Source organism: Cibotium barometz, chromosome 44 (genome assembly GCF_041138505.1).
Source record: "Cibotium barometz isolate CiBa-2024 chromosome 44, ASM4113850v1, whole genome shotgun sequence".
In the NCBI taxonomy this organism is placed as follows: Eukaryota; Viridiplantae; Streptophyta; class Polypodiopsida; order Cyatheales; family Cibotiaceae; genus Cibotium; species Cibotium barometz.
The window spans coordinates 16524100-16596188 of NC_141089.1; the positions used below are offsets into that span (position 1 = coordinate 16524100).

A 72089-nucleotide genomic window follows, 5' to 3' on the forward strand; every position below is an offset into this window, starting at 1 on the left:
TTTAAAAATTGGTGGTTTACACGAGGTTTTACTAATAATGCCTTTAAAAGTAATTCAAAGGAGGTTTAAGTAATAATACCTTTAAAAATAATAAAATATTCAAAGGAGGTTTAAGCAATAATACAAGTTCCTGGATGCTACATTGAAAAGTCACACGAAGAGTCATGCCTCTTGTGTGTGGAGCTATGACCACCTCTACGAGAAGAAGTGTCTGTTCACATGTCCCAAGGGTTGTGACCTTTCACAAGTACCATCATGACATTGATAAAAATAATAATCAAGTGCTCCTCACATTTCATATTGATGATTAATGAGGTGGTGGACAAGGCACTACAAAAATACATGTTCACAAAAAATAATTTTCTCGACAAAGCAAAAACTAAAGCTTTAAAATTTTCAAGGGTTTCCTTGAGAATTTGCATGATTTCAATAAAATGTCTTAGATTTTACAAATTTGAGAAAATAAAATTTGCAGATAAAAACAAAAATGTTGTAGGTCCAATGTATATAGTTTGCAAGTTTTTTGTGGGTGCATAGACAAAATGGACTTGCAACATTTTTGTAATGGTATGGCTCTTCAAGCATTCTTGACATGCCATGGTCCAAGAGATAAAGTGCATATATGATGAATGCAGATATGACACTATTGCCAATGTGTTTGATGCAAGTCCTCTCCTAGATGCCTTATTATTGAGACATTTTGTCCAACATTTAGCATACCAATACTACACAAGTAACTCACTATCCTCATATGCTAAGATGTCCATATATACTTTGAGCTACCATGGGATGTCCTTATCTACTTTGGGCTAAATGGCAAAGGTGAGATATTCACTCTCATCTCTAAGGTGGTGAATCTAAGCTCTGTAATGTCTTATTAACTCAAACACAAGATGCAACACAACAAAAGGAAAGATCCAAGGCTTAACAAGATCCAACTAAGGGGATCTATACTTAATTTTAAACCAATCCCTCCTTGACTATATTTAATCCAAAGCTAAACAATGTGCCTGTTGTTGCAAATAAGCCAAAGCGCTTAAGGTAGAACCCACACCCTTCAAACTCCAACACACATAATCATGGCAGTGATTAATCGAGGAGGCATACAGCATGTATTAAGTATCTATCCAGTATGAAAGATGACCTATCTTCTATTGATAGAGTGGCATTGGAAAAGAAGCCCTAGTCTATGATATATCAATGGAACGGCATTACAACCATGACCCACTTGAGAGGAATCAACGATATAGAAGATATCACTCTCTCCCCCGCCCCGCCCCCCCCCCAAACACACACACACAAAAGTTACACCATGAGAGAGAGAGAGAGAGAGAGAGAGAGAGAGAGAGAGAGAGAGAGAGAGAGAGAGAGAGAGAGAGAGAGAGAGAGAGAGAGAGAGAGAGAGAGAACACACACACAAACACATATGTTGCACCATGAGCATGAACCCACACCCTTCAAACTCCAACACACATAATCATGGCAGTGATTAATCGAGGAGGCATACAGCATGTATTAAGTATCTATCCAGTATGAAAGATGACCTATCGTCTATTGATAGAGTGGCATTGGAAAAGAAGCCCCTAGTCTATGATATATCAATGGAACGACATTACAACCATGACCCACTTGAGAGGAATCAATTGAGAGGAATCAACGATATAGAAGATATCACTCTCTCTCCCCCCCCCAAACACACACACACACAAAAGTTTCACCATGAGAGAGAGAGAGAGAGAGAGAGAGAGAGAGAGAGAGAGAGAGAGAGAGAGAGAGAGAGAGAGAAAACGCACAAACACATATGTTACACCATGAGCATTAAACAATCCCACACTTAATTTCCACACACCTTTCTTATTAGGCTTATTACTCCCCTTCTAGACATCCTTGCCAAAAGATTGGGTTGATTCTGCCTTTTGATTGGCAATTTCTCTAGAAGCAAAGTAGGTAATGTTTAATAGTGCTTTGTTTAGAAGAGAGAGAGAGAGAGAGAGAGAGAGAGAGAGAGAGAGAGAGAGAGAGAGAGAGAGAGAGAGAGAGAGAGAGAGAGAGAGAGAGAGGACGTATAGGGTATGTTTTAAGGTCACACAAGATCGAGAAAACTTTGTTCCATAATTTTTTTTGCTTTCACATTTTTAAGGTTTGCTCCTCACGGGTAAGGAAAATTTTGTTATTCAATAATCCTCATGGGATTTCCCATTTGACAATGAATGACTGATAGATAGATGGTAATAGTGAAAAAAAAATGCTTTTAATGTAATTTTTCTTGAAGCCATTCCTAAATATAAGTGCATTTTTTGGTTCACATGAAGCTATAAGGGGCTACTGTTATCTTCAAACAATCTCCATATGCTATGGTCCCACAGAAAGGGAGCATATCTGATGAATGCATTCATAAAAAACTCAAGTAAATCCTGACATTGCTTCTAATGTGTTTGATGCAAGCTCTCCCCTATGCCTTACCATTAAGACATCCTGTCTGACATTCATATACCAGTACACTTTTGCACAAGTGAATCACTACTCTCATGTGGTGATCCACTTCCATTCAATCCATTGAAGCTCTCTCCCATGCTGGGATGTCCTTGCATACTCTAGGCCACCATGGGATGTCCTTACCTACTTGGCTACTGATAGCGACACTGAGATATCCTCTCACCTCTAAATGATGATGAATCCGTGTACATCAACCAAAAACAATTTACTTCCCTTGCATCTAAGCTCTATAATGTCTTTCTAACTGAGTGAATGGATTACCCTGATCACAAAACAAGTGAATGGAATGGCATTATTCAATTTCACAAGTAGAACTTAGAAGTGATTGAATCAATTTATTTACAATAACAATGTAGACATGTCCACAAGCAATCTCAAAAAACCCAATTACCTCGATAATTCTATTGTTAGGAATAAAGATAACTAGATCAACTAATTATGCTACACAATTATTTGATTTGCAAAGAGTCCTCCAAATGCCAAAGTTGGTCACTCATGCACTAATAAAGATAACAAGATCAATTAATTATCCTACATGATGATTTGATCTCCAAAGAGTCCTCGAAATGCACTCAATTACTTAAGGTCACACGAAGGATTTTAAGCTTCGCCATTTTCTATACTTGCTTTAATTATAGGGTGACTAATAGCATTTTTCAAGTGTGGTTTATCGCACAGAGAGGCGAGTGCAATGATGTGGTTACTTTTGTTGTTGGGAAATTACATAAGCATGGCTTTTTTAGAAATAGAGTTGATGGGGACCTAGGAGTATGTTGTCAATGAAGCTTGGCCATGGAAGATGTTGTGATAGATGATGCTCCAATCGAAATAATCAACTAATGTCCAACTTCATGATACATGATGTCTTGGCTGATGTTGCAAACAATCTTTACCAAGTACGTGTAGCCATTTATATGGTAGTGATGTGTAGACATAGGCTAATAATGGGTTGGGGTACTTTTTTCCTCTTTAGCAGGTTTATTCTTCCGAGTGTATGTGCACACTTTTATGAATGTGTAAGTGACCTTATTATGTTACTTCACTCATTCTTAGTAATCGACTTTGAGTGATATGCCTCCATCTATCTTTCCTTGCTTGCTGTTTCTATGTGTGTGTTGCTACCTTGATCTCTACTCCAACAACTGGTATCAGAGTAGCAAGTTCTCTTAGCCCTCACCCCCTTAAAGCCAAAGAACGAATCAACTCAGTCTTCTAGAAAGAATACCAAGAAGCGGGGTGATAAGCCTAAGAAGAAAGGCCAATGCAACTATTGTCTTAGCAGCTAGGTCTTTTGGAAAGGATACCCGAGAAGAAGAATGATAAGCCTAAGAAGAAAGGCCAATGCAACTATTGTCACAAGCTAGCCCATTATATCAATGAATGAAAAATGAACCCTACAGAAGGAGAAGAAGAAAGAGTAAGGCATGGTATGATTGATACATCAACACCAAGTGCTAAAAAGGAGTCGACAAACTATGCACGGGATGATTAGGCATTCATTTTGCACTACAGTTATGATCCTTCTGTCCATGATGTATGCATGTCAATGAACAAATCAACATGTATGGTATTTTGATAGTGGTGCTAGTAAGCACATTACTTCTATAGCGTGTGATATATTTTTCTCCCTTGAGTCTATTCCTCGAGGAGGCACAGTCACATGTGCAAACAACTCCTCATATCCAGTGAAAGGAGTTGTGCTCACTACTACATAAAAGATGGGACAATCACTCTCTGAAGTATTGTTTATTCCAGGCATAAAAAAGAACTTGTTGCTGTCGATCTCTGTGCCATTACTATTAGTGGTCAGATTTGTTGATGAGAGGTGTACAGTTCATGACACCGGAGTGATGGAGACATCATTGTGGTATCTAGTACTCTAAGCCATAGGATTTACAGATTGGACAAGTATGAGAGATTGACACATAATACTTGTTCAATTACTACCACGTGCTATGAGTGATGCAGAGCTATGGCATGCTTGGTTTGGTCACTTGAATTTTTATAGTTTATTGCACCCTAAACAATAAGAAATGGTATTAGATTCACCAAAGCTTGAGGCCCCTATCAACATGTGAGGGTGCATTTTGGGCAAGGCACAATGGGCATCATTCCCGAAAGATGGATCAGTAAGGGCTTTCTAAAAATTATAGCTTACACATAGTGATGTATGTGGTCCTATGAGGACATCATCACTCGGGGGATCTCTACTTTGTGAACTTTATTGATGACTACTTTAGGCATACCTAGGTGTATTTGTTGAACGAATAATTAGAGGTTTTTATATGCTGTAGACACTTTGTTTCTATGGCTAAAAAGGTCTCTACATGTAAAGTTAGCACCCTTTATACAAATCGAGGAGGGGAGTATATATCAAAGGAGTTTCATGTATATATGGCTAAAAGAGACATAAAACATCAATGCACAGTGCCTTATACACCTTAGTAAAACGGTTTGGCTAAGAGGAAGAACATATCTCTCATGGAGATGGCACATTGCATGGTTAAAGGCCAAGTTTTGCCTCACGTTTTTTAGTTGGAGGTAGTTATGTGTGCCAATTATGTGCTAAACAGTTGCATCGATTTGTGATACAAACTAAACTTTGAAAAGTGATACATTCCAAAGCTAAGTTTGTAGCTTAAGCCCAAAGCTGAAGTTTGGATCTTCTTGCCATTCTAGCTTAAGCATAAAGGTGGTGGTAGCATTGGACCATTATAAGACAAGGCTTGTTGCAAAGTGTTATGCTCAAGAGGACATAGTTTATGATGAGAACTTTACACCCATGTCTCATATGACTATAATTAGGTGTATTATTGCATTTGCAGCATCGCATCATATGGTGATTTATATGAGGAGGTCTATGTATGTCACCCTCTTGGTTTTGTTGAGAAAGGGCAGGAATCTAAAGTATGCAGGTTAAGAAAAGCTTTATATGGCCTTAAGAAGGCTCCAAGAGCATGTTATGAGAATATAAATGCAAACTTGAATCTTGCAACAATCCAACTCAAAGTACCCTCTATGTAAAGAGGAGTAAAGATTGTTTTTTGGTCAGCGGGATTACTAGCCATTTACATGATAGTGATGTGTGGATGTAAGCTAATAATGGACTGGGGCACCTTTCCCCTCCTTAGGAGACTTCCCTCCCTGAGTGTATGTACGTACTCTTATGAGTATGTGTGTAAGTGACCTTATGTCACTTCACTTGTACTTCACTCATTCTCATCAATGTACTTTAAGTGTTGTGCTTCCATCTATCTCTCCTTGCTTGCTTCATCTTTGCGTGTGTTGCTACCTTGATCTCCACTCCAACAGCATGAATAATGAAATGTATAAATTGTTAGTACTAATTTCAATGTCTCTCCTCTAATCTAAATCCCAATAAATGAAAACAATAGATTCATAGTGTTTTTAAAATGAACGACTCAATTCAAAACTTGACGAATAGCAATTAATCCCAAAAAAAAAGCGATATTGACAAGATACCAAGACCTACACAATAATATCAATGATGCTTGATTATTGTAAAGTATCAAAGTACAATGTCGATTTAGCAAAAGCACGTTTTACAAAGCCTTGCTTCATAATCTTGTTAACATGAATATGGCATAACAAGCAGCACTCCGGATCTCCTAGAGCAAGCTCCTAGATTGGGATTTCACATTATTGATTACATTGACAAAAGTAGTCGTAGGTTCTCCCCATCATTCAACAATGTCACTGTTGATGTGGCTGTGGAGTTACCATTCATTAATATGCAACCCAATTTTTATGGATATAATTGGAGGCTTGGGAGCATTGTTAAAAAGAGAGAGAGAAAAACAATCCTCTACTCTTATTTTCATGGCTCAATTTGGAAAAAATTTGTTGATACAATCGATAGATTTGTGAAATTTTGCAAGAAAAACAAGCAAAAGTAAACACCTTTCACACCTTATCCAATAAGAAGAAGAAGAGCATTCTTGATCCCAGAGGTAGCTTCTTTCCAAGATGCAAATTGCAACCCAAATGATTACCAAGTCATTTGTTTTTTTTTGGGGGGGGGGTCAAATTGGTTGTTCGTAAAAGCAACAAATCCACCAAACAAATCTGTACTCAATTTGGATAAGCATGGAGAAATTTATTAAGAGACTAAGGTTTTGTAAAAGGGGAGGAGAAGGGTGTGTGTGTGAATGGACTTATGGTCCACTAGCTCACCTATTTAAAGGTGGAGCTAGAAGGCATTGTATGGAGTAAGAAGCTTAGTTGTATTTTGAGCAACTTAATAAGCAAGATCTTTTCTTGTATTTTGTGAGTCTCTCTCCTCCACATATTTGATCTAGCATGAGCACCACGAAATTCTAACATGGTATCTAGAGCTTGGCAAGATTAGGTCACTTTTGTGGTGTAGAATAGGTCAACTTTATTATCGTTTTCTTTGTGGAGCTGAACCTCCTACTAGTGGAGCAGCTCCAGCAGCTTGTGGAGGCAAGAACTCGCGGAGCTTTCAACTAAGAACTTGAAGAGGACCTCCTCAGCCGCGACATTGCTGTCTAAGCAGGCCAGTGCACAAATCCTACAGCAGCTGCTGTCGTACACACATTCAACGCTTGTAGGTGAGTATAAGCTATGTGGGCTTAGGGCTTTTGAAGCCCATAATCTTAAGCAGGCCGGCGCACAAATCCTGCAGCAGTTGCTGTCGTACACGCATTCGACGCCTATAGGTGAGTATAAGCTATGTGGGCTTAGGGCTTTTGAAGCCCATAGTTTGAAGCACCTACAGCTCGAATCTCAGCCCTAATGGCGGCCTGACGCGTTCGCTACAGTAGAAAAACCAGGTTGCTCTCCTTGAAAGCAATTGAAGCTTCCATTAAAGCTTCAAAATCAAGTGTTTTTTCTTGCACTAATCCTCTCCTCTTAGCTTCAAATCACTTGAGTGCTTCTTGAAGTGTTTTGCTCCAGATTCTCTGATGTTGTGGGCATACAATATGAGTTGTTCATGAGCCTCATTCTCATCAAGCTTCATCAACATCATCTTCAAGTGCACAAAGCTTCTCAAAGTGTGCTTATAAGCACTAATAGTGTTGATTAACACTAATAAGGCTTCTAATCCAACAAAGGGGAGTCATTCCAAAGTGTTTCTAAACACTAAGAGTGTTCTTAAACACTAATGGTGAATCTAATCACCAATGCAAGTGTCATTAGGATGCTAGAAATATGCTCTTAAGCACTAATCGTATTTTTAAACACTAATGGTGATCTTAATCACCAAACAAAGTGTTCTTTGACACTAATGAAGCTCTCCCCATCAGAATTAGTGGTTAGGGCACAAACCCTAAGTGCTAAACCATAAGTTTCACCATCTTAATCTCTTTTTTTATGCAACATCCTTGGCTTCATTAAGGGTTGTTGCACTCTCATAAGCCTTTCTCTTTCTACTTAAGCCAAAACATCACAAATTTTTGGTTTTTTCTTCTTCATAAATCAGCCCATTACTCTCTAGTAATCTCCTTCAATACCCAATGTCAAAAGACAACACCCAAATTAAGAAGTTCTCAGGAGAGGGCTTCCACACTTGGCAAGTCCTTATCAAGTACAAGATAATGTCCAAAGGTTTTTGGCCAAAGGTTTTTGGCCATTCATCTCCGGCACTAAGGTTATTGATCGAACTAAGGCTGAAGATATTGAAGATGATGAGAGGGCACAAGCCATCATCATGCTTCATCTTGGTGAGGCTCTCATTCACCATGTGGACCAGCTTCCGATTGCAAAGGAGAAATGGGATGAGCTTGATAAGCTCTATGGAACTCGTGGTAAGAATTCCAAGATCTCACTCAAAATTGAATTTTTCAGCTTGGAACTCAAAGAGGGAGACGGCATTGGAGCTTTCATCTCTCACTTCAAGGGCCTTATGGCTCAACTTGCATCAGTGAATGCGAGAATGGATAAAGATGATGCAGTGGCTGTTTTACTAAAAGCAGTCAAGAAGGTGTACCCCACCTTAGTCACCACCTTGAAGAACATATCTAATCCCACCCTTGAAGGAGTCATTCAATCTTGTCTTGATGAAGAAAACAGGCCAAAGAGAGGAGCTGAATCTTCAAATGCAACAACTTCATCGAATATCGAACAAGCTTTGTCACATCAAGTGATCAAAGTAAGATGTGTCCATTGCAAAAAGGTGGATCATTTGGCAAATAATTGTTGGATCAAAACAAACAGGACATATCACTTCTAAATGTCCTAACAGAGAGTCGGAGGCTAACTTTGTATCAGCCTCTAACTCCACAGAGAAATTGTTTTAAATCTCAATGTAACCACACCTATATTCCTAACCTTGTACGCCTGATGTTATAAAGGCAACCTATGTCCAATACCACCTATTCCAATTTTCTTTCATAGTTGGTATTGAGGGGGAGTATTACGAGACTAAGGTTTTGTAAAAGGGGAGGAGAAGGGTGTGTGTGTGAATGGACTTATGGTCCACTAGCTCACCTATTTAAAGGTGCAGCTAGAAGGCATTGTATGGAGCAAGAAGCATAGTTGTATTCTGAGCAATTTAATAAGCAAGATCTTTTCTTGTATTTTGTGAGTCTCTCACCTCCACATATTTAATCTAGCATGAGTCTAACAAAATTGCCTTGGTTTTATAGGCCCTTGAGGGCCTTAACAACATAGGAGTTTGGGGACCATTCATAAAAAATCACATGGATTAACCTTGATGCTTCAAACAAGAGCATGAAAACTTCTTGATGTCCTAATAGTTGACAACATCAATGCAAATTCAATAAAATTGACTTGATTTTTTAGTATCCTAGAAGAAGTTGTGAATTGAATATTACACATGAAGAAACACCTTTTTGGCAAAAAATGCTTATAAAATAAGTTGGTGTGAGTTGCATAGGGTCATAGAGGCTATAGTGGTGTGCCTCCTACCCAAAGGATACCCTCAACAAAGAAACCTTCTAGTTTGTATGAGTTCTTTCTAATAGTATAATTAGAAACATAGTCAAAACAGTAAAATTGGCATAAGAACGTGCATAATTTTTAATATAAAGACCTATATCAAGATCTATTTTTTTAATGTATATTTTAGGGTTTTGAATAGAATGCTCAAAATAACTCGAAAAGATTCATGTACTTTGATGTTAGGAATGACCCATAAATATTTGACCAAAGTTGAGGTTCAATGTACTTAATAGACTTTTGAAGCCTTTCAATCATGCTTCATGACCTTTTTAAAAAATTATCACACTAAGTGTACGAAAGCTTGCAGTACTAGTTCAAGAGTGAGAGGAAAGACAATGAGACCATGAAGGCCAATGAGTTTAACTTACTATAACTTTTTAGCTGATATATTTAAAAATTAAGATCAATTTTCACCAGGATGCACTTCAAACCAATTTATAACTTATTTGTGGATTCTTTTTTTAAAATTTCAAAATAGGTGATAGGATCATGGTTGTAGTTTGATAAGCTTATTAAATGACAAATTTTGTGAGAAAGGGATGCCTGATTATTTTTGGGATAAAGCAATAGGAACATGAGTATATATTATGAACAGAACATCACCTCAAATGTTTGTCATCTTCCATGCACCAAATAGAAGACATGGTGTGGATACAAGTTTCTGGATGCTGTATCCTTTACTTGAGACGGATAATCTGAGTAGCAATATGAAAGTTTACTCTCTTCCCAAGGGGCTAAACAAAGTGCTCAAAAAAAAAAACCGAGGTATAGTGTAATTGCACCTTCAAAAATTAAATTTTACTTTCAATATTTGAGATTGAAGGTTTGGTTTACAGGAGGTTTTACTAATACTGCCTTTAAAAGTAAGTCAAAGGAGGTTTAAGTAATACCTTTAAAAATAATAAAATATTCAAAGGAGGTTTTAAGCAATAATACCTTCAAAAATAATAAAATATTCAAAGGAGGTTTTAAGCAATAATTCCTTCAAAAATAATAAAATATTAAAAAATTACCTGCATATTGTGAGATGGAAGTTTTTTCACCTATAAATTAAAAACTTTTTTTCGAGTAGTGGATAAACAAGATGTGTATAATGCTGTAGCATCTCTTCTGAGATCCTATTAACTTATTCAATTTGTTGAGTCGGTTGTTGTAGCATCTTTGCCGATTCATGTAGGCAACCCGAGATAGCACATGTGCAAGGTCTACATTTCATGATTTGGATTAATTCTAAAATCAACACATGATTAAGATATAATACTTTTTTTTCTTCAAAAAAGTGTACAACAAAAAGTCAGGTGTATCCAATTGATGTCAAGCAAACGCCAATGGTAGCTACATTGAACAGTCACACGAAGAGTCATGCCTCTTGTGTGTGGAGCTATGACCACCTCTACGAGAAGAAGTGTCTGTTCACATGTCCCAAAAGGTTGTGACCTTTCACAAGTACCATCATGACATTGATAAAAATAATAATCAAGTGCCCCTCACATTTCATATTGATGATTTATGAGGTGGTGGACAAGGCACTACAAAAATACACGTTCACAAAAAAACATTTTTCTCCACAAAGCAAAAACTAAAGCTTTAAAATTTTCAAGGGTTTCCTTGAGAATTTGCATGATTTCAATAAAATGCCTTGGATTTTGCAAATTTGAGAAAATAAAATTTGCAAATAAAAACAAAAATGTTATAGGTCCATGCTTACAAGAAGCAGAGAGCATATTAATGAGTCTTGTAGACAAGGAAGTAGGCAGTGACAGATGCATCGAAGTACATGAAAGTGGCATTATCCTTATCCATGCCAAAGATTTATAGGACCCGAAAAGCTATGGTCCTGTACTACAACGCTTGAAAAGACTCCTATAAGTACATACTGCACCTAGTAGCTAGGTATTTGCAACCATGAACACTGTAAGCAGTACCATATCCGCATGAACACAAACATCAACCAGCCTACTCAATCCTCTTTAGGATTATAGCTCAATCCTCTGTAGGATTATAAAATAACCTTAAACTTTGAAATGTACCCCTCTTCCATGATTAAAAAGCTTGTAATCTATACATACCAAAAGCTGAAAGACAAACTCACGTCACACGCTCTCACATAATGCCACCTGCATTTCAATTTTTTTAAGAAATGTCAGATGCACCTATCGCTGCACGGCTTACGGGTAAGAGCAAAAGGAGACATGTTCTATGGAAACAAACCATTTCATAGGTATATAAATCATCTCTCCTGCATTCAGGATGCACTCCGAATATGCAGCACTCGGCAAATCCGGCCATCTCCTAAATGCGTCTGGGGCATCAATGTCCACCTGAGAAAGAGCATCAATGTACAGGGCCTCCACATAAGCTGAGATATACAGAAAATTTCCCTGTGAATCTGGATTATCCATGTGCGTAACCATCAAGACTTACCTCTGACGTGTTGCGTAAATACAGATTTGTTTTGAAGGGGTAAAGTTTTGAGCTCTCAGTTGGAGAATACAAGCGTATATACTTCGACCCCCACACCTGCATACATTGAAAACCAGAATGCCAACAGATCTACAAATGGGTGGCCTAAGACTGTGTGTCTGTGTGCGTGCGTTGCATGCACGCGCTGGCATAGCAGTTTGTGCATCAGGCTCCTTATCTAGAAATCCTGGGTTCAAGTCCCATTCGCTGCCCTTCAGTGCTTTTGTATAGATCATGTGATCTCTGAGAGAGAGAGAGAGAGAGAGAGAGAGAGAGAGAGAATGAAATGATACATTAACGTCTCTAAGAGGCCATAATATGGCCTATGAGACCAAAACTGAGAGTACATCTGAAGTTGGTGTCTCATCAAAGAGAACAACCAAATGAAACTGAAAAGTACAACAAACTGACTGTCTTACAGTTATAAGAACTGTAAGTAAGACTCCTAGATGATACTGAGTAGAAAATACTGGAAAATGTATATCAAGTAGATCCATGTATGCTGATCAGTTGAAGTGCTGCCCTCTCCTCAGATCAAATATCTCCGCCATGGGGCTGTCTAGAATGGAGAGGTCGTAGAAGCAAGGCAGGTGCCTCCGGTGCCGAGTAATAATGACTCTGATCTGGCGATGGTGAGGATGCCGTGGTCGGGATCCTGGTGGGCGTGGCCGGCGAGCACGACATAAGACGACTGCTCTATCAGTGGTGACTCCGTAGGAGTGAGGCTGGTGCCCTGATGGCCCGATGGAGTAGGTATCAAGAGGTGTGTGGGCTGGGTTGCTGGTGCTGGTGCCGGTGCCGGTGCCGAAGAAATCTGTCAGGATCCTCTGTCTAGGTACATCATGGATCGGTCTCTTGTCTGCCAAGAGCGTCTCTCTGTGTCTCCTGAGCTCAAGTAGGAACAATCCCAAGCATCTCTGATCCTCAAACTCCATGACCCTGCGTAAGGGCCCAAAACCCTCTCGGAAGAGGCAGTGATATCTCCCTCGGATCTCATAATATACTGTGCATCGGCAAATGTGGTGCTCCTCTGTCTCTACCTCCTGGTAGCATGGCTGACAAATGCGGTCATCCGAGATCTGATGCACATATTGTCACCAATTGGCCGACCATTTGGTCCATCTCCAGTTTTTGTGTCTCATTCACTTGAGGCCAGGCCGGTGTCTCATGTGAAGAGGCTAGTATTTTTGCTTGACATGGACGGGAGCCAAACTGGTGCCACCCGTGTGTTAGCAAGAAGGTGTCGTATGGACGGGAGCCAGACTGGTGCCACCCGTGTATGACTTGGACTGTGTTCTATCCATGGGATTGTCACGCCATGGAAGAGCCAGTATTCGTGCCGTGTCTTGCCTATGGGACTGTCACTCCATAGGGAGGCTCGTGCCTGGAACTGTGTTTTACCTATGGGATTGTCACTCCATAGGAAGACCAGGATTTATGTTTTACGTCGTGCCATTTTTGTGCCCGACATATATTTTGTACTTGTTCCATGAACGGGATATATGTCCATGATACTTACATATATCCATGTCTAAAAATTTACAATACTTATGCACTCATGTTCTGCCTGTTTGAAACTATTTTCGCATGACTTGTATTTTTGTGTTTGTCTGCTTGACGAGTCACTTACTGAGCAGGGACACCTGCCAGTGAGTCGTGAAGTTTGCTCTGTCTTCTGACGAGTTTTGTTGCGTGTGAACAAGTGGTAAGTGTATTGCACATGTTGGTTTAATACTTTATTCTCTAACCTTTCATTTTATAAGGTTGTATGTTCACATTCACTTAAAAGTGGGCACCCACTTAGGGGCCAAGGTGGGGAGCCACACTTAACTTGTGTGTGTGGGGGGGTGGGTGCATGGTCACCTATCCACACCACCATGAAGCTGGCCGCCCACATGCAAACGTGGGGAGCCAGTCAGCTGTGATGGTTCTATCTCTCCAATTTCTACATAAAAGAACGACCACCTCTCCCGTAAGAACAGGACATCCGGCGACCATCTCATGCGCATGTTCTCCAACAGGTGGTGCCTTCGCTTCTGCTCCCAGGCGGCTGCTGAGCAGGCTGCGCTGCCACCTCTAGCAGGCTGCGCTGCTTACTCTACAAGCGGCTGTGCACCTGATCACCACCCAGCTGTGCTTCTGTCCTCAGGCGGCTGCACTACAAGTTGCTGCGCTACCTACCACAGCAGCCGGCTGTGTCCCCATCACCAGCAGGCTGTGTGTTCATTTCCAACAAGCTGTGCTCCGCAGCCAGGCAGTAGTCCACCACCAACAGGCTGCGCTCCAGCTCCAGCAGGCGGCTGTCCACTGTGTACTTCTCCTCCAGTAGGCGATGGTTGTACCTTGCATACAAGCGGCTCCTGCTTCTTCTCCCTCAAACGGCTGTACCTTCGGTAGAGGAGGAGGAAAAGGAGGTGTCGCCTGGCTGTAGGAGCACAGCCGCCAGCCTGTTCAGCTGGCAGCTGTGCTCCTACAGCCAGGCGACACCTCCTTTTCCTCCTCCTCTACAGTTCAGCTGGCGCTGTGCTCCTACAGCCAGGCGACACCTCCTTTTCCTCCTCCTCTACAGAAGGTACAGCCGTTTGAGGGAGAAGAAGCAGGAGCCGCTTGTATGCAGCCATCGCCTACTGGAGGAGAAGTACACAGTGGACAGCCGCTTGCTGGAGCTGGAGCGCAGCCTGCTGGTGGTGGACTACTGCCTGGCTGCAGAGCACAGCCTGTTGGAAATGAACACACAGCCTGCTGGTGATGGGGACATAGTCGGCTGCTGTGGTAGGTAGCACAACAACTTGTAGTGCAGCCGCCTGAGGACAGAAGCGCTGGCTTGTGATCAGATGCACAGCTGCCTGTAGAGTAAGCAGCGCAGCCTGCTAGAGGTGGCAGCATGCGCAGCCTGCTGGAGTTGGCAGCCAGTCGCCTGCAGAGGAGTAGCGCAGCCTGTTCAGCAGCCGCCTGGGAACAGAAGCGCAGCCTGTTCAGCAGCCGCCTGGGAGCAGAAGCGAAGGCACCACCTGTTGGAGAACATGCGCAAGAGATGGTCGCCGGATGTCCTGATCTTACGGGAGAGGTGGTCGTTCTTTTATGTAGAAATTGGAGAGATAGAACCATCACAGCTGGCTGGCTCCCCACGTTTGCATGTGGGCGGCCAGCTTCATGGTGGTGTGGGTAGGTGACCATGCACCCACCCCCACACACACACAAGTTAAGTGTGGCTCCCCACCTTGGCCCCTAAGTGGGTGCCCACTTTTAAGTGAATGTGAACATACAACCTTATAAAATGAAAGGTTAGAGAATAAAGTATTAAACCAACATGTGCAATACACTAAGACAGAGCAAACTTCACGACTCACTGGCAGGCGTCCCTGCTCAGTAATAAGTGACACGTCAAGCAGGCAAACACAAAAATACAAGTCATGCAAAAACAGTTTCAAACATGCAGAACATGAGTGCATAAGCAAATAGTATCATGGACATATCTCCCGTTCATGGAACAAGTACAAAATATCTGTCGAGCACAAAAATGGCACGACGTAAAACATAAATCCTGGTCTTCCTATGAAGTGACAATCCCATAGGTAAAACACAGTTCCAGGCACGAGCCTCCCTATGGAGTGACAGTCCCATAGGCAAGACACGGCACGAATACTGGCTCTTCCATGGCGTGACAATCCCATGGATAGAACACAGTCCAGGTCATACACGGGTGGCACCAGTCCACATGAGACACCGGCCTGGCCTCAAGTGAACGAGACACAAAAACTGGAGATGGACCAAATGGTCGGCCAATTGGTGACACATATCGCCTTGTCTCAATCCGTAGCTGGTGTGATGAGGTCCGGATCTGTCCAATGGCACAACGTATCCCATGTGATAGGTGTACATCCATGTACGCCGGGTAGGTGATAAAATCATCTGGTGAGAGGTGTCGAAAATGGCTCTTGTAATGAGCCATTTTCGTGCCTAAGGGCTCAAGGGGACTAGTCCATGTCCTCTCTATGTCCACTCTGACAATATCCATCCTAATCACGCGGTTTTGCTCTGAGCGGGTGAGATCCAAAAATGGACAATCCAGGCTGTTCTGAAAGAGTGGTAGTGCCTCTATCCGCAAACCATGATCTCATTTGAGCATACCAACAATGAGTATCTCCATCCTCTGCCAACTGTATGGATGAGGTCAATGCCAATCGAGAGTACATCAGCTCAGGGAACTCCCATAGCCGTTGTAAAATGGTAACTGCTTGGAATAGGGCCTCGATCACTATTGGTGCGGCACCCAGCTCAACCCGAACAATCTCATGTGGTACCGATGATCCAAAAATGGACAATCCAGGTTGTACTGAAAGAGTGGTAGTACCTCTATCCCCAAACCATGTAGGTCAAACCATGATCTCATTTGAGCATACCAACAATGAGTATCTCCATCCTCTGCCAACTGTATGGATGAGGTCAATGCCAATCGGGAGTACCTCTGCTGAGGGAAATCCCATAGCCACTGTAAAAAGGTAACTGCCTGGAATAGGGCCTCGGTCACTACTGGTGCGACACCCAGCTTAGCCCGAACAATCTCATGTGGTACCGATGATTTGCTCCGAATCATGCGGGCAATCATCATAATCGGTGGTCTCTCCATTTGCCTCCACCCCTCATTCGTCCCTCTCTGAGATTTGTGATGTATGCTGGGCCCCCAAATTGGAGCACGGTGTGTATCAAATAGCCACAATTTGGTGCACGGCTCCTGAAATTGTATGTGTGCACACTGCCTCTCAAGTGCCCCCAAGGCTACATGCCCTCGAGCTAATCTAGCTGTTGCTGCCTCCTTCAAGGAGAAACGCGTCTTGTGAAAGTAACTCCCAAGTAGACATGACCTGACGCACTCAACCCGGTCCCCTCGGAAAGTGAATTGAGACTCTAATCTCGTCACCCATGCCTGTGTGGTGTTAAACACCATAACCTTGGTTTTCCCAAGGTTCACTATCAGATCTCTATCCGCATAGAATGCCTGTAATGCATCCAGACGTCTCTGTAATCCCTTCGGAGAGTTTGAGATTAGAAGAATATCATCAGCATATATCAAGATGGTATCAACACCCCTGCCAGGCATGCCCCTCGGCCTCCCAATCTGTCTACATAATAGGAGACCACATCAATGTACAGTCCAAAGAGGGTGGGTGATAGCGGGCATCCCTGCTTCACAACTATCATGCTGGTCACCATATTGGATAGTCCGCCTGGAGCTCGGACTCTGCCTGTCACAGACTCATACAAAGCATATAAACCCCACTGCATATCCTCCGCTACCTCAATGTCATGCAATCTGTGCATAAGCCTGGCACGTGGTACGGTATCGAAGGCTTTGCAGAAGTCCACAAAGCAACAGTATATCCTTCTCTTCTGTGCCCTGCCCTCTTCAATAAGTGCCCAAAGTGTCAGTATGTAATCCAAGGTAGTAAATCCTCTCCTGAAGCCGGCCTATCCCTGTGCTTGATGACCATGCCTATTTGCCCAACGGCTCAGCTCCAACTCCAATATAGAGCCATATAGTTTGGCCAAGTAATGACCAATCATGATCATCCTATAGTTGCCTGGTACCATGGGGTCCCCACTCTTAAAGAGTGGTACAATGATATGCTCTGTCCAGCTTGCCAGGAAACCCTAGCACGATTAAACACATGTACGATCAGCGGAGCCAAAGTATCGCGCGCATATGAAAAGTGCTCTCCAACTAGCCCATCATGATCTTGTGCCTTTCCATTCTGTAACCTGTATATCGCATCTAGCACCATCCGCATAGTAAAAAAGGTGCTGCTAGCCGGTCTAGCTCCCAGTGGAGGGGGGGTGGGCGGCTGTCCTGGTGCATCATACAGCTCTCTAGCATAAGCATGCCATGCCTCAAGTGCAGTAATCGGAGTACCAGGCTCTCTCTCCTGTAACATCTTCCATGCCCTCTTGTTGTCCTTCCCGAAGAAGAGTTGGTAGATCTCCTCCTCTAACTTAGCCAAGTAGGCTTGTTTCTTCCTCCACACAAGGCATCGAAAGATCATCCTGGTGTGTGTGCGTGTGAGTCCCAATGGCAATCTCACGCTGTAGCTGCGCCCGTGTCTCACGACACTCATCATCATATCAACTGTTCTGTGGGGTAGTGCTACGGGGTGGGGGGGGGGGGGTGGGTGTAAGGCATAGTCACAGGGGACGGAGGGGACGGCTGCTTGGAACGCGGGGACGGCGATTCGGGACGGAACAGTGACGAGGACGGACAGACGTCCCCCACGGCACGTTTCTCACAGGGGACGGCGACGGGGACGGCTCTGTGAGGGGACGGCAGAGAGCCGTTGCGCTTCCCGTTTCTAGCCGTTTATGTCTGTTGGCTTGGCCTTGGGCCTTGGCCCTTGAGCCTTGAGCCTTTGAGGCTTGGCCCTCTCTCTCTCTCTTGCCCTTGAGGCTTTCCTCTCTCTCTCTTGCCTATCTATATAAGAACAAGCCTCTACAAGGCTACAAGCACACACAACTCTCAAGGCTCAGGCTTTCAAGGCTCAAGCTTCTTCTAGCTTCCAACTTCCAAGTTCCAAGCCTCTAGGCTCTCACACAAGGCCCACGGGCCGCCGCCCTACTATCTAGATTCTAGAATCTAGACTCTCTCTCTCTCTCTCTCTCTCTCTCTCTCTCTCTCTCCCCCTCCCTCAAGCCTCTTGAGTCTTCCAACTTCCAAGACTCTAGGCTCTAGGCCTCTCTCTCTCTCACGGTTCACCTCTCCCTCAACTTTCAAGCCTCTTGAGTCTTCCAACTTCCAAGCCTCTAGAGTCTAGGCTCTAGCCTCTAGGCTCTAGGCCTCTAGCCTCTAGGCTCTCTCTCTCTCTCTCTCTCTTTCTCTCTCTCTCTCATTCCTCAAGGCTCAAGAGTCAAGCCATCTTCAACCATGGCATCCTCCTCACGTGCCGGGGCTTCTCGTAGAAGGACAACGGGATGGACATGGTGGGAGGAGGTTAACTACACCATATCCGTTCATGGAGGCGGTTCTCGGCCATGGGTATGCAAGCTTTGCCCGTACCAACGAACGGGTGGCGCCGACAAAGTGCGAGCCCACCTCTTGCATGAGAGTGGGCATGAGGTGAGGTTTTGCACGAATGTCACGCCCGAGAAGAGACGGGAACTTCTTGACAAGCTTAGCGTCTACGAAGCGGTCGAAGCGACAAGAAGGACACCACGAGTGGCCGTTGATCCCGCGACGATGGTGGATCGGGATCATGCACACCATCACCTTCACCATCAAGTCGGAATGTTACTCCATCCACGACGCCGGCACCCTCCATCTCCACGGCCTCTCAATCATTACGTGGCCCACAGCGACAATCTACACTTGGGGAGAATTGGAACCCCAAGTTGAAGGAGGAGGTGGATATGGTGGTGGCCTGCTTCTTCTTCCACGACCACATTGCCTTTCAAGCGGCTAGGTAAGTGCAATCGATCATTGCCAATTCATCATTCATGTTTTCATCATCCTAGTCCCCTTCTCATTAGTAAATTACTTTCTTGAATAGGTCAGAATACTTCAAGGTCATGATTAAGAAGATTGGGGAGTATGGCTCAACCTATACGCCCCCCTCATCCGAGAGCTTGCGCACTACATTGCTCGAGAAGGAGAAGCGCATTGTAGAGCAAGCGGCCGACGACACAAAGCGGCAATGGGAGAGGAACGGAGTCTCCTTCATTGTGGATGAATGGAGTGACACCCGCAAGAGGAGTATTCACGGCATGGTTGCATATTCCCGCGGAGAGATGTACTTCATCTCATCTCATGATGCATCCGGCACTGGAAAGAGCGCGGATGTGCTTGCGGCGGAGTGGGCTACCACCATGGAGATCGTTGGCCCCGAGCATGTAGTGGGCTTTGTTGCGGATGGGGAGCCTTCCAATAGGGCGGCAAGAGCTATTCTCCAAGGTATGTATGGACATGTCACGGTGTCCTTTTGTATGGCTCATTGCCTAAACAACCTCCTCAAGGACATCGGGGCATTACCATGGATCAGCCCGCTCATTGAGGAGGCCAACACCATGGTCTCCTTTGTCCTCAACCACCAAAGACTTCGGTATGAGTTCAACAAGAGGTCCTGTCTCTCTCTCCTCAAATATTCCGACACCCGGTTTGCCTACAACTTTCTCATGTTGGGCCGGTTGAAGGATTGTAGCGGTGCTTTGAGGAGGCTTTTCCTTAGCGACGAGTTTGTCGCCATGCAAGAGTCCCATACAAACACTGGCCAAGAGTGTAGGCTACGGGCGGATGACGCCTCTTGGTGGGAGCGTGTGAAGACCACAGATGCTATGGTGAGGCCCATAGTCCACCTATTGAGGATTGTAGACGCTATGCAACCATGCATAGGCAAGGTCTACAAGGCCATGGATCGCATTATAGAGAAGTTGAAAGACTTCGTGCCTAACGAAGACAGATACGAGGAGATCCATGCCTTGTGTCTAGGAAGGTGGAATTCCTACTACTCTCCATTGCATGCAGCAGCTTATGTGGTGGACCCAGAATTCCAAGGCAACAAGCAGAAGAGCGACCGGGAGGTAAGCGTTGGATGGAGGATCATCTTGGATCGTCTTGTGCCTGATGCATCGGTTAGGCGCAAGATCAGGGACCAGCTTTCGATGTACAGGTCATTTCATGGCTCCTATGGTTGTCATGATGCACAGGTTGACCGCTCCAAAGTTGGTGCTGCTCTATGGTGGGAGGACTTTGGTTCAGATGGACCGGAGCTGCAGCAGCTTGCCATCCGCATACTTAGCCAGGCCGTCAGCTCCTCTTGCTTGGAGCACCTTTGGAGTACCTACAGCCACATTGCATCTAGGAAGAGGAACCGACTCGGGGTAGAGCGTGCCAATGACCTTGTCTTCGTCAGCGCGAACTTTGCAAGAGCATGACCAAGAAGGCAGATTCCTTCACCGAGTGGGAGATGAGTCAACAAGAAGAGCAACAAGAGGATGAGGTGCAGGAGCAGTATGCCAGTGAGGATGAGACTGAGGATGAGCTTGATGCTTCTTTGGCACAAGCTACCCATGACCATGAGGCGAGCACTTCACGTGGATGAACATTTGTGATATGCAGCGGAAGTCTTTGTATTGGAAGATCCTGTCACACAATATGCTCACACCGTCTTCTGTATCCTGAGTTTCATGAGTTTAGCAATCCACTTTAATACTTCAAACTTTAAAGAGATGAGAGAGAGAGATATGAGAACTGTACACCAGATTGGGTCCCGAATTACCCATTGAAGGGCCCCCTATCCCGATAACGAGATAGTATTTGCTTTATTTCTTTAGAGAGAATGACTGTGGACTGTAGATAAGCCAAACGCAAGATCTCGGAGGATCGGAGAGCGGCTGATCTATACACTGCTGTAGAAACACCTCAATGACTTGATCTTGAGCCTATGCACTCTTCCCAAGGGCATGAGGAAGGGCTGCACACCTGAGGCTCAAAGAAGAAGAAGGTGGACTGTTCTACACACTGTTAGAATGCTGAAAACACATATGAATGCTGTGTTACCTTCACCAGATGACTGCTGAATGTGTGGATGATGCACAGAAGGCTGGACACTGATGCAAACAACTGTTTCAGGGCTGGAAACTGCTGTAGACTGAGCCTTCAGGGCTGGAAACTGCTGTAGACTGAACCTTCAGGGCTGGAAACTGCTGTGGACAGAAACGCTGAAGTGTAGGGGTGCTGAGGAACTGAAACGCAGACCTGTAGGGCTGCTGAACTGCAAAACGCAGGTGTTCTGAAGCTGCTGGACAGAAACGCTGAGGTCCTGAGGCTGCTGGACAGAAACGCATGCATGTACTGCTGATTTGGAGACTGTAGAGGACTGAATCAGGGCTGCTTTGGTGCTGAAGACAGGCTGATTGGAGGCTGATAGCCGGCGCCTAGGGCTGACTGAAGCTAGGGTTTCTCAAGGGGCTGGAGAAGCAAGCTTATGGGCTCTAGGGCTGGATTAGTCTTGGGCTGAAAGCAAGGAGGAGGAGAGCTCTTAGCACAATGAAGACTGAATGAGGAAAATAGGCTCTAGGCAAGCCTATTTATACTAACTGGAGGTTGGTCATTTAATAAAATTTATATTTATAAATGCCCAATAATGCAAATAATGCTAAATAAATACTAATAAATATGGAAAAAATACCAGATAAATCCCAGTAAATTCCCTAAGGCTTTGGGGATGTTCTAAATGATGCACAGGCATATGAATGCATATTATGCAGGATGCAGAGTGCTTTCTGATGCAAACCCTAAGGCTTCTACTGACTCTACATGCATGAATGATTCTCTCCAAGTGGGTTAAGGGACTTAACTGATTGACTGACCCACTAAGGCTGAGGAATGACCTACGTAGCTCGTGCCTGACTTATCTTGGACTGAGGATGTACAATGGGGTCACGGCGTACGACAATTATCATCCTATTGGGTTCTAAAACTGTACAACTGCTGCACTTCTGATGATGAGCCATCTTGTCACCATGCACTGAGTGCAGAGTGCATGTGACATTCCCTCCTGATTAGCTTGGCGGCAAGTTCATGGCTTCCAAGTAGTCCGCCAATAACTGGGGATACTCCTGGAAGAACTCGTCGTCGAGCCATACGGCTTCGTGGGTACCTCGATCTCGGAATTTCGTATAGAACTGACGAATCCGTCGACCGGAACCATGCTTCCATCGATGAAGAAGGATCTGCTCAGGCTCAATCACTTCTGCCTCGTCTACCACGTATGGCTGCTGTTCATCTGAAACATCAAACACTTCTGGACCAACATATGGTTTTAGCCAAGAAACACGGAAAACATCATGCATTGTCCAACTGGCAGGCAACTTTAACTTCATTGAGACATCACTTATCTTTTTAACTATTGGAAAAGGGCCAAAACTACGGAATGAAAGCTTGGGACAATGTTTGCCCACTTGTTTCAATCTTTGTTTCATGATGCACTGAGAGACCCAATCCCCTTCCTTGAAGTGGATATCTCGTCTAAACTTACATGTCTGTCTGTGAACTGAATGATGGCCAGGCTCAAAATTGAGGGCCAAACTGGGTTGAGTACCAAACTCTGCGGAATCGACATACTGATCTTCTAAGTCCTTTCCAGAGATGTTGAGAATGGTAGACTCCTGACTGGTTGGGATGCTGGTCTTTCTACTAAGAACATCTGCTACTGGGTTATGCTGACCAGGGATGTACTTAATCATTCCTCCAACTTGTTGGAAGAACTGACCCTGTCTAGTGTACTGAGCACTCCACTGGGCACTTGGCATCATCGGGAGCCACTTAAGTGCTTGGTGGTCTATGGTGACTGTGAAAATGTGTCCATAAGGAACATGTTTCAAATGTTTGAGAACTGACTGCTGTTCTAGCTTGCCCTTGAAAGTCTTGGAAAGACAAGAGGGAAACTTGCTAGGAGGTTCTGCTAATAACTGTGGGATACTGGGTAGGAGATCATCCTTAAAAATGTCTGAATGAGAAAGGAGATCTGCCAACTGGGGGACTGAAGACGATGAGACAGCGGTTATTGATGAGATAGAAGCTGTCTGAGCATAAATTAACGCTCCTTTTGCTCCCTTGAACATAGCTCGTCGAGCCTGGAGATGAGAAATCATAGGAACGCCAAGAATGCTCCTATCCCCCCGAATCATGACAGGCTCAGGAAAACCTTTAGAGATGATAAAGGTGTCCTGCCCCCAATTGGGAATAGGTTCATACTGACGAAACCACTGGATTCCTAAGATCATGTCACATCCCAAAAGAGGAGAGACAATGAAATCTCACCGGAATGCGGCCTTTTGAACTTGAAAAGAAAACTGTTGTGCCTTCTGAGAGATGTGGGTGCGGAGACCAAGTGTAAACCCGTCTACCTCCAAATGATAGGGCACTAAGGTACAGCTCATGTTGGTAGCCAACTGGGGAGAGATGGCATCCTCAGAACTGCCCATGTCAAAAAGAATTATGAACTGTTGGCCCTTGGCAGAGCCATAAGCTCGGATCAGGCTTTTCTGTGTGGTTGTTGCCTCACCCTCCTGCTTAGCATCAAGTACCATGGATGGCATGGAATGCATAGAAGGAAAGATCTGAACCGCATTGGTGGTAGCAGGGAGGTCTGGAGGAGCGGGGGATACTGCGGCAACTGTGGCAGAAGGCTCTTTGGAGGCTTGCTCCGCTTGTCTTTTTGGACACCTTGGATTCCTTACCCCCTGAACTAGAGCTAGGACTGTTGTCTCTCTTAGTGTCTTTAGAAGACGAATTACCCTTCCCCTGTTGGGGTTTGGTACTGGACTGAGATGACTGCTTGGGCTTGCCTCCATTCATCTTCATTTCTTCATTCTGAGCGAGAGTCAGAGCCCGGTCATATGTACTTGGTTCAAAGTTACGAACTGTGAACCGAATGTTGGAGTCCAATCCACGAATGAATTGCTCCATCTTAACCTGCTCAGATAACCCTAACTGATGTGCTAAAGTAATAACCTTACCGGAAAACTGAAGCACTGGGGATCCGTTCTGTCTGAGTCCATAGAACTCGTCTTTCAGACCGGTCATGTACTGGGGCGGGAGAAATCTGGTCTTCAGGTCATGGACAAAGATGTCCCAGTCAAAGGCTCTGACACCTGTGGCCTGGTCAGTATGAATACTAGACCAATGCTGCCACCAAGTAACTGCCTCACCAATGAGATGGGGAGCCGCTAAGTGGACTTTGTCTTGTGGGTCTGTGATCCTAGCTAATGGAAAATGAGCATTAAACTGATGAACAAATTGATTAACTGAAGAATGATCACACTTACCATCATACTTACTGAAATTTGGTTGACTGCGAATGATGGTGGTTGATGCTACTGCGGGCTGCTGGCTGGTGACACCTATGACTGGGGAGACTGGGGAGAGCTACTGATACCTCAAGTGTATGGCCTCCTTTTCCCGTTGGTATTCGAGTAACATACGTTCTCGATCAAGCTCACGTTGGTGTTCCCGAGCGGCGAGGTCAGCCTGACGCCGGTCTTCGTCGATCCTGCGTTGGGCTTCCTCATAGTCCCGTCTTTCTTCTTTTTCTCTTCTCCTTCGGGCCTCGTCCTCTCTCCTTTGTTGTTCCATCTGAAAGAAGAGGGAGATGTAGTCGGGTGCTGCTGGAGGTGTAGAAGGACGTGCTGCTGCTGTCTCCAAGAGTTGGAGACGCTCCATGAGTAGCTGGTTTTGAGCTCTAAGAAGAGCTATGGTGTCTGCTCTAGGCGGAAGAACAAGGTCTCCTTCGGGGGAGACGTCTTCCGGCTGATGAGTACTCTCTCCTGTAGACATGATGCTGAAGTCGGTGGTCGAGCCGGAACGCAATCTAACCATCCGAGGATGCCCCCACGCTAGGATACGGTGTGTGTGGACAATTTGAATCTGATACCAATGTGATTGAGGACTGAATCAGGGCTGCTTTGGTGCTGAAAACAGGCTGATTGGAGGCTGATAGCCGGCGCCTAGGGCTGACTGAAGCTAGGGTTTCTCAAGGGGCTGGAGAAGCAAGCTTATGGGCTCTAGGGCTGGATTAGTCTTGGGCTGAAAGCAAGGAGGAGGAGAGCTCTTAGCACAATGAAGACTGAATGAGGAAAATAGGCTCTAGGCAAGCCTATTTATACTAACTGGAGGTTGGTCATTTAATAAAGTTTATATTTATAAATGCCCAATAATGCAAATAATGCTAAATAAATACTAATAAATATGGAAAAAATACCAAATAAATCCCAGTAAATTCCCTAAGGCTTTGGGGATGTTCTAAATGATGCACAGGCATATGAATGCACATTATGCAGGATGCAGAGTGCTTTCTGATGCAAACCCTAAGGCTTCTACTGACTCTACATGCATGAATGATTCTCTCCAAGTGGGTTAAGGGACTTAACTGATTGACTGACCCACTAAGGCTGAGGAATGACCTACGTAGCTCGTGCCTGACTTATCTTGGACTGAGGATGTACAATGGGGTCACGGCGTACGACAATTATCATCCTATTGGGTTCTAAAACTGTACAACTGCTGCACTTCTGATGATGAGCCATCTTGTCACCATGCACTGAGTGCAGAGTGCATGTGACAACATTCATGGATCATGATTCATGGGCCTTACTACTTAGCTCTAGCCTCTAGCCTCTAGTCTTCAGCACTTTTTTGTCATTGACTCATTTGAGTCCGTCCATGTATTCTTAAGGCTTAGTCCTGACTCCTGACTCTTGAGTCATGACTCATTTTGTATCTACTTAATTATTAATATGACTCAAAAGCTTACCATTTTAGTGTAAATTTGTGCTCATTTTGATGTACTTCCAAAGTAGAATAAGTGTAGAGTAGAAAAATTTTAAAAAAAAAGTATTTTTTGAGTGCCGTTCCATCCCCCGTCCCCGTTCCCTACTTATGGCCGTCCCCCGTCCCGTCCCCCGTCCCCGTCCGCCATCCCTTGTGATTATGGTGTAAGGGATCATAGTGCAGGGAAACGCATACGAGACGGATGCATGTAGTACACTTACCAATCCTCTCGCAAACTCGTCCAGAGGGCTATGCAGGTCTAAAGCAAACAAGCCATCAGATACTGCATCTCGGTAAACCCACGTGTAAACCATAGTAACATGAAACGTTTCGTCCGTTTCGTTGTTTCATCGTTTCGAAGGTTTCGTTTCGATTGTTTTGGACGAAACGCAAAGGTTTCGAAATGACACTTCTTATATACACATACCAAATTTATAAAACAGCCAACAAAAAGATGAAGATGTATTTTTTGGGACTAGTGGGTATGAAATTCATCATTTTTGGGAGTAGGTTTTTTGGTATTTTCGAAATTTGGGCAAGAAAAGGGAAGAAAGAGAGGAGAAAAGAAACAAGTTGGAAGGGAAGAGGGAGGTGAGAAGAAAAGGAGAGAAAGTTGGAAGACAAGAAAAGGTGAGAAAGAGAAGGAGGGAAGAGGAGGGGTGGACCGTGGAGGAGGAGAGAGAAAGAAGAAAAGGGAAGAGGAAGAGGAGGCGTGGAGGAGAAGAAGTGAAGGAGCGAAAAGGAGGAGTGGATGAGGAGAAGAGGCGGAGCAACAGGTCGCGACCGAGAAGAAGTGTCGGATGTGTGAAGTGGCAAATGGGCAGCAAACAAGGACGGAAACGATGGCAAAAATCGCATTTGCAAAAAAAAACTCCCGCCCGTTTTTTTGACCTCACTTTACATTTGGGCGAAACACCGTTTCAATGGGCAGGTTTCGTTTTGTTTCGAAATGTTTCGTGCCGTTTCGACAGGGCAAAATGGGTTTTTATGTTACTATGGTGTAAACTGATATCTCAGGTACCTAGGTAGATGAGTAGCTGGCCCATCTCTCGAGGGTCTACCTACTAGTGTGAAACTCAAGTATGCATGATCGGCTACTATGCCAATGGGCCGACTAGAAATCGTGAAACCCCGCACATCAGGTATCAATGAAGGAGATCCCATCAAGTAGTCCGCTGTGCTCGCTCCCCCTTTAGAGTTCCAGTGCGTGAGAGCATCTGATCCCTGCCATCTCGATAGGCCATTGTATATGACCAGCCCATGTGCACTCCGGAGTCTTTCAATGTTATAACCAAGTCACTTCTCTCTCTCTCTCTCTCTCTCTCTCTCTCTCTCTCTCTCTCTCCCACCACCTAGATCCTACCTATAATGCCAGTCTTTCCACACTCTTGTTTCACATTGAAGCCTTCCCACTCTAAATGCTAAAAACCATCTTTGCCCAATCTCTCCATAAGGCTGCCTAACAATGCCTTTATTTTACTAATAGATCCGCAAAGAACCTCCTATACGCTTTGACTTTAAAAAATGGATGGTAAGATGAAGAGAGTAAGGCATTGCGTGAACATCGCAGTGAACAAGTCTACCAAGAACATCCTTGGGCACATCAAACAAAACAGGAAACAAACACGCATTTCTTAAGGCCAATGAGCAAGAATTGCTTAGAATATTGTATGGCAGTAAATCTATGGATTTCTAATTCAAGTTTCTAAAACAAGAAGCAGAATGCCACGCTGTAACTTCCCACGGTGTTTCGCAAAACACTTGACCATTAATGCAATTAAACATTGAAACCGGCCATAGCCTTAACACATATCCATCATCACTTTGCATAAAACATAAAAGCTAGACAAAACATCAAGAAATGCTGCAAGTGGAGCTTGCACATGTGACACCGCATAGATGCCGGGCCAACCCCCCCTTTGGAGTATTTTATTACCGAAGGAGAATAATATCATGTACTTTGAGGGCCTTACTCTCCCTACAGGAGATACCGGATTATCCATATACAAATGCCATAACATAGCCCAATAGGAGGCAACCATAAAATTCAGCCCCGGAACACAAGCTGTAGAAATGCCGAGCCAACAATATAATCCATATACCTCCGTGTGGGTACTGATTCTTCCCCAAAAACCAAGGGTCTTCATGCAATAGAGCTGGTACAACAATTATAACTCTCCATTCAGCCGTACAACAAGTACAATGGTGGTTGGTACAACAAGTACAAGGGTTGGTACAACAAGTACAGTGGCTAGAAATCATAATAAAATGATTAAGTACCCTTGCCTTTAGTATTTCTTCGCGATGGAAGCCTCCAAAACAGTCCCCAATAGCCAGTATTCTTCATGGGCAACCTTCAAGAGAAAGAGAGTAGCCATCATTAGGGCAGATTGTGTTAGACATCATCTCCTTGCTGTTGGCTTCCTGTGTGGTGTCCTTTTTAGCCTTTAGGGCTGACCATGTTAGCTAGAGGGGCTGGCCACCCCTCACACCATTTTTCCCCATTTTATGGAGTCTTGGACATCTACCCTAGTCGTGGGATGCTAGTCGGCTGCCTCTACATAGGCATATATATAGCCGGGTCTGCCCTCCCTCATATTCATTTGCTTAGCATTCTTTGCTGTAGTCCCTCACATACGAGGTCTTCTCCCCTCTTGCTCGGGACTTGTATTCTTGGTTGATGATATTGAGATAAGGCTTACACCTGTGTTTCCTCTCCATCTTTCTCTCTCACCCTCTCTCCTGTGTTTCCACTTTCTATCTTCCGTTGTGCATTCTATCATGGTATCAGAGCACCGGTGACATGCAGTGTTGGATGCTCCATCCTCTCCCTCCTGCGTTTTTTCTTCTCACGTTTGCTGCTGGTCGCCTGCCTCTTCCAAGGGCTTCTCCATTGCAGCCCGAGGTCATCCTTTACAGGTTTCACCCTTAAATCCCTTCTTCATCTGTTGGCTGCTTTGTTTTCAGGGCAGCAGCACCTTGGAGTGCTGCATTTTTTTCTACAGGTGGTGTTTTGCATCAAGTCTTCAGTATTCAGCAGCATCTACCCCCCTTGTAGTGCTGGTGGCCTGTTTTGTGCAAGACAGCAGGAGCATATGTGCTGCGTTTTTTTCTCCTATAGGTTTTCTGACACTATTTGCTGATCTGAGGCTCGGTGGTTCCTATCTCTTCTGCGTTTTCCAGAATCTGCCTTATCTACTGCCCCGAAAACCTCTGCGTTTTCAGATTTGCAGCCATGGTTTCTGTGTTTTTCTGGACTGATTTCTGCTGGTAGCTCTACCTTCACTTGGGCTTCATCCGTTGGACCCGAAGGTACCTTCTCTTCAGCGTTTTTCCTCATAGGAGGTGTGGAAGCTGGTCGACCTGAATTTTCAGGTTTGCAGCCCTCTGGTTGGTTGCGTTTTCTTCTCTAGTGGACACAGATCACTTGTAGAGGGGGTTTTGTTTGGATTGTGGCTTTGGAGGCAGTTTGGTACTTGAGGAGGACACTGAATTTCTGATTTCAGTCAACGTTTTGCTGATTTTGGAGCATCTATACCTGCGTTTTGTTCTTGGCCTACACGGTTTCCCGGTTTCTTCATGTTCCTTGCCTTTTGTTGGTAGTGGAGTGCTGTTTTTTGCTGGACAGCAGTGTTTTTCTTCCCAAAGGAGTTTTCTACACTCAAAGGGGGCCCCAGCTCTAGCTACTTCACTTGAGGATCAGTTTCGGGAGCTGTTTTGTATCTGTGGAGACTTTCTGTGATAGGAGTTTACATATTTTTGGAGGAGAGTAGTGATCTTTTCAGAGATCTTGAGCATAGTTTATTTTTTGTCCGAGCTTGTGTTCTTTGCAATGTTTGTCGAGAAAGGAGGGTGTTTTGCCTGTGAGGTGTGATTCTTTCACATGGACCACTTGTTTGTTGCTGATTCTTGGGATCTGATTCTACTTATGGAACAGTCTTCTACTCTCAGTAATGCTCTTGAGGACTTTGTTACCCCTGCAGCTTATGTTCCTGCTTCCCTTCCTCATTGTGAGAAGTCTACCTCTGCCTCTCTTTGTGATGCTTCTGAGGATGCCCCTCCCCCTGCTAGTTTGATGCGTTGTGCCGGTTTTTTGTTTTGGAGGATGGACTTTTGGACCCAGTGGGATGCTTTGGATTTGTGGTTGCTAACCGTGCCAAGGGCATAGTGGTACTTCCAGAGTTTTTTGGATTTGGATCAAAATCAGGTTGGGATTGTATCAGTCCGATGACATCAATTTTCAGAGGGGGATGTGGAGTCCTTTCATCTGGCGATGCCCACCTCAGTGGCGTGTGCTTATGTACAGCATTGGGCAACTCATGGTATGGAGTTTGGGCAGATGGACCCCATCTTTTCTACAAAGTCTTTACATCTTGCGATGCCGACCTTTCCAGAGGATGCTTCTTTTCAACATTTGGCAACTCTTGTTACAGAGTTTGAGCAGATAGACTCAGAGGGTTCCAGTGAGAGGAGCAGCTTGCTTCTCCTAGGATTGATTTCTACAGGATCTGATCTTGGTTGGTTATGAGGTTTTTGATACCTTCTCCAAGCTGGATACACGACATTCGACTTCAGGGAGTGTTCTTACACTTGGGTTTGGAACCATTATTTGGAGCAGCACGTTGCAGCCTACATGGTTGTTTTCTTCCAGAGAAGCGGTGTACCTAGCAGCTTGTTCTGTTGCTTTTGTACCTGAGTTGCTGAGCTTTCCTGGTACCTATTTCTGCAGTCTTTCATCTTTGATCAAGGATGGCGTCTTTGGCTTCTTGGAGTTCACTCAGCATCCAGTACTGAGAGGGGGTGTTAGACATCATCTCCTTGATGCTGGCTTCCTGTGTAGTGTCCTTTTTGTAGCCTTTAGGACTGACCATGTTAGCTCGAGGGGCTGGTCACCCCTCACACCATTTACCCATATTTTTTCCCATTTTATGGAGTCTTGGGCATTTATCCTAGTCATGGGATGCTAGTCAGTTGCCTCTACATAGGCATATTTATAGCCGGGTCTACTCTCCCTCATATTCATTTGCTTAGCATTCTTTGCTGCAGTCCCTCACATAAAAGCCCTTCTCCCTCTTGCTCGGGACTTGTATTCTTGGTTGATGATATTAAGAGCAGGTTTACACCTGTGTTTCCTCTCTCTCTCTCTCTCTCTCTCTCTCTCTCTCTCTCTCTCTCTCTCTCTCTCTCCCTATGTTTCCACTTTCCATCTTCCACTGTGCATTCTATCAGCTTGTAACGGTGGTAGACGCTAGTGTGCAGCAAGAGAGCCTCTCCAAATGAAGAGAGAGAGAGAGAGAGCTCCAATTTATAGATTTGGGCCTCCCATGAGCTAAAATGGTAAGAGAAGGCTATAATGACGAGTGTGAGGCCACTTATCTCACTTTGATCCACTTTCTTGCCACATGTCACGATCTAAGAGATGGGTTCTCCCATAATCTTTATCTCTAAAAATATTCCAACTGGTAGCCCATTTGTCATAGGTACTTTGGCAACTCTTGGTATCTGCTCAATTCCAGACGTAATGACGCGAACAGAATTTCCATCGAAGTCGGGCCAAAAATAGCAACTCTCCTAAATTTTAGGAGTGTGATCCTTTGTATTCTAGGATAATCCCCCATTCCCAAAGCTTGTTCTTTCCGAATATTTGGACGTCCTGGAGTCCACCAAACCCCTTTCATACTGGGAAATGTCTAGGTTGGTGACACGCCAAATGATTTCGAAAGCCACATTGATGCCCTCTACAACACACGGAACCAGCCCATTCTAAACTCTCTAGTATTCCTTGCCCTACTACCTCATCTCTGTTTTCCACCAGATACTTTATTTTGCAAGGAAAGAGACTTGTACTACATAACTATACAAAGTCACAGCCAAAGGCCAGTCAAATATAAAGCAAGGTGTGTGCAACCAGCCTGGAATTTGATGGTTACAACAAGAGTGTCCAGTGAAAGTTGAACAGAAAAAACATTCAAGGCCGGACTTCTGCAAGGCCTTTAATACAATATCCCAAGCACGTCTACTTAAGTCTTAAGACGCCTTCAAGAGTTGGCCTTTCTGGTGGAGATGATATGCCTATCATGGGGAGTTTGATGCCTCTAAGGTGCTTGCTTTTGTGGCTCAGTTTGATATTGCATTTAGTGAAGAGGAGTTCACTGAGAAGTCCAAGATCTATCATGCAAGCATGTTTTTGAAGGGGACAGCTGCCCATTGGTGGATCACTGAAAAGACCACCAAAGACCCCATATGCACTTGGAAAGAGTTCAAGGACAGATTTTATGCCCAATTCTTGCCTCCAAATGCAGAGCATACACTCACCCTAAAGTCGAATAGACTTGACCAAAAGGATAATGAGAGTGTGCAGCAGTATGTGGACAAATTTTGGAAAGTTTTGCTTGAGGTTACTCCTTTCATGTAACTCTCCGAGGATGAAAAGAAAAGAAAGTTTCGTTCCGGATTGCAACCAACCTATCGTTCAGGCATCGAATTGCACCCGAAACACACTTTACAGTAGCTTATAGCATCTGATGATGATGAAATCAGCAAGGTCATATGACTCCAGCACAGACTCCATCATGACCTTCCAGATGCCGTAATTGGACCCGTCCAATTGACGGTCCACTGGGAACGTGAGGAGAGTCGGAATCTTCACATGCTTCTCAGCCATCTCTAGTAGATCTACCATCGCGGGGAGTAAACTGAAAGGGTGGGTGGGTGGGAAAAAAAACTCTCAAACCTGCAAGTGGCTGTCCAGCTCCTTAGCCCGCCTTTCTCTTGCACCTTCTCTTCCCAAACACTCCAAAACAGTCCACCAATCAGCAACCTAACGATCCCCCTCTTGCTCAGAAAACTCCCAAGATCTACCCACGAGCCTAGGGGTCTGATACCATGTCAGAATATGCAGCGGAAATGATAACCAAACTTGGATTGACAAGAGCAAGTAGAATGCAGAAAATAGACAGCACAAGAAACACAGAGAGATAGGTGTGTAAACTCTTCTCTATACACAAGATCCCGCAAATAACTGAATGAGAAAGTGGTATGAAACCGATCCCGTCAAGTGGGAAAGACTCCGTTGGACACCCACACGCTTAATAGCACAACTTTAAAACCACAAATTTGAAATGGACAACTTAATACAACTTGAAATTTAAATGAAATGAAATGGAAAGATGGACACCAGCACTGGGGCCGGAACGGGCCGACCCCCCCCTCAATATATGATATATTTATTGGGAGTATTTAATGAATACAATGCTCCATGGGTTCCAAGAACCAGATAATGTCCATGTACATATGAAAACAGTACCAAACAAATAGGCTCGAATTTCGGTGTAGAAGCTCGAAGCAGTACGACCACAAGTGTGGTCCAATCTCTACGGTCCTGTGCTTTCACTGGACTCCGCGGAGAGCGCCTCACTGGTGTTCCGAGACCACGCACAAACAGGCGCTCTCGTACTAACGCCTGGCTCTCCCGATCTCAGCACCTTTGGACCGAGGTTCTCCAATAAAGCTTGGACTACCCGGCACCGAACGGGTGTTGGCCGTATAGGGAGTCGGGAATCCCTTATCAAATTTAGCACAAAAATGCTTTACTTAAATCTGAAATTCACTTACTTGTGGATGGCTGAGGAAGTCCAATACCCATGTGTGCAGTTACTTCAGAGAAACACCAAGGCACAGCATGTCGAGAGAGAGGTAGCTGCTGTATGAAGATGACACATAGCCTGTATGGTTGCTAAGCTACAGTGGAGAAGAGATGACAGCTTGCAACCACCGGCCTGTAGCACACAGTTGGAGAGGATTCACAGCACACAGCCTGTATGGAGAGATGGAGAAGCAGCTATCAGTTTGTAGAGTATAGCCGCCAACCGCCTAGGTGTAGGAACACCACAGTTGGAGAGTGAACACTGAGATGCCTTCTGTGGGTGGCCGTACAGTTTGTAAGGCTGCCTGACTGGAAGTGCATACACAGCCCATGTGGTTGCCTGGTTGTACGCAGCCTGCAGGATAGGCAATCTGCGCAGCACACAGTTGCTGTCTGGTAGTTCAGATACGCAGCCACCTAGGAGGGAACAGAGATGCAACCTGAAGTGGGGCAGCCGCTTGTGAGGATGGGGAGGCGCCTGGCTGCAATCATCGCTGTCTGCAGTGCAGAAAGAAAAAAAACAGCCTGCTGGTTATGGCAGGCGCCACCAATAGAGAAACAAATGAAGTCGCCTCAAGGAGTAGGAACTTGTGCAGCCTGTATAACTGAGAGCGCCACCGTCAGCTTGAGGGAGAGAAGTTGGCGCAACCTGTAAGAAGCGAAAGGATGAACGCAGCCACGATGGGAGCGCATACCTCTTCTCTCCAAGGGTGGTCGTGGAGTTTATTTTATTAAGGTAGGAGGAGGAGTAAAACTAAAGATTTCCACGCATGCATGTGGGGGGACTAGTGGGGGTAGGTGACCATGCCCACCCCCACATTCACTTAAAAGTGGGGCTCCCCACCTTGGCCCCAAAGTGGGTGCCCAAAGTGGGTGCCCACTTTTAAATAAATGTGAACACCTAACCTTATAAAATAAAGGGTTAGAATATAAAACATTAAAACAACAAGTGCGACATACTTACCACCTGTTCACATGCACCAAAACTTGTCAGAATACAGAGCAGACTTCACGACTCACTGGCAGGCGTCCCCGCTCAGTAAGTAACACGTCAGGCAGGCAAACACACAAATACATGTCATGCGAAAACAGTTTCAAACATGCAAAATATGTGTGCATGTGCAAATAGTAACATGGACATATCTCCCGTTCATGGAACAAGTACAAAATATCTGTCGGCACAAAACTGGCACGACATAAAACATAAAAACCTGGTCTTCCTATGGAGTGACAGTCCCATAGGTAAGACAGTTCCAGGCACGAGTCTCCCTATGGTGTGACAGTCCCATAGGCAAAACACGGCACGAATACTGGCTCTTCCATGGCGTGACAATCCCATGGGTCGAACACAGTCCAGGTCATACACGGGTGGCACTGGTCTGGCTCCCGTCCATACGACACCATCCTGCTAACACACGGGTGGCACCAGTCTGGCTCCCGTCCATGTCAGCAAAATACTGGCCTCTTCACATGAGACACCGGCCTGGCCTCAAGTGAACGAGACGCAAAAACTGGAGATGGACCAAATGGTCGGCCAATTGGTGACATGGGGGGCATGGGGCCTATTTATATACCCCATGCAAGCAGTCGGCCTGCTCTAGAGGCTCTCCACGACTGCACAAGGCAGTCGGCCAGCAGTTAAATGCCTCCACGACTGAATAAAGCAATCGGCCAGCAAAGAAAACTCCACAACTGCTGTTTGGGCAGTCGGCCAGCCACCAAAGACTTCTGCCAACATCTGGCATCCCTCCACACCACGGAAAAATGGGGAAAAATAGGAAAAAAAATACGGGGAGTGAGAAAAAATGATAAAACACCTCATAAGGGCGGGCACACCCACAACAAAGGCCCTGGTGTATAAAAATAGACAGGAGATGACTTCTAACAGGGTCATCATCAAAGGACATGTCTCTTCAAAAAAGGGACACATCTATTGATTAAAGGACACACCTCTACGTCCAAAAGACATAACTATTCATTCAAGAGTCACACCCTTTCGTCAGAGATGTGCCTCTTCATTTGTACCTCTTCGAGCCCTATTTAACAAGGCCTTGTGTCTCAATGCAAACAACTCAGCTTTCCACTCTCTAATTATCTTTAGTTCTTGTATTCAATTTTAATTATGTCTTAATAGACTAGGAAGTCCTCACACTCCGCCCTGGGGAGGGTTCATAAATCGCTCTTCCTGGTCCAAGACCATTGGCACAAGCTCCTCCCATGTGATGGTATTGAGCCTGCCACTGGTGATCAAAGAGAAGTAAAATGTTGAGTACTGAGAGGGCAGGTGTTACAACAACGTTATGGCCATATCCTCTAACGATCTCTCTTTCCTAGCCTGGAGAACTTCCTGCTGAAGAGCTTGCAGCTTGTTGATGTGCTCCCGCATCGTCGACAACTTTGCAAGATTCATCACCCACATCTGAACTTCCAAGGAGATCCTCTTCATGGGTAATACCCTGTTGTAGAGAGAAGCCAAATGTTGCCAAATCCCTATGGCTAGCGTCATATGCTTTATGTGATTGATTACCTATGGTGTGCAATTGAGGAAGATGAAAGAACGGACTCGGGCATTAACACGATCCCATAACTGTGCCTATGCCTCCTGTTCCTTCCGAATAGAGGGTAACTCCCCATCTTCCAACTCTGGCCGTGGCACCCCAACAACAATGAAATCAGCCAAGTCATAGGACTCCAAAACAGATTCCATCATTACCTTCCATATGCCGTAGTTGTTCCCGTTCAATTGGCGGTACACTGGGAACGTGGGGAGTGTCAGGATCTTCACGTGCTTCTCAACCATCTCAAACAAATCTGCCATCTCAAGGGTTCACAAGGTCTTGTGAAGGGAGGGTGGGTGGGAAAAAAGAAGAAGAGAAGGCTGCAAATAGAATGCAAGGTGGCTGTCCAACGATGATGGCTGCCTTCTACCCGATCTCCAAGTCTCGTACAGTCCAAACAGTCTCCAATCAGCACCTCAATCAGCAAACCCTCGACATCCCACTGTCTCCAAGCTTCAAGCCACCTGGGACTCTGATACCATGTCAGAATGCACAGCAGAAATGAAAACTCCTATAGAGAGCAATACACAGATGAAAGAGAGAGAGAAGCTTGTGTAACTTGTAACTCTGCTATATACACCAATAAATCCTGGAAATACACAATGAAGGAGTGTGGGAGCAAGGGGGCATTTTATATGGCCCTTGGCTACTGGTCGGCCAGCCCAAAGTCAGCCGACAGCTTCCCTGGTAGCCCACGACCTGCTAACAACATTAGCATCAGCTTGAGGAGATCTTGGAGAGGCACAGAGCCACCTTTCTACGCCCAAGGCTGTGATCCCATTTTGTATCATATGGCTCAGATTTGTCATTCCCAACTCATAGCTCTCGTTTTCTTTTGTACCATGATGAGATTACATGGACACTATTGTATCACTTTTGGTCGCATAGACCCATCGAGTCTTTTGAAGATGTTTAATATATAACTCTCTCTCTCTCTCTCTCTCTCTCTCTCTCTCTCTCTCTCTCTCTCTCTCACACACACACACACACACAAATCTCTACTTGCTTTCTAATCTACCATGTCCCTTTGTTTCAAAAGGGGGAGAGCGGGAGAGAGAGAAGGGGAGAGAGAGAGAGAGAGAGAGAGAGAACGAGCCTCAATGATAAGAGCAAAAGTGAGAAAAGGGGAGAGCTCAAGCACGGGCGTCCAAGGTGGAGGCCCATGCAGGTCCAAGAGATTTGATAGAGTTGAGAGCGAAACACATGAAAAATATAAGTCTTACAAAAGTTAACATTAAGAACTTGGGGTTTCATTTTCACCTTGCCAAGAAACACTATTTCTACCAAAACATTTCAAATATTTCAGCTGAAACTTTTTTGCACAGATGAGAGGCGTTTAAATGCCACATTGGTATCGAGTGAGTACAATATCCATAGCCTCTCTTCAAATGTGCCAATCTATGATACTAGCAAAGTTCTCCCAGGAAGACCCCTCTGTGCCACAGGTTGGTACAAACTATGAGATTGGGACTTGCCCCAAAAAATGCATCTATGAACCACCCCTCTATGAACCTTGAGGGCAAGGTCTAAATCCCTTTCCTCATAAAGAACCCATAAACTAACCAAGCTATAGAGCTCCAAAAAATTTAAAGCATGTCTCTCCTAAAACTACCAATTAGTAACCAAACATCAGATCGTCTGTGAGTCTGCAACTCCAAATGCAATGCTTAACTGATTTAATAGCAACTTGGGCCAAACTGATCTCATGGCTTTCCCAATGGTGTATAAGGGTAGGAATCCGGCATCCACTATGTGATCCAAGCAAAAGCTATTTGTGGAATTATTAGCATCAAACCACTCCCACTCTCTTGAATCCCAATCAAGATAACCACCATAAAGCCATAAACTCCAAAAATCGCATGCCACTCTCAAGAGTAGAATCAAGAACAAGGTCCATAAAAGCTCCAAGAATGGAGGACTGGTCAGCTGAGCACACTAATCTCCATCATGGCTGAATGGAGTAGAAAATAGTGAGCCCGTCTTGGCTCCAAAGAGTACCAATCACCTGAAGACCATCCATAGGGGCTATAAGCTGAATTATTAGGAGAAAACAGTAAAGCCCAACTCGTCAGCCATGATGGGAGGAAAGAGGCTTATCAAAGGGTGAGTTGGAAGTACACAAAAAATGAGGCAAGGTGGGCTGATTGGGCTTTTCTACAAGACACACTTCTACACAAACATATGAATAGTTTGTGCTTCCACGCTAACATACCTCACAAGACAGTAAAAGGTTTAAAATACCTGAGCCAACACATTGTGATATGGATCGCGATGTAAAGGAGTAATGGTTCCTTCTGGACCAAGCCACACGTTTCTTTGATATATTCCATTACCTAACTTTGCAAACTCCGGATCCCTGCAAGATCATGGACATGTATTCCTTAGTTGAACCTCTAAATGACACCAAGTAGCATGTCTTCAAAGCACCCTTGCCTACCATATACTAGATAAAACATCTCTCCAAGAATCCATTAATCCAATGAATGTAACCAGCTTAAGCTGAGTCTAGTTGAACAATATAAAGCAATTATGATAAGAAGAGTAAGGACTCTCACTCTTACACAATCCCTTCGGCCAAAGATGGCAACTCATTTAAAAGCTGCTGTTGTGCCAGGTAACCTTTAAGAGGAGAGGTCTGGTCCTCGTGATTCCTCAAAAAAATGTCTATAAAATCTTCCAACAAAACTATACACAAGACGAATAAGCGACAATGTGACTAATGGGGAGGATAGCCAAACTTTGAGTGCTTACATAGTACTAGATAAGCATAGCCATAACACAACAAATAAGAGCTTCACCAAAGTAACAATAGCATACTGGGATGTTGAGGCATAAAAAGCTCTTCCTTTGGTATGGGTGCCCTATTCTTGTAAAGATCACGGAAGTCAGCCCAGCGCCTCTCTTTCGTATTCCAACGAGAAAGCTCCACATGAACCGTACTTTGACCATATTTATTGACAAGAGTGTCTAATGTCCAACTTCTAGCACTCCAATTCTCCATGGCTGCCTCAATCACAACTGGCAATTGCGGCTGCATATCAAAATATAAATTTCAAAAAAGTAGCCCTCCACACATCTACATCAACCCATAATGCAAAGCCTCCATACAACCTCATGCCCTCTGAATTCAATGCAAATATCTCATCATTGTGGTGCAAATTCTCCATCACCAAAAACCCTCTTACACATTAAACACATGGGCAATCCATCTAACAATCTAACACTTCATTTTGAATTCTTCCCCATCGCACGGTGCTAAATATGATATGATATTTGACAAAATAGTGACATAGAAATACACAAAAGTATAAATAGTATGGGGCATATGACACATGGCATGTGACCAAATCACATACAAATGTATCACACAATACATGACGAACAATACATGCCACACAAAACAAAAAAGGTAGGGATGCGGTGTGAAACATATAGCATGACACATGACGAAATGTGGCAAATGATGCATGATACAGGTCACATAAGGAAAGGGCTTCATGAAAAATGATGCATGATACATAATACACAAGGAAAGGGCTTTAAAACGACAAATGAAACATGGTGTAAGATAGATGGTACAGACAAATGGTAGGCGATACATGATACGTGTATGATGGTACATGGTATGACATAAGAAAAGGGATTTGAATATGGCAAATGGTTTGTGATACATGGCTATGATACATAAGGGAATGGCTTTAAATATAACAAATGGTATGCAATACATGGTACCCGGTACGACACATATGGAAGGGGATTTAAATATGACATATGATACATGGGTCATGGTACATAATGCATAAGGATAGGGCTTTCCAAGAGGAGCACTCGATCTCTCACCACAAGGATTCAACTCTTGTGGAGATGACTGGCAATTTGAATTCTACTACAAGGTGATCAGGACTACAAATAATATGTGTTTACATTCCAAGGTAGTTAAGATCAAAGCAAAGGGCATCAACTGCACCCTAAAAAAATAGTACGAGAGATGGAAAAACCTCTAAAATGGCGGCGGGGGGGGGGGGGGGGGGCGGGCTTACTTGGAACCAGTTGCGCGTGAAGTCGTGCAGAGAGGGACAACGGACCCGCGGAACCGAAACAGCCGCAGCAGCAACAGGAGGAGAAGGCTTGGCCATAGGAGCTTTTACTGCTGATGCTGAGGATGATGATGGTGTTGTTGATGATGGGAACAATCGGCATCTGCTGTTGAGGAGAAACCGCCCTCTGGCTATCTTCTGCTTCGCCTACCAAAAAAACATTCAAGCAATGGTGGTGATGGCTTGTGAGACAAACAGCGTGGCCACTTGAGATGTCCGTTCACACCTATGCCGGGTCACTCATCTGAAGTCTTTAGTTTGGGCGTCGCGTGATACTTTGGGTGTCAGCAAGCACGTGTTTGAGGGCGTGCGTGTGTGCGTGCACGCATACAAATAGGGAGAGAGAGAGAGAGATGTAGTGCGCACATGTGTCCCTTCTGATAGGCTATCTCCCGACGAGGAGAAGCCCAACTCAATTGGTCGGAGTTCTACGCACATACAACCGGTAGGCGAAGAGAGGAGAGAGAAGTGAGAGAAAGAGGAGATGGAGGGAAGGAAATTTAAGCAGGTGTGGGAGGAAAATCTACCTTCTGATTGGCCATTGGAAGGAGAAGGCCTTGAACAAAACGCTCAATCGCCATTAGCGTTCCATTCTAGTCTGGTGGAGCAGAGGAGGGAATCCGGCTAGAAATGGTGGTAAGACCCTAGAATCTCGAACGGAAAGGGTTCTCGTCTCGAAGGCATGTGTGCATGCTAAGAGATAGAGAGAGAGAGAGTTAAATGGTATGCTTATGCAGTCAACCATTTTTTGTCAACATTGCCACGGTCAATGATCATTGTGCTTCTTTAGAGAAGCATAGTGTTCAGGAAAGGCGTGCCTCGCCTTAACCTTCAATCAAGTGAAAACTCAAGATGGCCAATTGAGAATGTCCATGAAAAGGAATTGAACCGAGTAGAAAAAATGTAATAGTGTGTAAAAAAGGTTTCTCCAATGTTGGAGAAAAGTGATCTACATAAACCTCAAAAGAGTGATCTACACATAAACCTCAAAAGTAGATCCATACAAATAATGTCTCAACTTTCTCAACACATGAATTATAGCATAAAGCTCCTTTTCACACATAGTCCATTTACATTGAGGATCATTCAACTTTTTACTATAAAAATCCATTGGCCTACCATCTTGGAATAAAGCCACTCCAATCGCAATAGCCAATAGCATCTAAATGGCTTATGTTGATCCACAAATTGGAGCATGGGAGTCATAGTAACCTCGTGCTTCAATTCCTTCAAACACTTATCTAACGCCTCGGTCAATTCCATAGACTTGTGCTTATCATGCAAAAGATTCAAAGGAGGCAAGGTGATTTTCACATAATTTTACATAGAGGTCTATAAGAAGTTTACAAATCCAAGAAAGGATTTGACTTGAGTGGTGGTTTTTAAGATTGCCAGAGGTCTATAAGAAGTTTACAAATCCAATAAAGGATTTGGTTTTTAAGATTGCTCATTCACACACTTCTTTGACGTTCTCATAGCCAATATATACACCATCAATAAAAATGATGGGCTCAACATAGAAGCTCTTATTATACTAAGTCACACTTACTTTCTTTCGTAAACAAAATCTCACTTATGATGAGAACTACCAAAATAGTTCTCAAATGTTGGACGTGCTCTTCTAAGGCCTTGCTATAAGCTAGGATGACATCTTAAAAGGCTACCATAAAATTTCCTAAATATGGACAAAAGATATCGTTCATCATTTATTGACGCTTTAATGAGTCCAAAGGGCAACACCTAGAACTCATAATGCCCATACTAGGCTTAAATGCAATCTTATAGACATGATCCTTGAATATCTTAATCTCTTGTTCTCAAATCAATCTTTACAAAGTATCTTGATCCATCCACAAAGTTTACAACAAGATCATCCATCCTTGGCAATGGATGGATGCCCTTGTAATCCATACACTTCTTTTTTACAATCTTGTATTTCTTGTCCACCAAGAGAACTCACACTCCAAAAGGGGATTTGCTAGGCCTAAAAAGCCCTATCCAGAGGTTGTCTTGAAGCTCTGTATCATCTTCATCCTCCTTAGATTGACTCAACTTATAAGGATGCCTAAAGAATGGTTGTGCCCCATGTATAAGCTCAATCCTATGGTCCACGTCCCTCTTTGAAAAGTTTCATTGGAAACATATATGAATACTCATGCCATAAACACTTATGAGCTCTTTCCTCCTTTATTCTTACTTGCTTGCATTCTATTGAATGGGATTTGTTAATTCTCATTAATAAAATACTGACAAAGAAATAAATGGATCAATGTTCAAGTCAAGAGCTTGCTGAATCAAATGGAGATCAAATGTCGTTGCCTTCGAGCCGCAAATGTAACTCCCCAATGTGGGTGTGCTAGCTTGTCTCTCGCATCCTCACTCCATTGTCACACCGGAACACTCCATGGCTATGGGTTGAAGGAAGAGCTTCCTTTGCCTAGATGGAGGCGAGAAGGAGATAGCCTTCGCGGTGGTTCTCTATACAAAATGTAGATGAAAAAGAAGCTAATAAGAGGGAGTAACCTACAAACAAACCTATTCAAAGCAAGCAAGCAACCATCTAGCATGCAAGAATACAATACAAAAGGTAGATGAAAAAGAAGCTAATAAGAGGGAGTAACCTACAAACAAACCTATTCAAAGCAAGCAACCATCTAGCATGCAAGAATCCAATACATCACAAGCAAGCAAGAGTGAATAAGAGAAGAATTATTCTATTGTAAGGGAATGAATTGATCTCATGACTTGATGCTTAGATATTGGGCTACTTTAAGGCTAATTACATTGTGGCCAAGGTAAGGTTTTGTTTGTGTTGAATTGGGGTCAAAGCAAAGGATGTATTCTTTGAACGTCTTTAGAGGTACATGGAATGTCGATGGTTATCCAGGTGATGGTTTGTACCATAGGCTAGCCGCCATGGTTCACCCCATCTAGAGATGTACTTAGAGGGTTATTGTTTTGACAAGGCTAGTTGCAAGTGCATATGTTGTTTGTGTTAAATTAGAGTGGAATAACAAAGGTTGTATTCTTTCAAGGTATTTGGCATACCTGCAAGGTCCAAGCAATGGGTCATTCCATGGGATAGTCTTGTGCCCATCGTGCTCCCTTCCCCTCCAAACAGAGGTTATATTCTTTGAAGGTCTTGGAGGTACTTGAAAGGTTGATAATTATCTAGGTGATGGGTCATGCCATGGGATAGGCTTGTGCCCACCATGGTCCCCCTCCATGTGAGATGTCCTATTGTAGAGACGATAACCTTTGCTTTCGACACTATGGCTGCAATAAAAATGCATTTCATTGCCTTATCATCAAACTTAGTTTGATTTTGTGCTGGCATGTATGTGCATATGCCAAACAACCAAAATGTGTTCCACCTTAGGTTTTCAATTCTATCTATCCATCAATGGTGGATTCCTTTGCAAAAATAACATCCCTATCGATAATAATCTTCTTAGTGAGGGGATTGTAGAGACTATAACCTTTGCTTTCAGCACTATAGCTAGTAAAAATGCATTTCATTACCTTCTCAAATATCAATCTTAGTCTGATGAACAAATGCATTTCACTACCTTGTCATCAAGCTTAGTTTGATTTTGTGTTGGCACATGTGCATATGCCAAATAACCAAAAATAAGTCATCAAGTCGTTCCTAAAACCCGGTCCTCTGTCAAATAAGAGCTCCAAAGGTAAGCCAAATTTGCAACACACATCTTCATAAACAAATTTTGCCACATCCTTAGCTGCAATAGATTTAACTGCCCTTGCCTCTGCCCATCTAAAAAGGTAATCCACCGCCATGAGAGGTCCAACTGCATCAATCCCCCATCTCTCAAAGATGTCAAGTGATATACTAGTATTCTTGAGCTCATATCTCAACACTCGCTTACCCATCTTTTGACATTGTAAGTAAGATTTGCATCAATGCTGAACATGCCTCTGTATACTAGGGGACACATAGATATATCAAGATCTTATGCAAGGTAATTTTGAGGGCAAAGTGTCCACCACAAGCACCTTCAAGATTCTCCTCAAGGATCCTATAGATCTCCTCCTTCTATGGCACCCTTATAAGCACCAATTTGTCCAGTCAAATAAAGGCATAAATCTTCTAGTACCAAGCTTTGGGAGCTTCGTCCAATCAAATAGGCATGAATCTTCTAGTACCAAGCTTTGGGAGCTTGTTTCAAACCATATAAAGCTTTATACCTTTTGTTATTGACTAGTTTGGGCAAATCCATTTGGGTGACTCACATAAACTTCTTCCTATAAGTCACCATTCAAGAATGGTGTTTTGATGTTCAGTTGGTGCACTTTCCATCATGATGGGCTACCGCAATAATAAATCAGATAGTGGTCACACAGAAAGTGGGAGAAAAAGCTTTGTCATAATCAATTCCTTTTTATTAAGCATAACCTTTTGCAATAATTATGGCTTACAGATCCATCTGCCTTTCGCTTGACTTTGAAAACCCACTTAGTACCAAAAGCTTTCTTCCCAAGTGGTAGATCCACTAAATCCCAAGTACCATTTTTCTTAATGGAATGAATTTCGTCTTGCATGGATTTCACCCAATTTGGATCTTCTTGCGCCTCTTCAAAAGACTTAATTTCATCTGCATCATGTAAAGAAATAAGAACTGCAAACTCAACCATATCTGCCTAAACAAGTGGTTCCAGCACTGGATCTGGCTCTACTCCGCAAAAGAGCAGACAATTTGCTATCCGATAAAGGTGCTTCTAATCTATCTAGGCATAACCCTAGATTCATTGATTGCTAATCTTTCAACATTTACTGCATCTTCCAGTTGCTATGAAATTGGTGCACCAATTCTTTGAGCATTCACCCCTTGCATAAAACAACGATCAATAAGCCAAAACTATTGAGAATTTGTGGATACTACCATAGGTAATAAACCATCAAACATTTTCAGAGGATTTGTATAAGCATGCTTATTAAATTCCATCAATGGTGGGTAGACATAATCCTCTGCAAAAATAAGATTCCTATTGATAATAATGTTAGTGAGAGGATTGTAGAGACGATAACCTTTGCTTTTGACACTATGGCCGATAAAAATGCATTTCATTGCCTTATGATCAAGCTTAGTTCGATTTTGTGCTGGCATGTATGTGCATATGCTAAACAACCAAAATGTGTTCAACCTTAGGTTTTCAATTCTATCTATCCCATCAATGGTGAATTCCTTTGCAAAAATAACATCCCTATCGATAATAATCTTCTTAGTGAGAGGATTGTAGAGACTATAACCTTTGCTTTCAGTACTATAGCTAGTAAAAATGAATTTCAATACATTCTCAAATATCAATCTTAGTTTGATGGACAAATGCATTTCACTACCTTGTCATCAAGCTTGGTTTGATTTTGTGTTGGCACATGTGCATATGCCAAATAACCATAAATAAGTCATCACGTCATTCCTAAAACCTGGTCCTCTGTCAAATAAGAGCTCCAAAGGTAAGCCAAATTTGCAACACACATCTTCATAAACAAATTTTGCCACATCCTTAGCTACAATAGATTTAACTGCCCTTGCCTCTTCCCATCTAAAAAAGTAATCCACTCCCATGAGAGGTCCAACTACATCAATCCCCCATCTCTCAAAGATGTCAAGTGATATAATAGTATTCTTGAGCTCATATCTCAACACTCGCTTACCCATCTTTTGACATTGTAAGTAAGATTTGCACCAATGCTGAACATCCCTCTGTATACTAGGCCACACATAGATATATCAAGATCTTATGCAAGGTAATTTTGAAGGCAAAGTATCCACCACAAGCACCTTCATGATTCTCCTCAAGGATCCTATAGATCTCCTCCTTCTATGGCACCCTTATAAGCACCAATTTGTCCAGTCAAATATAGGCATAAATCTTATAAGAATGTACATGATGCCAGCCCTTCTCATGAATGCATACTTTTTGTACTTCTCCAAGCCCACTGGGGAAGATCACCCGACTGCAAAAACAGCCTTGAAGATTGTAATGAAATCCTTATTGGTGCCTGTCATTAGCATGTTACTACATATAGACATAAATCTTCTACTACCAAGCTTTGGGAGCTTCGTCCACTCAAAGGCATGAATCTTCTAGTACCAAGCTTTGGGAGCTTGTTTCAAACCATATAAAGCTTTATACCTTTTGTTATTGACTAGTTTGGAAAATCCATTTGGGTGACTCACATAAACTTCTTCCTATAAGTCACCATTCAAGAATGGTGTTTTGATGTCCAGTTAGTGCACTTTCCATCATGATGGGCTACCGCAATAATAAATCAGATAGTGGTCACACAGAAAGTGCATGTTTAGAGGATTTGTATAGGCATGCTTATTAAATTCCATCAATGGTGGATAGACATAATCGTCTGCAAAAATAAGATTCCTATTGATAATAATGTTAGTGAGAGGATTGTAGAGACGATAACCTTTGCTTTCGACACAATGGCCGATAAAAATGCATTTCATTGCCTTATCATCAAACTTAGTTTGATTTTGTGGGGGCACATGTGCATATGCTAAACAACCAAAATGTGTTCAACCTTAGGTTTTCAATTCTATCTATCCATCAATGGTGGATTCCTTTGCAAAAATAACATCCCTATCGATAATAATCTTCTTAGTGAGAGGATTGTAGAGACTATAACCTTTGCTTTCAGCACTATAGCTAGTAAAAATGAATTTCACTATCTTCTCAAATATCAATCTTAGTTTGATGGACAAATGCATTTCACTACCTTGTCATCAAGCTTAGTTTGATTTTGTGTTGACACATGTGCATATGCCAAATAACCAAAAATAAGTCATCAAGTCATTCCTAAAACCCAGTCCTCTGTCAAATAAGAGCTCCAAAGGTAAGCCAAATTTGCAACACACATCTTCATAAACAAATTTTGCCACATCCTTAGCTCCAATAGATTTAACTAGCCTTGCCTCTTCCCATCTAAAAAGGTAATCCACCCCCATGAGAGGTCCAACTGCATCAATCCCCCCATCTCTCAAAGATGTCAAGTGATATACTAGTATTCTTGAGCTCATATCTCAACACTCGCTTACCCATCTTTTGACATTGTAAGTAAGATTTGCACCAATGCTGAACATCCCCCTGTATACTAGGCCACACATAGATGTATCAAGATCTTATGCAAGGTAATTTTGAAGGCAAAGTGTCCACCACAAGCACCTTCATGATTCTCCTCAAGGATCCTATAGATCTCCTCCTTCTATGTCACCCTTATAAGCACCAAATTAGCACCCTTCATAAAAAGAATATCACTTATAAGAATGTACATGATGCCAGCCCTTCTCATGAATGCATACTTTTTGTACTTCTCCAAGCCCACTGGAAGATCACTCGACTGCAAAAACAGCCTTGAAGATTGTAATGAAATCCTTATTGGTAATGAAATCCTTATTGGTGCCTGTCATTAGCATGTTACTACATAGAGAATGATAATAAGAAAATCATTCTTGTCCTTTTTCAAATATAAAGTGCTTTCCATAGGACTATTTTGGAAACTTTGTCCAGTCAAATATAGGATTAAGTCTTAAAGTACCAAGCTTTGAGAGCTTTGTGCAGTCAAATAAGCATAAATCTTCTAGTACGAAGCTTTGGGAGCTTGTTTCAAACCATATAAAGCTTTATACCTTTTGTTATTGACTAGTTTCGGAAAATCCATTTGGGTGACTCACATACATTTCTTCCTATAAGTCACCATTCAAGAATGGTGTTTTTGATGTCCAGTTGGTGCACTTTCCATCATGATGGGCTACCGCAATAATAAATCAGATAGTGGTCACACAGGTAGTGGTCACACAGAAAGTGGGAGAAAAAGTCTTGTCATAATCAATTCCTTTTTATTAAGCATAACCTTTTGCAATAATTATGGCTTACAGATCCATCTGCCTTTCGCTTGACTTTGAAAACCCACTTAGTACCAAAAGCTTTCTTCCCAAGTGGTAGATCCACTAAATCCCAAGTACCATTTTTCTTAATGGAATGAATTTCGTCTTGCACGGATTTCACCCAATTTGGATCTTCTTGCGCCTCTTCAAAAGACTTAATTTCATCTGCATCATGTAAAGAACTAAGAACTGCAAACTCAACAATATCTTCCTAAAGAAGTGGTTCCAGCACTGGATCTGGTTCTACTCCGCAAAAGAGCAGACAATTTGCTATCCTATAAAGGTGCTTCTAATCTATCTAGGCATAACCCTAGATTCATTGATTGCTAATCTTTCAACATTTACTGCATCTTCCAGTTGCTATGAAATTGGTGCACCAATTCTTTGAGCATTCGCCCCTTGCATAAAACAAGGATCAATAAGCCAAAACTGTTGAGAATTTGTGGATACTACCATAGGTAAGAAACCATCAAACATGTTTAGAGGATTTGTATAGGCATGCTTATTAAATTCCATCAATGGTAGATAGACATAATGCTTCGCAAAAATAAGATTCCTATTGATAATAATGGTAGTGAGAGGATTGTAGAGACGATAACCTTTGTTTTCGACACTATGGCCGCCGATAAAAATGCATTTCATTGCCTTATCATCAAACTTAGTTTGATTTTGTGCTGGCACATGTGCATATGCTAAACAACCAAAATGTGTTCAACCTTAGGTTTTCAATTCTATCTATCCATCAATGGTGGATTCCTTTGCAAAAATAACATCCCTATCGATAATAATCTTCTTGGTGAGAGGATTGTAGAGACTATAACCTTTGCTTTCAGCACTATAGCTAGTAAAAATGCATTTCACTACCTTCTCAAATATCAATCTTAGTTTGATGGACAAATGCATTTCACTACCTTGTCATCAAGCTTAGTTTGATTTTGTGTTGGCACATGTGCATATGCCAAATAACCAAAAATAAGTCATCAAGTCATTCCTAAAACCCAGTCCTCTGTCAAATAAGAGCTCCAAAGGTAAGCCAAATTCGCAACACACATAAACAAATTTTGCCACATCCTTAGCTGCAATAGATTTAACTGCCCTTGCCTCTGCCCATCTAAAAAGGTAATCCACCACCATCAGAGGTCCAACTGCATCAATCCCCCATCTCTCAAAGATGTCAAGTGATATAATAGTATTCTTGAGCTCATATCTCAACACTCGCTTACCCATATTTTGACATTGTAAGTAAGATTTACACCAATGCTGAACATCCCCCTGTATACTAGGCCACATAGATGTATCAAGATTTTATGCAAGGTAATTTTGAAGGCAAAGTGTCCACCACAAGCACCTTCATAATTCTCCTCAAGGATCCTATAGATCTCCTCCTTTTATGGCACCCTTATAAGCACCAAATTAGCACCCTTCATAAAAAGAATATCACTTATAAGAATATACATGCCAGCCCTTCTCATAAATGCATACTTTTTGCACCCGACCGCAAAAACAGCCTTGAAGATTGTAATGAAATCCTTATTGGTGCCTGTCATTAGCATAATACTACATAGAGAATGATAATAAGAAAATCACTCTTGTCCTTTTTCAAATATAAAGTGCTTTCCATAGGACTATTTTAGAATCTTTGTCCAGTCAAATAGGCATAAATCTTCTAGTACCAAGCTTTGGGAGCTTCGTCCAGTCAAATAAGCATGAATCTTCTAGTACCAAGCTCTGGGAGCTTGTTTCAAATCATATAAAGCTTTATACCTTTTGTTATTGACTAGTTTGGGCAAATCCATTGGGTGACTCACATAAACTTCTTCCTATAAGTCACCATTCAAGAATGGTATTTTTGATGTCCAAATGGTGCACTTTCCATCATAATGGGCTACCGCAATAATAAATCAGATAGTGGTCAAACAGAAAGTGGGAGAAAAAGTTTTGTCATAATCAATTCCTTTTTATTAAGCATAACCTTTTGAACTAATTATGGCTTACAGATCCATCTGCCTTTCGCTTGACTTTGAAAACCCACTTAGTACCAAAAGCTTTCTTCCCAAGTGGTAGATCCACTAAATCCCAAGTACCATTTTTCTTAATGGAATGAATTTTGTCTTGCATGGATTTCACCCAATTTGGATCTTCTTGCGCCTCTTCAAAAGACTTAATTTCATCTGCATCATGTAAAGAACTAAGAACTGCAAACTCAACAATATCTTCCTAAAGAAGTGGTTCCAGCACTGGATCTGGTTCTACTCCGCAAAAGAGCAGACAATTTGCTATCCTATAAAGGTGCTTCTAATCTATCTAGGCATAACCCTAGATTCATTGATTGCTAATCTTTCAACATTTACTGCATCTTCCAGTTGCTATGAACTTGGTGCACCAATTCTTTGAGCATTTGCCCCTTGCATAAAACAAGGATCAATAAGCCAAAACTGTTGAGAATTTGTGGATACTACCATAGGTAATAAACCATCAAACATGTTTAGAGGATTTGTATAGGCATGCTTATTAAATTCCATCAATGGTGGATAGACATAATCGTCTGCAAAAATAAGATTCCTATTGGTAATAATGTTAGTGAGAGGATTGTAGAGACGATAACCTTTGCTTTCGACACTATGGCCGATAAAAATGCATTTCATTGCCTTATCATCAAACTTAGTTTGATTTTGTGCTGGCACATGTGCATATGCTAAACAACCAAAATGTGTTCAACCTTAGGTTTTCAATTCTATCTATCCATCAATGGTGGATTCCTTTACAAAAATAACATCCCTATCGATAATAATCTTCTTAGTGAGGGGATTGTAGAGACTATAACCTTTGCTTTCAGCACTATATCTAGTAAAAATGAATTTCACTACCTTCTCAAATATCAATCCTAGTTTGATGGACAAATGCATTTCACTACCTTGTCATCAAGCTTAGTTTGATTTTGTGTTGGCACATGTGCATATGCCAAATAATCAAAAATAAGTCATCAAGTCATTCCTAAAACCCGGTCCTCTGTCAAATAAGAGCTCCAAAGGTAAGCCAAATTTGCAACACACATCTTGATAAACAAATTTTGCCACATCCTTAGCTGCAATAGATTTAACTGCCCTTGCCTCTGCCCATCTAAAAAAGTAATCCACCGCCATGAGAGGTCCAACTGCATCAATCCCCCATCTCTCAAAGATGTCAAGTGATATAATAGTATTCTTGAACTCATATCTCAACACTCGCTTACCCATCTTTTGACATTGTAAGTAAGATTTTCACCAATGCTGAACATACCCCTGTATACTAGGCCACACATAGATGTATCAAGATCTTATGCAAGGTAATTTTGAAGGCAAAGTGTCCACCACAAGCGCCTTCATGATTCTCCTCAAGGATCCTATAGATCTCCTCCTTCTATGTCACCCTTATAAGCACCAAATTAGCACCCTTCATAAAAAGAATATCACTTATAAGAATGTAAATGATGCCAGCCCTTCTCATGAATGCATACTTTTTGTACTTCTCCAAGCCCACTGGAAGATCACCTGACTGCAAAAACAGCCTTGAAGATTGTAATGAAATCCTTATTGGTGCCTGTCATTAGCATGTTACTACATAGAGAATGATAATAAGAAAATCATTCTTGTCCCTTTTCAAATATAAAGTGCTTTCCATAGGACTATTTTAGAATCTTTGTCGAGTCAAATATAGGCTTAAGTCTTATAGTACCAAGCTTTGGGAGCTTCGTACAGTCAAATAAGCATAAATCTTCTAGTACGAAGCTTTGGGAGCTTGTTTCAAACCATATAAAGCTTTATACCTTTTGTTATTGACTAGTTTTGGAAAATCCATTTGGGTGACTCACATAAACTTCTTCCTATAAGTCACCATTCAAGAATGGTGTTTTTGATGTCCAGTTGGTGCACTTTCCATCATGATGGGCTACCGCAATAATAAATCAGATAGTGGTCACACAGATAGTGGTCACACAGAAAGTGGGAGAAAAAGTTTTGTCATAATCAATTCCTTTTTATTAAGCATAACTTTTTGAACTAATTATGGCTTACAGATCCATCTCCCTTTCGCTTGACTTTGAAAACCCACTTAGTACCAAAAGCTTTCTTCCCAAGTGGTAGATCCACTAAATCCCAAATACCATTTTTCTTAATGGAATGAATTTCGTCTTGCATGGATTTCACCCAATTTGGATCTTCTTGCGCCTCTTCAAAAGACTTAATTTCATCTGCATCATGTAAAGAACTAAGAACTGCAAACTCAACAATATCTTCCTAAAGAAGTGGTTCCAGCACTGGATCTGGTTCTACTCCGCAAAAGAGCAGACAATTTGCTATCCTATAAAGGTGCTTCTAATCTATTTAGGCATAACCCTAGATTCATTGATTGCTAATCTTTCAACATTTACTGCATCTTCCAGTTGCTATGAAATTGGTGCACCAATTCTTTGAGCATTTGCCCCTTGCATAAAACAAGGATCAATAAGCCAAAACTGTTGAGAATTTGTGGATACTACCATAGGTAATAAACCATCAAACATGTTTAGAGGATTTGTATAGGCATGCTTATTAAATTCCATCAATGGTGGATAGACATAATCGTCTGCAAAAATAAGATTCCTATTGGTAATAATGTTAGTGAGAGGATTGTAGAGACGATAACCTTTGCTTTCGACACTATGGCCGATAAAAATGCATTTCATTGCCTTATCATCAAACTTAGTTTGATTTTGTGCTGGCACATGTGCATATGCTAAACAACCAATATGTGTTCAACCTTAGGTTTTCAATTCTATCTATCCATCAATGGTGGATTCCTTTGCAAAAATAACATCCCTATCGATAATAATCTTCTTAGTGAGGGGATTGTAGAGACTATAACCTTTGCTTTCAGCACTACAGCTAGTAAAAATGCATTTCACTACCTTCTCAAATATCAATCTTAGTTTGATGGACAAATGCATCTCACTACCTTGTCATCAATCTTAGTTTGATTTTGTGTTGGCACATGTGCATATGCCAAATAACCAAAAATAAGTCATCAAGTCATTCCTAAAACCCGGTCCTCTGTCAAATAAGAGCTCCAAAGGTAAGCCAAATTTGCAACACACATCTTCATAAACAAATTTTGCCACATCCTTAGCTGCAATAGATTTAACTGCCCTTGCCTCTCCCCATCTAAAAAGGTAATCCAACGCCATGGGAGGTCCAACTGCATCAATCCCCCATCTCTCAAAGATGTCAAGTGATATAATAGTATTCTTGAGCTCATATCTCAACACTCGCTTACCCATCTTTTGACTTTGTAAGTAAGATTTGCACCAATGCTGAACATCCCTCTGTATACCAGGCCACACATAGATGTATCAAGATCTTATGCAAGGTAATTTTAAAGGCAATGTGTCCACCACCACAAGCACCTTCGTGATTCTCCTCAAGGATCCTATAGATCTCCTCCTTCTATGGCACCCTTATAAGCACCAAATTAACACCTTTCATAAAAAGAATATCACTTATAAGAATGTACATGCCAGCCCTTCTCATGAATGCATACTTTTTGTATTCTATCTATCCATCAATGGTGGATTCCTTTGCAAAAATAACATCCCTATCGATAATAATCTTCTTAGTGAGGGGATTGTAGAGACTATAACCTTTGCTTTCAGCACTACAGCTAGTAAAAATGCATTTCACTACCTTCTCAAATATCAATCTTAGTTTGATGGACAAATGCATCTCACTACCTTGTCATCAATCTTAGTTTGATTTTGTGTTGGCACATGTGCATATGCCAAATAACCAAAAATAAGTCATCAAGTCATTCCTAAAACCCGGTCCTCTGTCAAATAAGAGCTCCAAAGGTAAGCCAAATTTGCAACACACATCTTCATAAACAAATTTTGCCACATCCTTAGCTGCAATAGATTTAACTGCCCTTGCCTCTCCCCATCTAAAAAGGTAATCCAACGCCATGGGAGGTCCAACTGCATCAATCCCCCATCTCTCAAAGATGTCAAGTGATATAATAGTATTCTTGAGCTCATATCTCAACACTCGCTTACCCATCTTTTGACTTTGTAAGTAAGATTTGCACCAATGCTGAACATCCCTCTGTATACTAGGCCACACATAGATGTATCAAGATCTTATGCAAGGTAATTTTAAAGGCAATGTGTCCACCACCACAAGCACCTTCGTGATTCTCCTCAAGGATCCTATAGATCTCCTCCTTCTATGGCACCCTTATAAGCACCAAATTAACACCTTTCATAAAAAGAATATCACTTATAAGAATGTACATGCCAGCCCTTCTCATGAATGCATACTTTTTGTACTTCTCCAAGCCCACTAGAAGATCCCGACTGCAAAAACAGCCTTGAAGATTGTAATGAAATCCTTATTGGTGCCTGTCATTAGCATGTTACTACATAGAGAATGATAATAAGGAAATCATTCTTATCCTTTTTCAAATATAAAGTGCTTTCCATAGGACTATTTTAGAATCTTTGTCCAGTCAAATATAGGCTTAAGTCTTATAGTACCAAGCTTTGGGAGCTTCGTACAGTCAAATAAGCATAAATCTTCTAGTACGAAGCTTTGGGAGCTTGTTTCAAACCATATAAAGCTTTATACCTTTTGTTATTGACTAGTTTGGGAAAATCCATTTGGGTGACTCACATAAACTTCTTTCTATAAGTCACCATTCAAGAATGGTGTTTTTGATGTCCAGTTGGTGCACTTTCCATCATGATGGGCTACCGCAATAATAAATCAGATAGCGGTCACACAGATAGTGGTCACACAGAAAGTGGGAGAAAAAGTTTTGTCATAATCAATTCCTTTTTATTAAGCATAACCTTTTGAAATAATTATGGCTTACAGATCCATCTGCCTTTCGCTTGACTTTGAAAACCCACTTAGTACCAAAAGCTTTCTTCCCAAGTGGTAGATCCACTAAATCCCAAGTACCATTTTTCTTAATGGAATGAATTTCGTCTTGCATGGATTTCACCCAATTTGGATCTTCTTGCGCCTCTTCAAAAGACTTAATTTCATCTGCATCATGTAAAGAACTAAGAACTGCAAACTCAACAATATCTTCCTAAAGAAGTGGTTCCAGCACTGGATCTGGTTCTACTCCGCAAAAGAGCAAACAATTTGCTATCCTATAAAGGTGCTTCTAATCTATCTAGGCATAACCCTAGATTCATTGATTGCTAATCTTTCAACATTTACTGCATCTTCCAGTTGCTATGAAATTGGTGCACCAATTCTTTGAGCATTCGCCCCGTGCATAAAACAAGGATCAATAAGCCAAAACTGTTGAGAATTTGTGGATACTACCATAGGTAATAAACCATCAAACATGTTTAGAGGATTTGTATAGGCATGCTTATTAAATTCCATCAATGGTGGATAGACATAATCGTCTGCAAAAATAAGATTCCTATTGATAATAATGTTAGTGAGAGGATTGTAGAGACGATAACCTTTGCTTTCGACACTATGGTCGATAAAAATGCATTTCATTGCCTTATCATCAAACTTAGTTTGATTTTGTGCTGGCACATGTGCATATGCTAAACAACCAAAATGTGTTCAACCTTAGGTTTCCAATTCTATCTATCCATCAATGGTGGATTCCTTTGCAAAAATAACATCCCTATCGATAATAATCTTCTTAGTGAGGGGATTGTAGAGACTATAACCTTTGCTTTCAGCACTACAGCTAGTAAAAATGCATTTCACTACCTTCTCAAATATCAATCTTAGTTTGATGGACAAATGCATTTCACTACCTTGTCATCAATCTTAGTTTGATTTTGTGTTGGCACATGTGCATATGCCAAATAACCAAAAATAAGTCATCAAGTCATTCCTAAAACCCGGTCCTCTGTCAAATAAGAGCTCCAAAGGTAAGCCAAATTTGCAACACACATCTTCATAAACAAATTTTCCCACATCCTTAGCTGCAATAGATTTAACTGCCCTTGCCTCTACCCATCTAAAAAGGTAATCCACCGCCATGGGAGGTCCAATTGCATCAATCCCCCATCTCTCATGTAAGATTCTCCCCCAGCCTTCGAGGTATACAGGAGTAAGAATCTCCCTTTCTGATCTTATAATTATTCTCTCTCTAAAATAAAAGAAAGATTCTGTTTAAAAAAGGAAGAACCTTTTCCCTGAATACTTCTCAAGAGTCCCACCTGTTTTAAGGATTCAGAACAATGAGTTCAGAAGTGAGAATCGATGTTTTGGATATCAAGGTTTTGGTCTTCATTCGAGTACGGCCCAAAAGAAGTTCTTTATCTCTTGGGAAGTATAAGAAGTTATCTCCCAGATATTGTGGACCAAAGAAAGTAGGTGATTTAGCCTACGAACTTCTTTTATCTCCTCATCTCAAAGTTCTGAATGCCTTCTATAGAAAAATGTGCCAAACCCAAATCATGGAAAGACGGTAAAACTTCAGTGGCAAGTTACCGTTGGCTTCTAAGTTACGCTAGCTCCTTCCTTTATATAAGTCGTAACTTTTAATTATCGTTCACAGTAATCTTACTCCCATCGATCTCCTTTCTTTCTTAATCTCCTTCATGGCTTGGCAACAAGAATTAGTTTTATCCATAATGATTCCTCACCTTCAAGATGCAAGTGAGTCTGTGAAGAAGGATTTTATAGAACAGTATGAGCGCTCACTTTTCCCTCACTTGGGAACTTCTGTAGCTCAGACCAAATGGCGGACCTATCAAGACATAACTAGGGTAACACCCTGGGGTCAGCAGCACTTTCGTAACAATGTTCGCTTGGCCATGGTTATTGAAGCTTTGGGTTTGGGTCCCCGATACTACTGCGTCATGAGATCAAGGCATCTTGGGTTTTCTGAGCGGGTCTTCTTACTGGCGTGTTTTCTTCCTCATGAGAAGATATGCCTTTACCCCGTTTTTGGCTTGCCTCTCTCAGAGGTCCTTTTGTTAGATCACCTCATACCACTGAGATAGGTGCGGCAATAACCAACAGAATTATTCCCATAGATGAGTTACCTTATACGTGCGCAGCTTGTGAGTGTTGCTTTTGTGATCATATGATGGACGGGCTTATGGAAGTGTAAAGAGTTCTTCTATCTTTACTGTATAAGTTCCGAGAATGAATAAAGTTTAAATCTTGTTCTTATCTTGCTCTCTTTGAGACTTTTCTTGGTGGTTAATCTTGATTAAAATTTTTCTCTAAGTCTCATATTCGTGCATCTTGCGAAATTACCCTAGTTTGCGAGATGAGGACATCTCGCGTTTTTTAAGTGGGGTAGAATGTAAGATTCCTCCCCCACCCCCTTTTTGATGTCTAGTATCTTCCCCTGTAATCAATCCCTCTTCAGAAATATAAAGACCTTGTTTCTAACTATTTTAACCTAGAGAGAGAAAATATTCTAGAGAGAGAATATTCAGATTTTGAATATTTTTGGATAGAAAAATATCTCTTATAATTAAGATGAATTTCCCTGAAACAGAAATTCAAAAAGAATTTTCCAATGTGCAATTGGAATTAATTGGAAATGTGTATAAAGGACCTTAGCCTAAGGGTCTAGATTTTCAGAAATTTTTGGATTATGGTCCAATTAAGGTTCCTATGGGCCAATAGCATCAATCCATGTGTAGGGAGGAGATAAATTCAATTTGTAAAAGAAGATACCCAAAAATGAGTAAATGCTCACATAAGATGAAGAGTTGAAAATGTACAAGGTTTATTAGTAAAAAACTATGAGCAATATTAAAAATATGAGATATTTTGGGTATAATGATTCCATTTTGACACATATGTAAGGAAGGGGAGTTCTTTAAAGGAGGTACATATTTCACATAAGATGAAGAGTTGAAAATGTACAAGGTTTATTAGTAAAAAAACTATGACACATATGTAAGGAAGAGGAGTTCTTTAAAGGAGATGCATATTTCACATAAGATGAAGAGTTGAAAATGTACAAGGTTTATTAGTAAAAAACTATGAGCAATATTAAAAATATGAGATATTTGGGTATAATGATTCCATTTTGACACATATGTAAGGAAGGGGAGTTCTTTAAAGGAGGTGCATATTTCACATGCTTGAATGAGTTTTAAACTCATAAAAATTGAGATATTTCATCTCTCCTCTCTCCTCATTCAAGTCTAGTTCCAAAAAGTTAGCTTAACTGACCTAAAAATGGTCAAAAATTGACCAAACTGATTTGGAAAATTCTAGAATCAGTTTGTTTGGTTAGGAGCTCAATTTTTCCTATAAATAGAAGCCTACCCCTTGTTGAAAAAGATATAGTGTTTATGCATCGTTACTCTACTCCACCTAAGCCAAGAACTGTGAATTCATTAATAATTCACTAGTTTTTGGAGCTTCCCTCTTTCTTCAATCCCCATTGGTGGCTCCATCAACATACTTAACCAATTGATTGGTTGGGGGCCTCTACCGTGAACAAAGAACCAAGCAATTTGTAAGGTAATTAGTAAATTTTGATCATTTTCTATAATTTCTCAATGTTTCTCTCTTCTCAACCCCTCTCAAGCTTGAGAAGCTTAATTAGAATGGTTTTTGAATGTTATTGAAGTTAATTGATGAATGGTAGCGAAGAGTTACGTAGTTTGAGGAATGCTATTGAAGTTAATTGATTAATGATAGTTAAGAATTACATAAATTTCTATTTATGCTTAATTCAAATGGTTTTTATGAAATTTCTCTCTCTCACTCAAGAAATGGTCATACTCATGACCCATTCTCAATCCAAATGAAGCTTTTCATAAAGCTTTTCCTTAATCCAAGATTAATCTATACTTGAGGTTAAATTAATGACTTTTTTTTATGCTTTTAGTTTATGTATTTCATGAATATTGATGATTCAATCCATTATGGATTATTGATCCAATTAGGGATCATTCTAATTAATTCTTAATGATAAGCTTTATCCCTTAGAAAAAATTGAGATTTATCAGTCATAGCAGCGGAGCTATGGCAAAATTTTTATAAAAATTACGCATAAAATAATTTCATTCAAAGCATGAAAAGAGGACTTCCTACCATATTCTAGGAATTATCATCCTAGATTAATTGAAGATATTCATAGAGAAATTAATTTTTATATTATGCATAATTGATTTTCATGCATAGAGGTATGCATAATAGATTATTTAAACATAAAAGTGTTACTTTTATCATAATTAGATTTCATGCATAGAGATATGCATAAAATATTATTATTTTAATGTAAAAGTGTTACTTTTAGCACAATTGAATTTCATGCATAGAAGTATGCATAAGAGTTGATTATTTTATTGTAAAAGTGTGACTTTTAACATAATTGGATTTCGTGCATAAAGGTATGCATAAAAGTTGATTATTTTATTATAAAAGTGTGACTTTTATTATATTTGAATTTCATGCATAAAGGTATGCATAAAAGTTGATTATTTTATTATAAAAGTGTGACTTTTATTATATTTAAATTTCATGCATAAAGGTATGCATAAAAGTTGATTATTTTATTTTAAAAGTGTGACTTTTATTATATTTGGATTTCATGCATAGAGGTATGCATAAAAGATATTCTTTTATACTAAAAGTGTGATTTTCATCATAAATGGATTTTATGCATAACTTAGATGCATAAGAGAAATTCTTTTATTCTAAAAGTGTAATTCCTACCAAGTTGAATTTATGCATAAGAAGATGCATAAAAGATTGATTTTTACTTCGAAAGTATTAATCTCCTTAAATAGAATTTATGCATAAATAAATGTGTAAAGAAATCTTATATCAAATATAAGAATTCTCTTGTATTCTATAAATAGATATGAGATGCTATAGGATGTGATAAGAGGTGTATAAGATGTGACAAGAGGTGATAAGATGCTTATGAAATAAGTTATGAGGTGATAAGATGAATTAAGATTTGATAAGATGTGTATGGGATAAGGTAAGAAGTGTATGTGATAGGATAAGATGTATATGGGTTGTGATAGGGCGAGAATGGATGTGATGTAAAAGATTAGATGTGAAGGCATATGGGGTTATATGAATGGGAATGTGAAAATGGATGTATGTATGTGGATGTGTGGATGTGGAGATGGGAGTGTGGATGTGTGGATGTGGAGATGGGAGTGTGGATGTATGAATGTGGAAAGGGATGTATGCATGAAGATGTATATGCATAGATGTGAATGTGGATGTAGATGTGGCTGTATAGATGTGAATGTGGAATGTGGATGTGGATGTATGTATGTATGTGGATGTAGATGTGGATGTATAGATGTGAATGGGAAGGTGGATGTGGATGTAGATGTGGATGTATGGATGTGAATGTGGATGTAGATGTGGCTGTATAGATGTGAATGTGGAATGTGGATGTGGATGTATGTATGTATGTGGATGTAGATGTGGATGTATAGATGTGAATGGGAATGTGGATGTGGATGGATGTATGTATGTGGATGTGGATGTATGAATGAGGACGTGATAGTGGATGTATGCATGTGGATGTGGATGTATGGATGTGGATATGGATGTGTATGTATGAATGTGGATATGGGATGTGGATGTATAAATGAGGATGTGAAAATGGAGGTAAGCATGTAGATGTGGATGTATGGATGTGAATGTTGGAGCATAAGTGCGGGTAGGTGCCTGTACGCCAGCCGGAGTCGCCTGTCCGCCAGCCTGTGCTGCCTGCTGGCGTCTGCGACGGTCCCTGCGGGCCGGGCGTTTCCGCCGGCGAACCTCCTGCCATCCGCCAGCCTCCTGGGTCTGCGCGGCATCCTCCGCCGGGGCCTGCTCGTCAGATGATGGCGCCTGCTGTGGCGAGCCAGGGATGTCCGGTCTCTGAGGTGGATGGCCACCCCTCGGGTCTCCTATAGGGGGTCCAGAGGCGGCATAGCGTGAAGGATGAACCCCCTTGCGGGGATAGGCGCGTGCGAGATGGCCCATCTCCCGACATGTGTAACACTGGCCGGGGAGGCCCGAATACTCCACGCGCTGTATCAGATGTCCTCCAGAAAGACAAGGGAGAATGTATGAATGTGGATATGGGATGTGGATGTATAAATGAGGATGTGAAAATGGAGGTAAGCATGTAGATGTGGATGTATGGATGTGAATGTGGATGTGGATGTGGATGTATGGATGTGAATGTAGATGTGGATGTGGATGTATGGATGTGGATATGGATGTATGGATGTGAATGTGGATGTGGATGTGGATGTATGGATGTGAATGTGGATGTGGATGTGGATGTATGGATGTGGATATGGATGTGAATATATGATATGTGATGTGAAGGAATCTGAAGTGAAGAGATGGAAAATGATGTGATTGGATGAGTACACATATAAATGGAATGTGGAATAAGTAATGTGGATTAATGAGGGATAATGTGAAAAAATGAGAGTTAATATAAAAATTTGTATTTGTAAACTGTTTGTAAATGCTGTTTGTAAATGGCTGTTTTATGTCAAGAATGCTGGGGAAGCATTTTGACCGTCTTGTGATTAAGGTCGTGGAGACCTAACTGATAAAGTTGCAATTACTGACGGAGAGTCAATGGAGGACGTCTCGCGTAGCAAGGTCGACCGAGATCTTGACCAGCCTCGGTTCGATTAAAATGGTGAGCTTCCAGTACGGTGGATGAGGGACCAAGGAAGCGGCCTATGAGTGAAGCACTAGGTCACCTTGCGAAGGATAGTAGAGGGTGCTGACCATACGGTGCTCGGGCTCTGGGTCGCCTAGGATACCCACGCGTGCGTCGAGGAAGATATTGGAACAAGGAATAAGAGTTGTTTTCTGAAACCGGGCATGGATCTGGTTGATTGACCTTGCTGGTCTTCAATGGATGAGTCCATGGCTCTTTTTTATGGATCTGTTGGTTGATCTTGCTGATCTTCAACGAGAGTCCATCTTGATTTTTATAAGTGATTATATTGCCGAGTATTATGGGCTAGGAACTATTGAAAAGGCCCCTGAGTGGACAGGTGGTGAGCATTCTAGTTGCCAATGATGCCATAGATACTCTGATGAAGGAATGATGGGAAATTATGAATCAACCAGATAAATTGGAAGATTGTGATCAGTGGTACTATGGTTTCATTAAAGGATTGTTTTAAAGTTAGCTGATGCTAAGAAAAAGGCAATTTCATATTGGGTGTGTAAGTGGTGTGGCTAGTTTTATGTTTGCATGAACTTCCGGCTAGGGGGCCTTGGAACTCTTTTCCTTGGTACCCGGGACAAAACGTAACCAAATTCCAAATTGGATTCCATCACTACAGTGGTTGGGCGGTTGGCTAACCCATGGGATTGGATGGGGTTAGGCTGGACTGATGGATCCATAAATCGAGACTCAACTTTTGTTATTACGATAGATAAAGTAAATCCCGGACAGTAATTGTTCTATGGATAGGAATCAACGGCTGTGCCTCTTGAATGGGGAAAAAAGCGTTGATCCCAATGATCCAAGTGCAAGTTTCTTCCTTGATCCGACCAAATATCTTATAGATGCAATTGGATCAGTTTGATCAGAAATGATCTTGACTACGATAGAGTAAAAAGTTATCCTGGTGGAATCGCCCGTGCTTTCCGATAAAGGAAGTTTTTTCGGGTTCGGTTTTGGAACAACCGACGGATTAGTCTCTTATCCGGATATCCGTGGGTGAGGCCCCGAGTGTGGGACCCCTGTCCCGCGCGAGAAGTGCTACTTCCAATGCTAGTAACCCGAATCCGTTGCTCGGTGGGAACAGGGATCTCACATCTCAAAGATGTCAAGTGATATAATAGTATTCTTGAGCTCATATCTCAACACTCGCTTATTACCCATCTTTTGACTTTGTAAGTAAGATTTACACCAATGCTGAACATCCCTCTGTATACTAGGCCACACATAGATGTATCAAGATCTTATGCAAGGTAATTTTGAAGGCAATGTGTCCACCACAAGCACCTTCATGATTCTCCTCAAGGATCCTATAGATCTCCTCCTTCTATGGCACCCTTATAAGCACCAAATTAACACCTTTCATAAAAAGAATATCACTTATAAGAATGTACATGCCAGCCCTTCTCATGAATGCATACTTTTTGTACTTCTCCAAGCCCACTGGTGGAAGATCACCCGACTGCAGAAACAGCCTTGAAGATTGTAATGAAATCCTTATTGGTGCCTGTCATTAGCATGTTACTACATGAGAATGATAATAAGAAAATCATTCTTGTCCTTTTTCAAATATAAAGTGCCTTCCATATGACTAATTTAGAATCTTTGTCCACTCAAATAGGCATAAATCTTCTAGTACCAAGCTTTGGGAGCTTCGTCCAGTCAAATAGGCATGAATCTTCTAGTACCAAGCGTTGGGAGCTTGTTTCAAACCATATAAAGCTTTATACCTTTTGTTATTGACTAGTTTGGGAAAATCCATTTGGGTGACTCACATAAACTTCTTCCTATAAGTCACCATTCAAGAATGGTGTTTTGATGTCCAGTTGGTGCACTTTCCATCATGATGGGCTACCGCAATAATAAATCAGATAGTGGTCATACAGAAAGTGGGAGAAAAAGTTTTGTCATAATCAATTCCTTTTTATTAAGCATAACCTTTTGCAATAATTATGGCTTACAGATCCATCTGCCTTTCGCTTGACTTTGAAACGCCACTTAGTACCAAAAGCTTTCTTCCCAAGTGGTAGATCCATTTAATCCCAAGTACCATTTTTCTGAATGGAATGAATTTCGTCTTGCATGGATTTCACCCAATTTGGATTTTCTTGCGCCTCTTCAAAAGACTTAATTTCATTTGCATCATGTAAAGAACTAAGAACTGCAAACTCAACAATATCTTCCTAAAGAAGTGGTTCCAGCACTGGATCTGGTTCTACTCCGCAAAAGAGTAGACAATTTGCTATCCTATAAAGGTGCTTCTAATCTATCTAGGCATAACCCTAGATTCATTGATTGCTAATCTTTCAACATTTGCTGCATCTTCCAGTTGCTATGAAATTGGTGCACCAATTCTTTGAGCATTCGCCCCTTGCATAAACCAAGGATCAATAAGCCAAAACTGTTGAGAATTTATGGATACTACCATAGGTAATAAACCATCAAACATGTTTAGAGGATTTGTATAGGCATGCTTATTAAATTCCATCAATGGTGGATAGACATAATCGTCTCCAAAAATAAGATTCCTATTGATAATAATGTTAGTGAGAGGATTGTAGAGATGATAACCTTTGCTTTTGACACTATGGCCAATAAAAATGCATTTCATTGCCTTATTATCAAACTTAGTTTGATTTTGTGCTGGTACATGTGCATATGCTAAACAACCAAAATGTGTTCAACCTTAGGGTTTCAATTCTATCTATCTATCAATGGTGGATTCTTTTGCAAAAAAAACATCCCTATCGATAATAATCTTCTTAGTGAGGGGATTGTAGAGACTATAACCTTTGCTTTCAGCACTATAGCTAGTAAAAATGCATTTCACTACCTTCTCAAATATCAATCTTAGTCTGATGGACAAATGCAACCTTTGCTTTCAGCACTATAGCTAGTAAAAATGCATTTCACTACCTTCTCAAATATCAATCTTAGTCTGATGGACAAATGCATTTGTCCATCAGACTAAGATTGATATTTGAGAAGGTAGTGAAATGCATTTTTACTAGCTATAGTGCTGAAAGCAAAAGTTATAGTCTCTACAATCCCCTCACTAAGAAGATTATTATCGATAGGGATGTTTTTTTTGCAAAGGAATCCACCAATGATGGATAGATAGAATTGAAAACCTAAGGTGGAACACATTTTGGTTGTTTAGCATATGCACATACATGCCAGCACAAAATCAAACTAAGTTTGATGATAAGGCAATGAAATGCATTTTTATCGCAGCCATAGTGTCGAAAGCAAAGGTTATCGTCTCTACAATCCTCCCACTAACATTATTATCAATAGGAATCTTATTTTTGGAGAGGATTATGTCTATCCACCATTGATGGAATTTAATAAGCATACCCATACAAATCCTCTAAACATGTTTGATGGTTTATTACCTATGGTAGTATCCACAAATTCTCAACAGTTTTGGCTTATTGATCCTTGTTTTATGCAAGGGGCGAATGCTCAAAGAATTGGTGAAACAATTTCATAGCAACTGGAAGATGCAGTAAATGTTGAAAGATTAGCAATCAATGAATCTAGGGCTATGCCTAGATAGATTAGAAGCACCTTTATAGGATAGCAAATTGTCTGCTCTTTTGCGGAGTAGGACCAGATCCAGTGCTGGAACCACTTGTTCAGGCAGATATTGTTGAGCTTGGAGTTTTTAGTTCTTTACATGATGTAGATGAAATTAAGTCTTTTGAAGAGGCGCAAGAAGATCCAAATTGGGTGAAATCCATGCAAGACGAAATTCATTCCATTCAGAAAAATGGTACTTGGGATATAGTGGATCTACCACTTGGGAAGAAAGCTTTTGGTACTAAGTGGGTTTTCAAAGTCAAGCGAAAGGCAAATGGATCTGTAAGCCATAATTATTGCAAAAGGTTATGCTTAATAAAAAAGGAATTGATTATGACAAAACTTTTTCTCCCACTCTCTATGTGACCACTTTCTGTGTGACCACTATCTGATTTATTATTGCGGTAGCCCATCATGATGGAAAGTGCACCAACTGGACGTCAAAACACCATTCTTGAATGGTGACTTATAGGAAGAAGTTTATGTGAGTCACCCAAATGGATTTTCCCAAACTAGTTAATAACAAAAGGTATAAAGCTTTATATGGTTTGAAACAAGCTCCCAAAGCTTGGTACTAGAAGATTTATGCCTATGTTTGACTGGACAAAGATTCTAAGATAGTCCTATAGAAAGCACTTTATATTTGAAGAAGGACAAGAATGATTTTCTTATTATCATTCTTTATGTAGTAACATGCTAATGAGACAGGCACCAATAAGGATTTCATTACAATCTTCAAGGCTGTTTTTGCAGTCAGGTGATCTTCCAGTTGGCTTGGAGAAGTACAAAAAGTATGCATTCATTGTAAGATTCCTCCCCCACCCCCTTTTTGATGTCTAGTATCTTCCCCTGTAATCAATCCCTCTTCAGAAATATAAAGACCTTGTTTCTAACTATTTTAACCTAGAGAGAGAAAATATTCTAGAGAGAGAATATTCAGATTTTGAATATTTTGGATAGAAAAATATCTCTTATAATTAAGATGAATTCCCCTGAAACAGAAATTCAAAAAGAATTTTCCAATGTGCAATTGGAATTAATTGGAAATGTGTATAAAGGACCTTAGCCTAAGGGTCTAGATTTTCAAAAAAATTTAGATTATGGTCCAATTAAGGTTCCTATGGGCCAATAGCATCAATCCATGTGTAGGGAGGAGATAAATCCAATTTGTAAAAGAAGATACCCAAAAATGAGTAAATGCTCACATAAGATGAAGAGTTGAAAATGTACAAGGTTTATTAGTAAAAAACTATGAGCAATATTAAAAATATGAGATATTTTGGGTATCCAAAAATGAGTAAATGCTCACATAAGATGAAGAGTTGAAAATGTACAAGGTTTATTAGTAAAAAACTATGAGCAATATTAAAAATATGAGATATTTTGGGTATAATGATTCCATTTTGACACATATGTAAGGAAGGGGAGTTCTTTAAAGGAGGTGCATATTTCACATAAGATGAAGAGTTGAAAATGTACAAGGTTTATTAGTAAAAAAAAACTATGACACATATGTAAGGAAGAGGAGTTCTTTAAAGGAGGTGCATATTTCACATAAGATGAAGAGTTGAAAATGTACAAGGTTTATTAGTAAAAAACTATGAGCAATATTAAAAACATGAGATAATTGGGTATAATGATTTCATTTTGACACATATGTAAGGAAGGGGAGTTCTTTAAAGGAGGTGCATATTTCACATGCTTGAATGAGTTTTAAACTCATAAAAATTAAGATATTGCATCTCTCCTCTCTCCTCATTCAAGTCTAGTTCCAAAAAGTTAGCTTAACTGACCTAAAAATGGTCAAAAATTGACCAAATTGATTTGGAAAATTCTAGAATCAGTTTGTTTGGTTAGGAGCTCAATTTTTCCTATAAATAGAAGCCTACCCCTTGTTGAAAAAGATATAGTGTTTATGCATCGTTACTCTACTCCACCTAAGCCAAGAACTGTGAATTCATTAATAATTCACTAGTTTTTGGAGCTTCCCTCTTTCTTCAATCCCCATTGGTGGCTCCATCAACATACTTAACCAATTGATTGGTTGGGGGCCTCTACCCGTGAACAAAGAATCAAGCAATTTGTAAGGTAATTAGTGAATTTTGATCATTTTCTATAATTTCTCAATGTTTCTCTCTTCTCAACCCCTCTCAAGCTTGAGAAGCTTAATTAGAATGGTTTTTGAATGTTATTGAAGTTAATTGATGAATGGTAGTGAAGAGTTACATAATTTGATGAATGCTATTGAAGTTAATTGATTAATGATAGTTAAGAATTACATAAATTTCTATTTATGCTTAATTCAAATGGTTTTTATGAAATTTCTCTCTCTCACTCAAGAAATGGCCATACTCATGACCCATTCTCAATCCAAATGAAGCTTTTCATAAAGCTTTTCCTTAATCCAAGATTAATCTATACTTGAGGTCAAATTAATGGCTTTTTTCTATGCTTTTAGTTTATGTATTTCATGAATATTGATGATTCAATCCATTATGGATTATTGATCCAATTAGAGATCATTCTAATTAATTCTTAATGATAAGCTTTATCCCTTAGAAAAAATTGAGATTTATCAGTCATAGCAGCGGAGCTATGGTAAATTTTTTTATAAAAATTATGCATAAAATAATTTCATTCAAAGCATGAAAAGAGGACTTCCTACCATATTCTAGGAATTATCATCCTAGATTAATTGAAGATATTCATAGAGAAATTGATTTTTATATTATGCATAATTGATTTTCATGCATAGAGGTATGCATAATAGATTATTATTTTAACATAAAAGTGTTACTTTTATCATAATTAGATTTCATGCATAGAGGTATGCATAAAAGGTTATTATTTTAATGTAAAAGTATTACTTTTAGCACAATTGAATTTCATGCATAGAAGTATGCATAAGAGTTGATTATTTTATTATAAAAGTGTTACTTTTATCATAATTGAATTTCATGCATAGAGGTATACATAAAAGTTGATTATTTTATTATAAAAGTGTTACTTTTATCATATTTGGATTTCATGCATAGAGGTATGCATAAAAGTTGATTATAAAAGTGTTGCTTTTATCATATTTGGATTTCATGTATAGAGGTATGCATAAAAGTTGATTATTTTATTATAAAAGTGTGACTTTTATCATATTTGAATTTCATGCATAAAGGTATGCATAAAAGTTGATTATTTTATTATAAAAGTGTTACTTTTATCATATTTGGATTTCATGCATAGATGTATGCATAAAAGATGATTATTTTATTGTAAAAGTGTTACTTTTATTATATTTGAATTTCATGCATTAAGGTATGCATAAAAGTTGATTATTTTATTTTAAAAGTGTGACTTTTATTATATTTGGATTTCATGCATAGAGGTATGCATAAAAGATATTCTTTTATACTAAAAGTGTGATTTTCATCATAAATGGATTTTATGCATAACTTAGATGCATAAGAGAAATTCTTTTATTCTAAAAGTGTAATCCTACCAAATTGAATTTATGCATAGGAAGATGCATAAAAGATTGATTTTTACTTCGAAAGTATTAATCTCCTTAAATAGAATTTATGCATAAATAAATGTGTAAAGAAATATTATATCAAATATAAGAATTCTCTTGTATTCTATAAATAGATATGAGATGTGATAGGATGTGATAAGAGGTGTATAAGATGTGACAAGAGATGATAAGATGCTTATGAAATAAGTTATGAGGTGATAAGATGAATTAAGAGTTGATAAGATGTGTATGGGATGAGGTAATAAGTGTATGTGATAGGATAAGATGTATATGGGTTGTGATAGGGCGAGAATGGATGTGATGTAAAAGATTAGATGTGAAGGCATATGGGGTTATATGAATGAGAATGGGGAAATGGATGTATGTATGTGGATGTGTGGATGTGAAGATGGGAGTGTGGATGTGTGGATGTGGAGAGGGGAGTGTGGATGTATGAATGTGGAAAGAGATGTATGCATGAAGATATATATGCATAGATGTGAATGTGGATGTAGATGTGGCTGTATAGATGTGAATGTGGAATGTGGATGTGGATGTATGTATGTATGTGGATGTATAGATGTGAATGGGAAGGTGGATGTGGATGTATGTGAATGTGGATGTAGATGTGGATGTATAGATGTGAATGTGGATGTAGATGTGGCTGTATAGATGTGAATGTGGAATGTGGATGTGGATGTATGTATGTATGTGGATGTAGATGTGGATGTATAGATGTGAATGGGAATGTGGATGTGGATGTATGTATGTATGCGGATGTGAATGTATGAATGAGGACGTGATAGTGGATGTATGCATGTGGATGTGGATGTATGGATGTGAATGTGGATGTGGATGTGTATGTGTGAATATGGATATGGGATGTGGATGTATAAATGAGGATGTGAAAATGGAGGTAAGCATGTAGATGTGGATGTATGGATGTGAATGTGGATGTGGATGTGGATGTGGATGTGGATGTATGGATGTGAATGTGGATGTGGATATGGATGTATGGATGTGGATATGGATGTATGGACGTGAATGTGGATGAGGATGTGGATGTATGGATGTGAATGTGGATGTGGATGTGGATGTATGGATGTGGATATGGATGTGAATATATGATATGTGATGTGAAGGAATCTGAAGTGAAGAGATGGAAAATGATGTGATTGGATGAGTACACATATAAATGGAATGTGGAATAAGTAATGTGGATTAATGAGGGATAATGTGGAAAAATGAGAGTTAATATAGAAATTATATTTGTAAACTGTTTGTAAATGCTGTTTGTAAATGGCTGTTTTATGTCAAGAATGCTGGGGAAGCATTTTGACCGTCTTGTGATTAAGGTCGTGGAGACCTAACTGATAAAGTTGCAACTGCTGTGACGGAGAGTCAATGGAGGACGTCTCGCGTAGCAAGGTCGACCGAGGTCTTGACCAGCCTCGGTTCGATTAAAATGGTGAGCTTCCGATACGGTGGATGAGGGACCAAGGAAGCGGCCTAAGAGTGAAGCGCTAGGTCACCTGCGAAGGATCCTAGAGGGTGCTGACCATACGGTTCTCGGGCTCTGGGTCGCCTAGGATACCCACGCGTGTATCGAGGAAGATATTGGAACAAGGAGTAAGACTTTTTTTCTGAAACCGGGCATGGATCTGGTTGATTGACCCTGCTGGTCTTCAATGGATGAGTCCATGGCTCTTTTTTATGGATCTGTTGGTTGATCTTGCTGATCTTCAACGAGAGTCCATCTTGATTTTTATAAGTGATTATATTTTCGAGTATTATGGGCTAGGAACTATTGAAAAGGCCCCTGAGTGGACAGGTGGTGAGCGTTCTAGTTGCCAATGATGCCATAGATACTCTGATGAAGGAATGATGGGAAATTATGAATCAACCTGATAAATTGGAAGATTGTGATCAGTGGTACTATGGTTTCATTAAAGGATTGTTTTAAAGTTAGCTGATGCTAAGAAAAAGGCAATTTCATATTGGGTGTGTAAGTGGTGTGGCTAGTTTTATGTTTGCATGAACTTCCGGCTAGGGGGCCTTGGAACTCTTTTCCTTGGTACCCGGGACAAAACGTAACCAATTTCCAAATTGGATCCCATCACTACAGTGGTTGGGCGGTTGGCTAACCCATGGGATTGGATGGGGTTAGGCTGGACTGATGGATCCATAAATCGAGACTCAACTTTTGTTATTACGATAGATAAAGTAAATCCCGGACAGTAATTGTTCTATGGATAGGAATCAACGGCTGTGCCTCTTGAATGGGGAAAAAAGCGTTGATCCCAATGATCCAAGTGCAAGTTTCTTCCTTGATCCGACCAAATATCTTATAGATGCAATTGGATCAGTTTGATCAGAAATGATCTTGACTACGTTAGAGTAAAAAGTTATCCTGGTGGAATCGCCCGTGCTTTCTGGTAAAGGAAGTTTTTTTCGGGTTTGGTTTTGGAACAACCGACGGATTAGTCTCTTATCCGGATATCCGTGGGTGAGGCCCCGAGTGTGGGACCCTGTCCCGCGCGAGAAGTGCTTGCCAATGATGCCATAGATACTCTGATGAAGGAATGATGGGAAATTATGAATCAACCAGATAAATTGGAAGATTGTGATGAGTGGTACTATGGTTTCATTAAAGGATTGTTTTAAAGTTAGCTGATGCTAAGAAAAAGGCAATTTCATATTGGGTGTGTAAGTGGTGTGGCTAGTTTTATGTTTGCATGAACTTCCGGCTAGGGGGCCTTGGAACTCTTTTCCTTGGTACCCGGGACAAAACCTAACCAATTTCCAAATTGGATCCCATCACTACAGTGGTTGGGCGGTTGGCTAACCCATCACTACAGTGGTTGGGCGGTTGGCTAACCCATGGGATT

General features: G+C 41.3%; 1 protein-coding gene across 1 annotated transcript; it reads right to left on the reverse strand.

Moving 5' to 3' along the window:
• Window positions 1-11215: 11215 nt before the first annotated feature.
• JMJD5 (2-oxoglutarate (2OG) and Fe(II)-dependent oxygenase superfamily protein) lies at window positions 11216-40693 on the reverse strand. Its single transcript, XM_086782311.1, has 7 exons — window positions 40462-40693; window positions 39239-39452; window positions 38983-39106; window positions 38663-38777; window positions 11866-11961; window positions 11653-11762; window positions 11216-11558 (listed from the first exon to the last, which is right to left on the reverse strand). Exons 1-7 carry the CDS (start codon window positions 40555-40557, stop codon window positions 11501-11503), a joined length of 813 nt encoding a protein of 270 aa, XP_086638437.1. The 5' UTR covers window positions 40558-40693; the 3' UTR covers window positions 11216-11500.
• Window positions 40694-72089: the final 31396 nt, after the last annotated feature.

What these genes read in the sequence shown, in the direction of transcription:
- JMJD5 (XM_086782311.1), bottom strand. Translation starts at nt 40,557, where the DNA reads ATGGCCAAGCCTTCTCCTCCTGTTGCTGCTGCGGCTGTTTCGGTTCCG. An exon ending in ATCACAATGTGTTGGCTCAG is followed by an intron (nt 11,962 to 38,662) that starts GTATTTTAAACC and finishes CAATGTATGCAG; the next exon opens with GTGTGGGGGTCGAAGTATAT. An exon ending in ATTTATATACCTATGAAATG is followed by an intron (nt 11,559 to 11,652) that starts GTTTGTTTCCAT and finishes ATTGAAATGCAG; the next exon opens with GTGGCATTATGTGAGAGCGT.